We start from the raw sequence: 72,089 nt of genomic DNA, 5'->3' as shown, positions 1-72,089 counted from the left end.
CAGACCCCCACATGGAACTGAAGGACGACGATGACTAAGCCGACGGTACTTAAGGTCTGCGCACACTCAGACAAGCACATAGAACATTAGAGACTAGACACTAGGGAAAAAGTCCCCGGTGCAAGCCCTCCGATACTCAAGTCAGGTACTTTTTCCCCGAAAGAACAGTGTACGAAGGAAAAAGAAGTGTAGAGGACAAGTGCGAATGTGCGAGAGAGCGTACTTACTCAAGGGAGAGGTGTAGGATTGAAAAGCGCTAGAGGGTGGGGGTGAATAGCGCTCGTGGCTATTTCCGTTTTATCGATTATCGGAATCATAAATTAAGAGCAAACGCAGCGGAAATGAAATAAATGCAAAGAAGGAACACAATGATTTACTTCGTTCGGAGCCTAGATCGACTCCTACTTGAAGGCCCGCGATCCTTGATCGCTTTCGGTGGGTAACAACTATAAGCACGATTATTACAAACTAGTATTACAATAAGTGCAATAAATAAATCTATACCAACGACGGAAAATGAAATCTCGGAGCTCTGGGTCGTCGGGCACAAGTAGCAGCACTTCGAAGCATCTTTTGGAGCAGCATGTGAATGAGAGAAGGCTTAGAATTGTTGATTGGAGGTGTTGCTCGAAACCTGCTTTTAAAGCATGCTGGAGGCGCCTCCAAGCTCGTCCGAGGCGCCTCTAGTTCGCCCGAGTCGCATGCGTGGATCAGTGACGAACTGGTAGAAACCTATCTGCTAGAGGGCGCCTTCATGGGTCTTCAAGGCGCCTTCCAAGGCACCTTCAGCCCTGTTTCACGGCCAGCTCAGCTTTTGCACCCGAGGCGCCTCCAAGCTCCATGGAGGCGCCTCAGACACTGTTCATCCGAGGGAAGACTTCATTATTTTGTACATTCAAGACATGTTAGTCCCAAACAATATCCTGCAACACAAAGTTAGCACATAAAGCAATAAATAAAGTAACAAAATATTATCGATAGTCATCAGACTATCCGGGTCTGACTTCGGATTTCCGACTGGAAATCCTAGGTCGACCCGACGCCTACTGTTCCCTTAGCGGGGAACGCGTCCTCACCTACTCCCCTCAGAAGAGATTACCTGATGCCAGTGCGATCCTCCAGATCGACTAGACTTTTGCTCGACACTTGATGCTCCCGGACTTTCTGCTGGACTTCTGCTTCCCGGCTGGTCCAGTCTTTCACCTGGTTCGCGACACCAGGACTTTCCACCTAGGGTTACCACCCCCTAGGAGTTTTGCCTGAAGCACTCAACCCACCAAGACTTTCCGTATAGAGTTACCACCCCCTATAACGTAGGGTTACCACCCCCTAGGGTTTTCCTCCACCTAGGGTTATCACCCCCTAGGACCTAAGGTTACCACCTCTTAGGATTTTCACCTGCCTAACCGTAGTTAGGACTTTCCTGAAACACTCAGTCAAGCATGTTAGATCACAAACCAACTTAACCTTGAATCCTTTGCCATTATCAAAACTAAGGTTCGATCGTCGGATGCTTCCCGCACCAACAATCTCCCCCTTTTTGATAATGGCAACCGAAATTCAAAGTTAAGAAAAAATATGCAATTAAGTATAAGCACAAGGAAGATAATCATAAGCATGATAGAGACATCAAGTGTGAGACTAAGCAAGATAAGCATAAGCATAGCTCCCCCTTAATATAAGTTCCCCTTTTATAGCTCCCCCTTAATATAAATTCCCCTTTTAAGTTTAAATTGGGTTGATTCACTTTGAATTTCTCTACTCTCCCCCTTTGCCATATATCAAAATAAACTAGTTTGAAAAACTTAACTTTTCAAAACAAAATTTAGTAAAATTTGTTTTAAAATCTTAACTTAGGCAAGAGGCAAAAAGAGTAAGTGAAAACCAACAACAACATTTTTTGAGAAGAAAATTTGCTAAGGAACATAGTTTAAGTGCAAAATTTTATCAATTAATTTTGCTAAAAAAGATTTTTCTTTGTAATATAGCAACAAAAAATTTTAGTATTAAGCAACTCTTTTTAATTTAGTCAATTTTGAAAACTTAGGTATTTAAAGAGGGATAAGAACATTTTACACTTAGCTTTTTATAATTATTTGTCACTGAAAAGATTCTTAGCTAAGTTTTTATTTTAATTTTCACTTACCAACGTACTATTTGTGTTAGAGTCTTAGGTGAATTTTAAAAAATTGTTGGAAAGATACTTAGCTAAATTTTTAAAAATTTATAAGAATACTTATTAAATTTTGAGGAGTTTCCAAAAATTTTCCAACTTCAAGAATTTTCCACCTTAAATAGAAAAGATTTGAAAGTCTTAAATTTGAAAAACTGCTTAAAGAAAATGAATTTCAAAATACTTAAGGCAAAGGAGAAGCAATAACCTTAATGCCCAATAGATTGCAAATTTTGTTTTAGTAAGGTATCAAAGCCCTAAAGTCCAAGCATGAGTAAGCCCTAAAAAAATCAAGCACTTAACTTTTTGCCCACATGTCTAACCATTAGTTACTAGTTGTTTGCCTAGAGAGCAACAGTTTTCACTTGGTTAGTCAAGTCAAGTCAATTGATCCAGTTAGATTTGGCTAAGGCTGGATTACTTGACTCCCTAAGCTCTAAGCTAGTGCGAAGTAGGGAGGGAGTAAACTGAAGGTCAGTACCACAAACTCTGGTGGAATAGGTACTATCATCAACCTTTTCAAGGTTGTGATAGAACTGGGTACACAGGTCTTGGTTGACTGTAGTGGTACAGTCAACCAGTTTATCTAGATGATAGTAGTTTATCATCTGGATTGCGGATTGACAGTATTGAGATAAAAATTCCCGACCAATATATCTAGATTTAATAGACTCAAAGGTGAACCTAGCGAAATCTATCCTATGCTATTCTGAGGGGAATCTAGGGTTCGTGGAAGGGGCCCTAGCCGACGTAGGATCCACAATACGACGCTTCATATTGGTGACATTATACAAGAAATATAGCAAAACTAGCAAGAAATTTATGTAATAGATGAATAAGAGGAGTTTAGATTATACCTAGGAGGCATTGCTAGGATTAAAGGCGGAAGACATGGATTGAAGGTGCCTTGTTTGGGAAAAAATCACACTTGGTTGCATTTCGGCAGAAAAACGAACAGAAGGAGAACTTCTGTTCGTGCAAAAACGATGAGCGAAGGCACCTTAAAGGCTCCTTAAGGCGCCTTAAACAGGTCGGCGGGAAATTTCCCGCCGCTGTTGAGGGCGCCTCCCTCGTGTGGGAGGCGCCTTCATTCAGGCGCCACGTGTCCTTTTCGTTTTTTTTTAAGGAATTTTGAAATTGAGTTTTTAAAAGGTTTTTAAAATAATTTTGAAAAGATTTTTAAAAGAATTTTGAAATTAAGTTTTTTAAAAGATTTTTAAAATAATTTTGAAAAGATTTTAAAAAAAATTTGAAATTAAGTTTTTTTTAAAAGATTTTTAAAATAATTTTGAAAAGATTTTTAAAGGAATTTTGAAATTAAGTTTTTAAAAGTTTTTTTAAAAATAACTTTGAAAATATTTTTAAAGGAATTTTGAAATTAAGTTTTTTAAAAGATTTTTAAAATAATTTAAATAATTTTGAAAAGATTTTTAAAGGAATTTTGAAATTAAGTTTTAAAGATTTATAAAATAAGTTTTTAAAAGATTTTTAAAGGAATTTTGAAATTAAGTTTTAAAGATTTATAAAATAATTTTTAAGAGATTTTTCAAAAGAATTTTGAAATTAAGTTTTAAAATTTTTAAAATAATTTTTAAAATATTTTTAAAGGAATTTTTAAATTAAGTTTTAAAGATTTAAGAGAGTTTTTAAAAGGGTTTTTTAAATAAGTTTTTAAAATTGATTAATTGATTATAGAATTTGAATTAATTATAGTTATGAGTTTAATTTTGAATTTGAATTTTAAATTCCTTAGTCATCTCACCCGATCTAAATTTTCAATCAGGGAATCCTATAATTTTTGTAAGCTGAATTGAGATTCAATTTAAGGGTTTGGTTTAACTTTGTGTTACATTCAGGTTTAACTTTGGGTTCAACAAGTAAGTATTCTTTGGATAAACTTCTGGGCTATGGTGAGTACAAGGAATTCATTAAAGTAACCATGCCTTCAAGGTTTTCCAAATAGTCCTACCCATTGAACCTAATACTAAACCTTGGTCTAACTGGTTAGGATCCATTTAAGGGTAGCTTCGGTCAGTTCCACTTGACCAAATGCACCAGGTCGAAACCATATCTTCCTAGACATGCGATGCCCAAGCTTCCCTAACGTACTATCATCCAAAAACTTCACCAGTACTATGAGTCAAGTTAAACCTAGTCCATTTTAATCTAACCTTAATTACCCTGCCGAGTAATCTACTCTTGTTTTACCCATTTTGGGTAGATTAAGTTCGGTTACCCAGTCGGGTAGTTTAGTTGGGGGTGCCAGCTATTCTGGATCCTCCATCTATATTTTATTTGATTTGAATTCGAATTATTTTGAATTTTTAATTTAATTTTGAATTTTTAATTGAGTTTTAAATTTTGAATTTTGAATTTAATTTCAATTTTTTAATTTGATTTTGAATTTTGAATTTATAATTTAATTTTGAATTTTTAATTTGATTTTGAATTTTGAATTTATAATTTAATTTCGAATTTTTAATTTGATTTTGAATTTTGAATTTTTTAATTTCGTTTTATTAAGATCATTTTTCTTTTTGCTCCCCCTGGATCATAGCCTCGATATGGTCTATCGAAGTAGTGTATTTGATCCTTCGGGATCCAGTATTGACCAAGTTCAACTTGATTGACCAATTTGGACTTGGGGACCCATGCTTGGACTGATTTACTATTTGGTTTGTTTATTAAAGATAAATAAGATTTATATTTTTTTTGGTTTTATATCCTAGCCCAGTTTTATTATAGACAGCTCTTTGTGACCCAAGAATTAGGTCGAGATTCTTGGATCCTAAAGAAAACCATTCTAATGTTAACTTCAAATTCTTGATCTGATTTTTTAGACTGGAATTTTCTTCCTCAAGTTTTTGGACCTGAGTTGAATCTCCAGTCTGAACTGGGTCAGGCAAGGATTTGGAGTTAATCACTTCTTTAAGGACTGCTATTTCCTTTAGAAGTGACTTTAGTTTAAGGTTTGATTTAGCTAATTTGCGAAGTAAATAATTAACTAAGTTATTAAGTCTAGGAATACTTACAGAGGGATCGGGCCCTTCGGAAACGGATACGGATCCGTGGCTTCGCTCGGACTCGGCTTCCGACTTGTTCTCGCTCTCGGACAGGTTGATCTGGTCCCGGGCCATCAGCGCAAGTAAACTTGTTTAATCGAGTTCATCGTCGGTGTCCTCTTCTAAGGATTCGTCCCAAGTCACTTTCAGCACCTTCTTCTTCCTCTGCTTCTTTGCGTCCTTCTGATTTGGACAGTTGGACTTAATGTGCCCCTTTTGGTTGCACCCGTAGCAGATTACCTTGAATTTTGCTTTAGAACTTGGTTGGGCCTCCTTGGATTGGACTACTTTCTTTAGGTTTTTCTTGTTGAAGTCTTTCTTCTATTTGTAGAGCTTCTTCACGAGATTCACGAGCTCGGTTGTTAGTTCGTCTTCTTCATCTTCTGAATCGGGTTCGTTTTCCGACTCCGGTTCAGTTCTTCGCTGTGATCTCGGATCGCGGGTTCGACTAGTACCTGCAACCAAAGCAATACCCTTCTCGGTTGGCTGTGCATTAGTCTGTTCATGAAGTTCAAATTCACTAAATAATTCATCTAACTTTAAAGAAGACAAATCCTTGGAGACTTTGTAGGCATCTACCATTGATGCCCACAATGTACTCCTTGGAAACGAGTTAAGAGCGTACCTCATTATATCCCTATTTTCTACCTTCTGTCTGATTCCGTGAAGGGAGTTAAGGATGTCTTGAATTCGCACGTGTAGCTGGCTTGCCATCTCATTTTCCTGCATTTTTAAGTTATACAATTTATTGAATAGTAAATCACGCTTACTTACTTTGGTATCGGAGGTCCCTTCGTGAAGCTCGATCAGCTTCTCCCATAGCTCCTTGGCGCTAGAGAATAGACCGACGTGGTTTAGCTCCTCCTTTGTTAGTCCGCACTGGAGGGTACAAGTTGCTCTGCCGTTTGCCTCCACCTTCTTGATCAATGTAGGTTCCCAATCTTCGCAGGGTGTAGGATTACCGTCTTTATCTATTGGCAGATCCAAACCAGTCTTTACTATCATCCAGGTTTCGAACTGGATCTTCAGGAAGTTCTCCATTCTGCCCTTCCAGTAACCAAAGTCCTCTCCGGTGAAGAGCGGGGGACGGACAGTGCTATAACCCTCTTGTTGGGACATTTTAGATTAACTACGAAGAAAATAAATGACAAGAAAATTCCAGGACTTGGTCCTGGATTAGTAGTGCGGGAAGTATTTAAAAATAGAACACGAACTCGGGTGGTGTTGCACCAACCTCGAGCAAAAACCTATTCGAGAAAAGAATTAGAATATAGCTATAAAGCTAAATTCTAATTGACTCCAAAAATCTGAAACTACCACGAAAAATTGTTTTGAATGGTGGTTGCACCAATTCAAAACGACCCCGCTCTGATACCAATTGTAGGATCGAAAAGCGCTAGAGGGGGGGGTGAATAGCGCTCGTGGCTATTTCCGTTTTATCGATTATCGGAATCGTAAATTAAGAGCAAACGCAGCGGAAATGAAATAAATGCAAAGAAGGAACACAACTATTTAATTCATTCGGAGCCTAGATCGACTCCTACTCGAAGGCCCGCGATCCTTGATCACTTTCGGTGGGCAACAACTGTAAGCACGATTATTACAAACTAAGTATTACAATAAGTGCAATAAATAAATCTATACCAACGACGGAAAATGAAATCTCGGAGCTCTGGGTCGTCGGGCACGAGTAGCAGCACTTTGAAGCATCTTTTGGAGCAGCACGTGAATGAGAGAAGGCTTAGAATTGTTGATTGGAGGTGCTGCTCGAAACCTGCTTTTAAAGCATGCTGGAGGCGCCTCCAAGCTCGTCCGAGGTGCCTCCAGTTCGCCCGAGTCGCATGCGTTGATCAGTGACGAACTGGTCGAAACCTATCTGCTAGAGGACGCCTTCATGGGTCTTCAAGGCGCCTTCCAAGGCGCCTCCATAACCCTCCGAGGCGCCTTCAGCCCTGTTTTGCGGCCAGCTCAGCTTTTGCACCCGAGGCGCCTCCAAGCTCCATGGAGGCGCCTCAGACACTGTTCATCCGAGTGAAGATTTCATTATTTTGTACCTGCAAGACATGTTAGTCCCAAACAATATCCTGCAACACAAAGTTAGCACATAAAGCAATAAATAAAGTAACAAAATATTATCGATAGTCATCAGACTATCCGAGTCTGACTTCGGATTTTCGACCGGAAATCCTAGGTCGACCCGACGCCTACTGTTCCCTTAGCGTGGAACGCGTCCTCACCTACTCCCCTCAGGAGAGATTACCTGATACTAGTGCAATCCTCTAGATCGACTAGACTTTTGCTCAGCGCTTGATGCTCCCGGACTTTCTGCTGGACTTCCACTTCCCGGCTGTTCCAGTCTTTCACCTAGTTCACGACACCAGGACTTTCCACCTAGGGTTACCACCCCCTAGGAGTTTTGACTGAAGCATTCAACCCACCAAGACTTTCCGCATAGGGTTACCACCCCCTATGACCTAGGGTTACCACCCCCTAGGGTTTTCCTCCACCTAGGGTTATCACCCCCTAGGACCTAAGGTTACCACCTCTTAGGATTTTCACCTGCCTAACCGCAGTTAGGACTTTCCTGAAACACTCAGTCAAGCATGTTAGATCACAAACCAACTTAACCTTGAATCCTTTGCCATTATCAAAACTAAGGTTCTATCGTCAGATGCTTCCCACACTAATAAGAGGACCACCCTTTTATATGACTGTGCGTACCTCTGGAGCCTAATCGATGTCACAGAATGTCAGGTGTCAGGATCTGTCGGATGATGGAGGACGTGTGGCACCTTCCCATGGACTGGAAGAAGGTTCCATTCATAGATGACCGTAGACCATTGGAATATTCCATGACATACGACAGTTATTCTCTGATGGGCGGTTACGATTCTCTAACCTTGTTGTCGCCTAGTGCTTCTGTCTTGCCTGGATGTGACTAGGGGCAGCTCAGGAAGATCAATCAGGTATAACACTTGGCTCGAGTCTTGATGAGAAGGACGAGCAGTGGTGAGAGCCCCATTGTAAAATGTAGTACCCAAATAATAATTAAATAATAAGGTTATTTGACAAATAATCTTATTGGATTTTTCAGAATTTTTTAGGAATTTTCTCGGAATTAATTGGAACTCGTATGATGAATTTAAGGGGATAAATTTATGAGCTTGGTAAAAGGTCGTTTAGATATCCCAATTAAATTAGGAGTTGATTGATTAAATGAACCTAAAGTTAATTAATTTAAGTATAGGTATAAAAATATAACCTAAGTTTCCTTTTCCCTCATCACGCCAATTTCTTTTCCTCCCCCACCCTCTCTCAACACTGCCCAAACCCCTCTCCCTCTCGTGATCCACCGCACCCCAGCCGGCAATTTCCTCCCCCTCTCGAGTTTTCGGACGCCGCCGGTCTCCTCCTCACGTGAGCGACCCACAACCGCCGATCTCTCCTTCTCTCTCAAGTCACAACTGCGGCCTCAACTCACGCGAGCACCACAGCGTAGTCACCCGATGCCCTAGCATCGTCGATTCCGACAACCCACCACCGGTCAAGAGGAGGATCTGAACCCTAGATTCGGTCCCTCGTTACCTCACCGATTGCTGCAACTCCGACCACAGGAACCCCCTATTCCAGCGAAGGGTGTTTGAGACTAGGTACTTGCACCCTAGATTTTCCCTTGCTGCATCGTGCCCTAATTTCCTAATGCCACCAGCTACCTGCCCAGATCTCAGTTGGGAGCAGCGGTTTGCCTTGCTGTGAGTAGGAGCTATCAACCCCAGATGTCGACTTTCTGTTGCATACTGTTATTACCGGAGAGGAAGGGAATTTGGGTAAGGTGAACAATAATTGATTAATCTAACGATTTCAGATTGATTAAGATTTTGTGAATTGGTTGGGTTAAATCTTGGTTAACAGGAAGAGCAAGGGGAAGAGGATAACACTATGCTGATTTAGAGGTTAATTAGGTTGGATTTTAGCAGCCCTCTCATAGTTTTGGCCACCATCTTCCAGCTATAAACCCCTTCGGCTGTGAGCCACCATTAGGCACCACGGATTTGGTGAGTATGTAGAATGGTTAGACTAATTCAAATAGAGTTTTCTAACTCCAATTGAAATTAGGTTCAGATATTCGCATCGTGGTAGATTGGTATGATTTGTGTTTTATATTGCAGAGTTTTAAATTCAATTTGAAGCAGATTCTTAGACTTGAAGATGTTCAGCACGATTTATATTTGAGGCGGATACTTCTTACTTTGATTCTTTAGTTCTTTGAACTTAGTGCATGAGTTATTTTGGATAAGAACTACTTTACCTTGACTCCACTCATAATTTTTCCTATGCTTGATACTTCCACTCAAAACCTTTGAGATATTTATTTTTATATCCATACAGTCTCTTGTTGCTATCAATGATATTTAGCAGGTATTATATACCAACCTTGTATGTTTTGTTTGTTGTTTACTTATGTACCGTATTTAGCATGCTAGCTTCATGTAGCATACCTTATACTTGATTTTAGCTTATGTTTATATGATGACCGCTGCATTGTACACATCATGTCATTGCATGCATGCAGGCGATCACTTCTTCCTTGTGGGGGAGTGAGCCGTCGGGTCGCGCCACACACTCAGCCACTCATGGGTAGTGGTAGTTGGAGGAGATGCCGCTTGTCCTGTCGTGTTGTACTTGGCCACTCATGGGTAGTGGTAGCTGGAGTTGTGAGCAGCAGGGATCCCTTTCGCTTGGTAGCTAGATAGCTACATAGCACCTGTCCATTCGGTCACTCAAGAGGAGTGGCGGCTTTTGGGTGGTACAGTTGTCATCGATCCGGCCTCTCGACCATACAAGGGTCATGGTGCAGAGAGGTGGGCGGGGTGACCATCCGTGCATACGCTATCATCATTATATCTGCTGATGCTGTTGTTGCTACTTTTGCTGCTATTACTAGTTTATCCTGTTGTTGCTTGCTTCTACTGCTGGCACTAGTTTACGTGGTTGTTGCTTACTTATGTTGAGATATACACTCGTTGTAGGGGTTTAGACTCTGGTTTATTTATTGGTAAAATGGATACATCTCACTTATTTCCTCTGTAGTTATGAGCAATACTGTAGTCTTCTATTACCTAGCCTAGGATATGGTTTCAGATATCAGCATTTATTATGGTTCTATTTTAGTATTTGCTATTCCTTTTATGAGACTGTATACTGTTGGCTTATTCTCTATTTATATGTTATGTTCATACACTATCTTTCCTTACCCGCTGAGTTCCAATACTCACCACCCCGTAAAATGGTTTTCTTTCGCTAGGTAGCAGTAGATGATTCATGGATGCTTGGAGAGATGCCAACTGCCAGTCCTGGGTCCTGCGTTATATCGATTTTATTTCCACTTTATTTGTATTTTTAGTATACAACAATTTTGGTATTGTATGCATTGGTCTGTGTTTAGAGTTTGATTCGTAGTGTTTTGCTTTCGTGTTCTTGTGGTTGTGTAAGCCTAATTGGCTAGTAAATTTTAGTTGTGGATTATGGATTTTCTCTTCGTTTTTCCGCTGCATTTTTGATACAGTCGTGTGAGCTAAATATTAACTGCGTGGTTATTTTATTCATTTATGTCCAGCCGGGTCGACTGTGTATATTAACTGCGTGGTTATTTTGTTTTTATTTTATGTATGTTCCAGCCGTGTGGGTTGATGGTTATATAGATATATTGTGTGTATTTATTGTTTCATATTGTCACCCGTACAGGGGAGATGCTGTCGGATTTTTGTCTTGCAGGGTCTCCTCTGGAGCGTGACAAATTTTTGGTATCAGAGCCCAGGTTTTGCGAAGTCTATTTTTGTGTCTTTGGGATTTTGGATCTTGTTTCGATTTATGATTTTTGGTGTTCCGATTGTTTTGTTTTCCCTTTATAAGTTGATCCCTCGTTGTGACTTTCGAGTTTCGGGACCAGACAATGGCAGGATATCTTCGAGCTATAGGAAGTAAGGTATATTTCTATTGTGGTTATACCTTTTGTGTTCACTATCTTGTTTAGTTTAGTATTAGACCAGTTGTTTCTATACTTGTCTCTTTTGTACTCATTGATTTGGTTTTGCATGACGACATTTAGTCTTGTTCGCAATCATGGTCAAGGTCGACCACTGATGTGTGGTCTTGTTATCCAGAATCTAGGTCTTCCCCTAGTGATCGATACTTGTAATTCTGGTAATCTAGTTTTCGTCAAGGATGTCAAGAACAAAAATACACACTTCGAGAGGTCTGCACTTGAAGTACATGTGATTGTTGATTCACATAAAGGGTTAACCTTAAGTTTTATATTTTTCCGATGGAGCTAAATGTTATAAGGTTGTGTTGGTGGTGAAACATAAAGAGAGATTAGCAAATTCTACGGTTGAGTGCTTGGTTAGGTCAAGGTAGAGCATCATTGACTTTCAAGGGCTATGCACACGTGAAAGAGATTTGAGGTGCACTGTTCCAGGTTACTTCAGTTTTAGGCAAATAACTAATTATGCAAGAGGAAAGGTACATTAGATAGAATGACATCTGTAAAACAACTCCAATGCTTCTGATCAAACTTTAGTTCCTTTGCTCCTAAAGGACGGATTAAATTATAGGTTTCACTTCTAATGTTGTCTGGACTTTAATGATTCGGCTGCTCAAGTGTATTAAAGGTGTTGGCTACAGTTGGGTGCATGATTTACATGACAATCAAAAATTTTCCCTCCTAGATGGATATAAACTATGATGCTTGAGGAGCTTGTTGACTTGATGAGATTGAGTTGTTGACTTAATGATCATGGATATCATGTGCTCAAGATTGGAGACTTAAATTGGTTGGATTGAGGGATTGTTTGGAAATTTTGTGAGGAACTACCTGATCAAAGAGGTTACTGAAAATGGATACATCAGAACTAGAAGTGTGATTCGATTTATCTAAGGTTACAAACCATTTCCATAATCTCGCAAGACTTTCATGTCTCCACATCTACCACCTTGTCGATGCCCCATACTCTAGAGTGCAATATGAAGTTCGGAAGTAGTTGACTTACCACCGTTGGTTAGACAGCGGCGTGGAAGTAGCGGAAGTGGGGTGAGCTCATAACCCACAGAGTCATCCCTTGCGGTTGGAGATTTTGATCTAATACTAGGATGAATTAGTATATGGGTATGTTGCGTGGTTGTTATCCTTGGATGAGGATCCCTAAGTTGAGTAGTAAATTTGGGGACCAAATTTTTATTAGTGGGGGAGAATGTAAAATACGGTGCCCAGATAATAATTAAATAATAAGGTTATTTGACAAATAATCTTATTGGATTTTCCAGAAATTTTCTGGGAATTAATTGGAGCTTGTATGATGAATTTAAGGGGATAAATTTATGGGCTTGGTAAAAGACCGTTTAGATATACCAATTAAGTTAGGAGTTGTTTGATTAAATTAACCTAAAGTTAATTAATTTAAGTATAGGTATAAAAATATAACCTAGGTTTCATTTTCCCTCATTACGCCAATTTCTTTTCCTCCCCCACTCTCTCTCGACGCCGCCCGAACCCCTCTCTCTCTCTCATGATCCACCGCACCCCAGCCGGCAATTTCCTCCCCCTCTCAGTTTACGGACGTCGTCGGTCTCCTCCTCACGCGAGTGAGCCACAATCGCCGGCCTCTCCTTCTCTCTCGAGTCACAGTCGCGACCTCACCTCACGCGAGCACCACAGCGCAGTCGCCCGATACCCTAGCGCCGTCGATTCCGACAACCCACCTCCGGTCAAGAGGAGGATCTGAACCCTAGATTCGGTCCCTCGTTACCTCACCGGTTGCTGCGGCTCCGACCACAGGAACCCCCTATTCCAGCGAAGGGTGTTTGAGACCAGGTACTTGCACCCTAGATTTTCCCTTGCTGCATCGTGCCCTAATTTCCTAATGCCACCAGCTACCTGAGCAGATCTCAGCTGGGAGCAGCGGTTTGCCTTGCTGTGAGTAGGAGCTATCAACCCCAGGCGTCGACTTTCTGTTGCATACTGTTATTACCGGAGAGGAAGGGAATTTGGGTAAGGTGAACAATAATTGATTAATCTAACGATTTCAGATTGATTAAGATTTTGTGAATTGGTTGGGTTAAATCTTGGTTAACAGGAAGAGCAAGGGGAAGAGGATAACACTATGCTGATTTAGAGGTTAATTTGGTTGGATTTCAGCAGCCCTCTCATAGTTTTAGCCACCATCTTCCAGCTAGGAACCCCTTCGGTTGTGAGCCACCATTAGGCACCACGGATTTGGTGAGTATGTAGAATGGTTAGACTAATTCAAATAGAGTTTTCTAACTCCAATTGAAATTAGGTTCAGATATTCGAATCGTGGTAGATTGGTATGATTTGTGTTTTATATTGCAGAGTTTTTAATTCAATTTGAAGCAGATTCTTGGACTTGAAGATGTTCAGCACGATTTATATTTGAGGCGGATACTTCTTACTTTGATTCTTTAATTCTTTGAACTTAGTGCATGAGCTATTTTGGATAAGAATTACCTTACTTGACTCCACTCATAATTTTTCCTATGCTTGATACTTCCACTCAAAACCTTTGAGATATTCATTTTTATATACATACAGTCTCTTTTTGTTATCAATGATATTTAGCAGATACTATATACCAACCTTATATGTTTTGTTTGTTGTTTACTTATGTACCGTATTTAGCATGCTTGCTTCATGTAGCATACCTTATACTTGATTTTAGCTTATGTTTATATGATGACCGCTGCATTGTACGCATCATGTCATTGCATGCATGCAGGCGACCACTTCTTCCTTGTGGGGGAGTGAGCCGTCGGGCCACGCCGCACACTCGGCCACTCATGGGTAGTGGTAGCTGGAGGAGATGTCGCTTGTCTTGTCGTGCCACACTCGGCCACTCATGGGTAGTGGTAGCTGGAGTTGTGAGCAGCAGGGATCCCTTTCGCTTGGTAGCTAGATAGCTACTTAGCACCTGTCCATCCGGTCACTCGAGAGGAGTGGCGGCCTTTGGGTGGTACAGTTGTCATTGATCCGGCCTCTCGACCATACAGGGGTGGTGGTGCAGAGAGGTGGGCGGGGTGACCATCCGTGCATACGCTATCATCATTATATCTGCTGATGCTGTTGTTGCTACTTTTGCTACTGTTACTAGTTTATGCTGTTGTTGCTTGCTTCTGCTGCTGGCACTAGTTTACGTGGTTGTTGCTTACTTATGTTGAGATAGACACTCGTTGTAGGGGTTTAGACACTGGTTTATTTATTGGTAAAATGGATACATCTCATTTATTTCCTCTGTAGTTATAAGCAATACTGTAGTCTTCTATTACCTAGCCTAGGATATGGTTTCAGATATCAGCATTTATTATGGTTCTATTTTAGTATCTGTTATTCCTTTTATGAGACTGTATACTGTTGGCTTATTCTCTATTTATATGTTATGTTCATGCACTATCTTTCCTTACCCATTGAGTTTCAATACTTACCACCCCGTAAAATGGTTTTCTTTCGTCAAGTAGCAGTTGATGATTCATGGATGCTTGGAGAGATGCCAACTGCCAGTCCTGGGTCCTGCGTTTTATCGATTTTATTTTCGCTTTATTTGTATTTTTAGTATACAATAATTTTGGTATTGTATGCATTGTAAAATACCAAAAAAATGGCGAATAATGATAAGGAAATTTATAGAAATTTTCTGAAAATTTTTCGGAGCTCGTATGGACGAGTTTACGGGGATCAATTATGGGCCCCAGGAAAGCCTGTTTAGGCTACCCATTTAAGCGAGGAAATGTTGATTTTCTTTAATTCCTTTTCTTGTTTTTTTAATCTTTTCTTTATTTTCCTTTTTCTTCAGCCGAACGTCGTTTTCACCCGAGTCTTCTTCCCCGCGAACCCGTGCTTTGCCCTAACCGGCGCCACGACGGTTTCTTTCCCCTCCCTCGCGGTTTTAAGCCGTGGCCGAGGGTTCTTGGCATTTTTCTTCTTCTTCATTCCGAGCTCTGCCGTAACCTCTTTGTAGTTTGCCCGCACAGAGCAGCGCTGAGACCTCCTTCTCTTCCTCCTCGCCGAGCGACGGCGCCGATCGCCTTCAGCCGCCTTCCGTGAGAGGTCTTCGGCCGAATCAGGGAGAGCCCGAGAATCTCCTTTTCCTCTCTTCCATTGTGTCGCTGCTGACCTTGGTGGCGTTGTCTTCCTTGTGCCCTAGCGCAGGCACAGATCTAGCCACTAGAAGGTATAGAGTGTCACTTTGTCTTTGTTCATCTTCCAACCTAACCGCCGGTCACTATGTTGATTCGACGAGCATGCTGGTTTCATATTTAGGGCTACAGGGACCATCTCCTCTGTTTCCCCGGTGTTCCTTTGAGTCGTGCCCTAACACTGCCTTGCTGCCCTCCTCTGTGCCCTAGTACTTTACTGCCGAGCCAACAAGGTGAGTTGGTTGTACTTGGAACATTTGGTTGCATGCTTGATTTTCTTCTGATCTGGTCCGCAGGTGTAGGGTTTCGGTGGATCAGTGATTACGAGGATAGTCTTGTGCTGTGGGTTTTCGTGGATCTGGCAGTCATTGATTCCAGCAAATTCCAGCAGCTTCTTGTTCTTGAACAAGGCTGTGATTTGAGGTAAGGCATAAGGATTTGATGTGTGTGATGAATTAGGGCTAAATTGGGTAAGATGCTATGATTGATTATGCTTATTGCAAGTCCTAATTCGAATAGATTAGGTTTATGTTATTGTTGATTAGGGTTTTACCTTAATTTAGTGTAAGAGATTTTATTTAGCTATTTATAGAAATGTAGCTAAATAAAATATATATTTATTGGTGACACAGGACTTTGACGCGAGACTAGTATCTCGATGTCGGATTTGGACCTTTCTATTGGAGGCGGGTACTTTGACTTTATGTCATTTGATATGCATAGTAGTGTTTTTAACAAATAGCAATGATTATGTTTCTTATCTGTTTCAGTTGGTCACTACCCGATACCTGTTACATGCTTGTTTTGTTTACTTATTATGCACTTCATGTTAGTACCTACCTGATTATACATGCTTATAGAGGTAGTGACACCACCATGTGTTTATTATGTTCAGGATCTAGGTTTTGATACCTTATCTGATCTGTGTACCTTTGATTTGATTCATTGTCTTATGGTACACATTATATATATATATGGATATTGCTATCCTGTTCAGGATTTTTCCATACTTAGTGTCATGCACCATTCGCATGATTGCATGCTGCGCAATAGTCTGCTCCATTATTGTTGAGCACATCTCCAGTTTCATCTCTGTCGGTGCTCCGCTGGTCCGCTCATGGATAGCGTGACGCAGCGCGGTAGCACGTTAGTTTTGCTCGTTGGTGCTCCGCTGGGACGCTCATGGGTAGTGTGACTGCAGCGTGGAAGCACGTCGGGATTCCTCCCCGTCATCGTGTACCGGGAGATGAGAGCATTGTGCTCCCCCACTTATGATTTGGGGTAGGAGGATAGGTGTACTCCGACAGCATCCCGTCCACTCGGTCACTCATCAGGAGCAGGGATGGCAAAGTGCACGGTTGTCACAGCCCTACCCACTCGGTCTCACCATCGCGTGTGAGATGGTTGACTAGCGTCAGGGGTGACCATGACATTGACATCATATGCATGATGCATTTATTGCTTGTGTTTGTTGTATTTATTTGCTGCATTTGGATGGAAGCATATGATTGACATGCATACAGGATTTATGACACTCTTGGTCTGACGACCTTGTTATACTCATACTCAGGTTCTGGTTAGTACAGTTTTCTCCTATTTATTTCCGTTGCATTGATCATTCTTATATCAGGAGATTGTATGCATGATTAGTGCTAGTTGTTATTTTCTTTATTATGTATATCAGTTGTTACCCGCTGAGGAGTTGACTCACCCCGTGGATATTTACTATTTTCAGGTTGAGGCTGTTCAGAGAGTTCCAGTCGCTAGTCCCCTGAAGATCCAGAGAGGATATATATATATTTGGTCTTTTGTTATGTTTCTTATTGCACTATCGAGACTTGTATTAGTTTACTTTTTGGATATTGTCAATGAGTTTTATTTGGATTTGTTGTACTACATACCTGTCTAGACGGCAGAAGTGGTGAGTTGATTTCATCGTCGGATTTGAGCTTTATGGGTGTAGTGGAGTAGGACATCGGTTTTGTGCTTTATGGGTGTACTTGAGTAGGGTTGTTTTTGAGTCTTCTTAGCAATGTTCTAGTTTGTTAACTATTAAACTGCGTGGATGTTTATGTGTTGTATTTTATTATTATTATTATTATTCTGGTCGTGTGGGCCGAAGTATATGTGGCCCTGAGGGATTTGTAGAGAGTTTCAGATTGTCAGCTGTACAGGGGAGATGTTGTCGAAATTTCTTCGGACAGGAACTCCCTCAGGGCGTGACAATTTATTTGGTATCAAAGCAAGGTTGGCGATACTTGTTTGTTTGTTTTTCGTGTTATGGATTTTTGATATTAATCTGATACCAATTTATTGGTATCAGAGCGGATTACGATACCTGCTTTTGGTGTTTTGGATTTTAGAGTTAGCCCAAGTTTGCTTGTTAATTTGGGTATTTATTTTCGGTTTTTGTATGGATTTCCATTGGTTTTCTTGTACGGGATTTCGAGGTCATAAAGGGGGACTGGACAACAATGGAGCATCTCCAGACGACAAATAGGTATAAAGATAATTTTATAGTTTTTATATTTGTAGTAATATTTGAGTTATAACTTAACAGATATGGAGCGATATACACATTTATGTGATTCTAGATCCATGTTTAGATTTATAGTAATTGATGGTGAGTTAGTAGATCTATTTATTGAGGATATGATACTTGAGAATAGATTGATTCAGATTAAGTAACCAAAGGACAAAATATTTCTGTTCGTAATCTAGTAAACCGGAAATAATAATAATAATAACTATAAATTAAACTCTTCCTAACGTATTAATTGGTTTACTAATTAATTCTATTGTAATTTATTGTTTAATAGAGTAAGATTGATTTAAACTAGTAAACCTATATGATAAAGCTGTATAGAATGTTAGCCAAATCTTACTAGTCATGATTGTCGTATTCATGAACCTGCTAAGGTTCCTCGAACCTTTATGCGGGAGATTGGTAGATTACCCACTTTCAGACCGCAGCGACTGACTGTCTCTCTACCGTCTGGTGATACCTTAGACGTCACTCAGGAGGTCAGAGGTTGCCCGTTAGATTTTGGCAACATGATACTTACGGTAGATCTTTTAGTATTGGAAATGGTCAACTTTGATATTATTCTTGGCATGGATTGTTTGTCAACATATCATGCCACTGTTGATTGCCAAACGAGGGTGGTCACATTTCGGCCTCCGAACCAACCCTTGTGGGATTTCATTGGCATCAGAGATGACGGCATATCGACTATTTCGACGATTCAGGCGCAGAAGCTACTGTCAAATGGCTGTCAGGGTTTTTCTATTATCCTTGATTCATACTGAAGATGACAGTAATTCTCAACTCTCCGACGTTCCAGTAGTCTGAGAGTATTCGGATGTATTTCCAGAGGAGCTACCAAGTTTGCCTCCCAGAAGGCAAGTGGAGTTTGCTATTGAGTTGATTCCGGGGACCGCGCCGACATCGAAAACTCCTTATCGTATGACACCAAAAGAGTTGAACGAACTAAAGGTTCAACTCCATGAGCTTTTAGACAGGGGATTTATACGCCCTAATGCTTCTCCATGGGGTTCTCCAGTATTATTTGTCAAGAAAAAGGATGGTACACTGAGGTTATGCATTGACTACAGACAGTTGAATGCAGTGACCGTCAGAAATAAGTACCCTTTATCGGATTGAGGATTTGTTTGATCAGCTCAGAGGTACATTAGTGTATTCTAAGATTGATCTGCGATCTGGATATCATCAGATGAGAGTCAGAGAATCTGATATTCAGAAGATGACATTCCGTACCAGATACAACCACTATGAGTTTTTGGTAATGTCATTTGAGCTTACCAATGCTTCAGCGGTATTTATGGACTTGATGAACCGCGTCTTCTTAGAGTATCTTGATCAGTTTGTTATCGTTTCCATCGATGACATATTGGTCCACTCGTGTTCCGAGGAGGAACATGCGCGGCATCTTAGTACAGTCTTGGAGACTCTTCGACGACATCAGCTGTACGCGAAGTTCAGCAAGTGTGCTTTCTGGCTATCCTCAGTCGGTTTTCTGGACATATGGTCTCTAACAGAGGTATTTCAGTAGACCCTCAGAAGATCGAGGCTGTCACCAGTTGGGAGCAGCCGAAATCAGTGCAGGAGATCCGTAATTTTCTGGGACTAGTTGGATATTACAGATGGCTCATTGAGGGTTTCTCGCGTATTGCTATGCCACTGACACGCCTGACCAGGAAAGGCGTGAAGTTCACTTGGACCGAGGACTCGAGACTAGCTTCCAGGAGCTGAAGCGGAGATTAGTATCGGCTCCAGTTTTGGTTTTACCCGCTGGAGAGGATGGATTCATACTCTACACCGACGCGTCTCTTCAGGGTTTGGGCGCTATTCTGATGCAGCACGGCAGGGCAGGGTTTGGAAGGAGCATGAGAAGAACTACCCAGTACATGATTTGGAGCTAACTGCCATCATATTTGTTCTGAAGATTTGGCGACATCATCTGTACGGCATTACCTTTGAGATTCTTACGGATTATAAGAGTCTCAAATATATTTTCACTCAGAAGGAACTTAATCTCCGACAGAGGAGATGGATGGAGTTACTGAAGGATTATGATTGTATCATTAGCTACCACCTAGGGAAAGCTAATGTGGTTGCCGATGCACTCAACAGGAAGTCCAGAGGGACTTTAGCTTGCCACCGAGTTTCAGTCACAGACTTGGTTCAGGGTTTCTCCGAGTTAGACCTTCAGGATCAGGGACAGACAGAACAGGGTATTCTGGTTACCATGGTTGCTCAGTCGTCGATCAGGACAAGGATCCGAGAGGCTCAGGCCGGTGATCAGTATTTGTAGTTTATTGGCAGACAGATAACTTCCGGGCAGCAGACCGAGTTCACATGAGATGAGGAGGGTATTATATACTACCGAGACAGATTGTGCGTACCTCAGTCTCACCCGATCTTGCAAGAGCTACTTCAGGAGGCTCATCGCTCACAATTTGCGATCCACCCAGGCGGGACCCGCATGTATCGAGATTTGAGATGTTCCTACTGGTGGAACGGTATGAAGAAAGACATCGCAGAATTTGTAGCGAGATGTCTTGTCTGTCAGCAGGTGAAGGCCGAGCACCAGAGACCTGCTGGCTTACTTCAGCGGATTCCTATTCCCGAGTGGAAATGGGAACACATTACGATGGACTTTGTGGTGGGTTTGTCGAGGACACAACGAGGCCATGACGCGATTTGGGTAATCGTTGATCGATTAACCAAATTCGCGCACTTCTTAGCGATTCGGAAGACTGATTCCCTGGATCGATTGGTAGATTTGTATTCCTGGGAGATCATCAGATTACATGGTGTCCCTTTGACTATTATTTCGGATAGAGACCCCCGGTTTACGTCTCGTTTCTGGTAGAGTCTGCAGCAGGCCTTGGGTACTCAGCTCTGTTTCAGTACAGCTTTCCATCCGCAGACAGATGGACAGTCAGAGCGGACCATTCAGACTCTAGAGGACTTGCTGAGGTCTTGTGTATTGGATTTTGGAGGCAGTTGGGAGGACCATTTGCCATTGGTAGAGTTCGCCTACAACAATAGCTTTCATTCGGCTATCCAGATGGCATCGTTTGAAGCGTTGTATGGTAGGCCTTGTCGGACACCCACCCTCTGGGATGAGGTTGGGGAGGCCCAGTTGTTGGGACCTCATAGAGCTCAGCATGAGGCAGAGTTGGTCCGTACTATCAAATGGAGGATGTCAGAGGCGCAGGACCGTCAGAAGAGTTGTGCAAATCGGAGACGCAGACCCCTGGAGTTCTCTACAGGTGATCATGTATTTCTACGAGTTTCACCTACGAAAGGGGTGAAGAGATTTGGCCTCAAGGTAAGCTAGCTCCGTGGTACGTCGGCCCTTTCCAAATCCTGGAGAGGATTGGAGCAGTAGCTTATCGGCTGGCACTACCACCGTCCCTGGCAGGCGTTCACGATGTATTCCATATATCTGTGCTGAGGAGATACATACCTAACCTGACACATGTGCTGACAGATATCTCAGTTCCCGTTCAGCCTGACGTCACCTATGAGGAGGTTCTGGTACAAATTTTGGACCGGAAATAGCGTCAGCTGCGGAACAAGACTATCCGACTGGTTAAAGTCGGATGGCAGCATCATTCAGATGAGGAGGCTACCTAGGAGCTCGAGGATACTATCCGAGCTCGATACCCCCATCTTTTCACTTGAGGTATGTGATTTAATTTACCGTTCAACATTTATACTCTTTACCTGTTGTTAGTATTTGCTGATGGTAGATAACGAAATTTGGGGACCAAATTTTTATTAGTGGGGGAGAATGTAAAATACCGAAAAATGACGAATAATGATAAGAGAATTTTTTGAAATATTTAGAAATTTTCTGGGAATTTTTCGGAGCTCGTATGGATGAGTTTACGGGGATCAATTATGGGCCCCGGGAAAGCCTGTTTAGGCTACCCATTTAAGCGAGGAAATGTTGATTTTCTTTAATTCTTTTTCTTGTTTTTTTAATCTTTTCTTTATTTTCCTTTTTCCTCAACCGAACGTCGTTTTCGCCCGAGTCTTCTTCCCCGTGAACACGTGCTTTGCCCTAACCGGCGCCACGACGGTTTCTTTCCCCTCCCTCGCGGTTTTAAGCCGTGGCCGAGGGTTCTTGGTGTTTTTCTTCTTCTTCTTTCCGAGCTCTACCCTAACCTCTTTGTAGTCTACCCGCACGGAGCAGCGCCGAGACCTCCTTCTCTTCCTCCTCGCTGAGCGACGGCGCCGATCGCCTTTAGCCGCCTTCCATGAGAGGTCTTGGGTCAAATCAGGGAGAGCCCGAGCATCTCCTTTTCCTCTCCTCCATTGTGTCGCTGCTGACCTTGGTGGCGTTGTCTTCCTTGTGCCCTAGCGCAGGCGCAGATCTAGCCACTAGAAGGTATAGTGTGTCACTTTGTCTTTGTACATCTTCCAACCTAACCGCCGGTCACTATGTTGATTCGACGAGCATGCTGGTTTCAGATTTAGGGCTACAAGGACCATCTCCTCTGTTTCCCCGGTGTTCCTTTGAGCCGTCCCTAACACTGCCTTGCTGCCCTCTTCTGTGCCCTAGTACTTTACTACCGAGCCAATAAGGTGAGTTGGTTGTACTTGGAACATTTGGTTGCATGCTTGATTTCCTTCTGATCTGGTCCGCAGGTGTAGGGTTTCGGTGGATCAGTGATTACGAGGGTAGTCTTGTGCCGTGGGTTTTCATGGATCTGGCAGTCATTGATTCCAGCAAATTCCAGCAGCTTCTTGTTCCTGAACAAGGCTGTGATTTGAGGTAAGGCATAAGGATTTGATGTGTGTGTTGAATTAGGGCTAAATTGGGTAAGATGCTATGATTGATTATGCTTATTGCAAATCCTAATTCGAATGGATTAGGTTTATGTTATTGTTGATTAGGATTTTGCTCTAATTTAGTGTAAGATATTTTATTTATCTATTTATAGGAATGTAGCTAAATAAAATATATATTTATTGGTGACACAGGACTTTGACGCGAGACGAGTATCTCGATGTCAGATTTGGACCTTTCTATTGGAGGCGGGTACTTTGACTTTATGTCATTTGATATGCATAGTAGTGTTTTTAACAAATAGCAATGATTATGTTTCTTATCTGCTTCAGTTGGTCACTACCCGATACCTGTTACATGCTTGTTTTGTTTACTTATTATGCACTTCATGTTAGTACCTACCTGATTATACATGCTTATAGGGGTAGTGACACCACCATGTGTTTATTATGTTCAGGATCTAGGTTTTGATACCTTATCTAATATGTGTACCTTTGATTTGGTTCATTGTCCTATGGTACACATTTTATATATATATGGATATTGCTATCCTGTTCAGGATTTTGTCATACTTAGTGTCATGCACAATTCATATGATTGCATGCTGCGCGATAGTCTGCTCTATTATTGTTGAGCACATCACCAGTTTCATCTCTGTCGGTGCACCGCTGGTCCGCTCATGGGTAGCGCGACGTAGCGTGGTAGCACGTCAGTTTTGCTCGATGGTGCTCCGCTGGGACGCTCATGGGTAGTGTGACTGCAGCGTGGTAGCACGTCGGGATCCCTCCCCATCATCGTGTACTGGGAGATGAGAGCATTGTGCTCCCCCACTTATGATTTGGGTAGGAGGATAGGTGTACTCCGACAGCATCTCGTCCACTCGGTCACTCATCAGGAGCAGTGATAGCAGAGTGCACGGTTGTCACAGCCCTATCCACTCGGTCTCACCATCGTGTGTGAGATGGCTGACTGGCGTCAGGGGTGACCATGACATTAACATCATATGCATGATGCATTTATTGCTTGTGTTTGCTGCATTTATTTACTGCATTTGGATGGATGCATATGATTGACATGTATACAGGATTTATGACATTCTCAGTCTGACAACCTTGTTATACCTATACTCAGGTTCTGGTTAGTACAGTTTTTTCCTGTTTATTTCAATTGCATTGATCATTCTTATATCAGGAGATTGTACACATGATTAGTGCTAATTGTTATTTTCTTTATTATGCATATCAGTTGTTACCCGCTGATGAGTTGACTCACCCCGTGGATATTTACTATTTTCAGGTTGAGGCTGTCCGGAGAGTTCAAGTCGCTAGTCCCCTGAAGATCCAGAGAGGATATATATTTATTTGGTCTTTTGTTATGTTTCTTATTGCACTATCGAGACTTGTATTAGTTTACTTTATGAATATTGTCGATGAGTTTTATTTGGATTTGTTTTACTACATACCTGTCTAGACGGCAGAAGAGGTGAGTTGATTTCATCATCGGATTTGAGCTTTATGGGTGTAGTGGAGTAGGACATCGGTTTTGTGCTTTATGGGTGTAGTTGAGTAGGGTTGTTTTTGAGTCTTCTTAGCACTGTTCTAGTTTGTTAACTATTAAACTGCGTGGATGTCTATGTGTTGTATTTTATTATTATTATTGTTCCGGCCGTGTGGGCCGAGGTATATGTAGCCCTGAGGGCATTGTAGAAAGTTTCAGATTGTCAGCTGTACAGGGGAGATGCTGCCAAAAATTTTTCGGACAGGGACTCCCCCGGGGCGTGACATGCATTGGTCTGTGTTTGGAGTTTGATTCGTAGTGTTTTGCTTTCGTGGTCTTGTGGTTGTGTAAGCCTAATTGGCTAGTAAATTTTAGTTGTGGATTATGGATTTTCTCTTCGTTTTTCCGCTACGTTTTTGATACAGTCGTGTGGGCTAAATATTAACTGTGTGGTTATTTTATTCATTTATGTCCAGCCGGGTAGGCTGCGTATATTAACTGCGTGGTTATGTTGTTTTTATTTTATGTATGTTCCAGCCGTGTAGGATGATGGTTATATAGATGTATTGTGTGTATTTATTGCTTCATATTATCACCCGTACAGGGGAGATGCTGCCGGATTTTTGTCTGGCAGGGTCTCCTCTGGGGCGTGACACCCATCTTCCCATTTGAATTACTAAAGAGCTAACCGGGAGTTGATCTACCGAGAGCACCAGACCTAGATATAATCGAGCTGAGAAAATTCGACCAGTCGGAGCAGGTCAGGCATTACCCGGATTGCACATCATGTCTCAGATCTAGGATCCTGATCTGTAAGCACCCGATCAGGCATCATGCGGCTGATGACATCAGGCGACCCGGCTTCTTCTTTCCCTAACTGCTTTCTATCACGTCCCCTTGACTTCTGACTGCCACACCCTCTTGACTTATGGCTTCCACGCCTCCCTTGACTTCTGACTGTCTGGCTTTATCGGACCCTACCGTTATGCACCATATCAAGCAGTGTTCAAACTGATTGCCTCCTGAGCCCAAAGGGCAAGTTAGGTTCTCTTGGCTAATTCAAGGGAGAAGATCTCAAGAACAAATTAAAGAACACAGAAGCAGCATGGGGAAAGTCTAATTCACCAACAAGTCTAGGACTGCAGAGCCTATGTTGGGTTCCACAGGATGTGCAGCGAAATCTACACCCTTTTCTTTGAGTTTCCTTTGCAGGTCAGGAGGCAATCCAGGGAGCTAAACTCTGACCCTCTGGGTTCTGTTCATCCTGGGTTGGATATCTCCACTATAGTGACTGTGCCATTTTCGTAGAGGTCTGCCTTTTTCACTGCATCTTCATTCAAGTACTCCAAGAATCTGGAGTACGACATCTTGCTCGACGTCGATTCTTGTGGAATCTCTGGCTCGACGGCCTTGGCAGGCTCACTTGCATGGAGCGTTGTTGCTCCAATGCTGCACAAAGCTACAGATTCCAGCAACTTTCTTCTTCCAAATGTGGCACCCAGAACCTTGTTCTTGATCATGCGATCTCTTGTGGCACGTGACTTACTTTTGCCTTCTTTAGGGAGATCGAGGGAGCTGCAGATGCGAAAAAGGTGGAAGCTGGGGAGAGACAAATAAGCAAGTGACATTATTTATTGAACATGAGAATCTTCTTCTTCACACTCAATAGGAGGAACTAGATTGAGTTTTTTTTTTAAAAAAAAAAACCCTGAGATTCATCGCTCCTTATTCCGTTCGAAAGTTGAGTCAGATGGAGGGTCGGCGATGTACCTGGAATGCTAACTAGGAGAGGATCCAGATTGAGGGCCGACGATGCAAAAAAGGACAGGAAGATCGCTGATAGTACTCACGACCCTGCAAACACAATAGACCAAGTATCCGAGAGCATTAAAGCCCAAAATTAGGGAAGAGGTCTCTGGCACAGGCTCTCCGAGGCTCAAGTCAGAAGACGCAGAGCCAAAAAAAGTATGTGAAAGTAAAACAGTAATAGATGTGAGTGTAAGTACATGTGAGCGTACCTGGCCAACGAAGAGGACCTTTTCTTTTATACTATCTTTCATAACCTCCATAATCATCAAGCATCAGCGAATGTTGGGTGTCAGGCATGTTGGGTGACAGAGAGTATATGGTAAACTCCCATTGCGTAGAGGAAGGTTCCGCTTCATGCATGTGTTAATGCATCAAATATTCTTTGACCACTAGCCTTTATTGTTTGACAAGTAGTTGTGATTCCCTGACAAGATTGTCTCCTAGCAATAGTCCGACCAAAATTTATCCGACCGAGCATAGGCTGAGAACTGGGCCCATGAGATGTGGGGGAGTTGTGCCCTTTTGGTCAACTGGATTAAAGCCGAATGGGAGTAAACTGGGAACCATGCCTAGGAAAAGTGAGGGGACTGTGCCTTTTCAATCTGACCGTTTTAAAGTAAGACGGTAATAGACTGAGAGTCATGCCTAGGAGAAATGAGGGGACTAAGCTGTTTTGATTCGACCGGCTTAAAGGCGGACAAGACTAGACTGAGAGTTAAGTCCGTAAGACGCGAGAAAGCTGAGCCCTTGGGATCCGATCGGCTTAAAGTTGGTCGAGAGTAGACACGTAGTGCTCAACCTTGACCACCTCCTTTTCTTGACTATTAACCGCCATGTTACCTTAACTATGGTCCTCGCAATACCCTTGGAACCACCCCTTATATGCCGTATCAGCTTCCATCTGGATTCTCTAGCAGTTTCAAGAATCCGGTTGTCATCTTAGAAGATTAGGAGTGTTCTTGACGAAGATGATCAACAGTTGAAATGTGTGGGAGAATGACATGTGGAGTTAGATTTTGTGGCCGGAAGGATTCTAACAAACTGGACAGTTCTTCATCATTCTTCCACAGGCATTTCTAGAGCTTTTAACCAACCAACTAACTAAACTCGATCAATAACGTACGGCCTTAGTGACCAAGTCATGTTCCCGCACTCAAAGTCATGCCACGATGTGAGGGTGTGGCAAAGAGAGAACTATGTTAGTCATGGCTTGGCTCGACTTGACTCAGTTTGACATTTTTGGGTCATGCTAGATAAACCAAGCCTCTTGTATTCATGTCACACGGGCTAACCCACATGCCAATGTCAAGCATTGTACAACCGAAACATGCATCGCGTTGAGAATGACATGGGACCGAGTCGAACATGACCCACTTTGGGGCTCAATAGGCTTATTGATACATCTAGCTAGAGCATGCCATCTTGAAATACATTGAGCTTTTTTTTGCATAGCCATAACTAGGTTTAGATCTTACAAAATCTACAAACTCAGACTATTTCCTCAAGTTGGGGTGCAACGGAATAGATTCCCATAGCCACACACTAAGCTGGACAAGGAATAAAGGCAGCAAAATCCATGTGTTGCTCATTACTACTGATTCTTTCAGTAATCAAGAGGAAACATGAAAATGGAGATTCTATGAGTAAGGACGTCACTTTCATTCTAAATCCCAATGAATAGTGCTTTTATAGGATGTTTCACAATCACAGCTGTTCTAGGAATAAAGGCATCTAAAAGGGCACTAGTTGGGAGAAGCTTTTACACACAAGGTAATGCCTTCTAATTCCTTATGTCATCAAGAGGGAAACATTAAAGATCCCAATGCCAAGGACAGGCATATTTAATCATGGTTCAGAGCAAAAAAGTTGCAAATAATCAGTAAGAATTGCACGACTGTCATAATATGTTTAATCAAGGGAGCATGCGGCTCATTGAACAATTCTTTATCAGAAATATATAAGCATTAGCTGAAGGTAGTTTCAATTGCAGTGTTTTTCTAAATGAAACTGAACAAAGATTATTCATTTGATTATTCATAAAATGATGTGAGTAGAAAACCTAAGAATCAATTCACATAGTTCTAAGTCATTAAAATACTTTGAGATTGTTCCCTGCATCAGGTAAGGTACCAAGTACAGTTTCTATTCCTTACTTCACATTGAGCTGCCAAGGATTGATATAGGACAACTTTGCTTGGGTAGCAGGTTTCAGGGCAACATGCTGCTTCCTTGCAGCCATTGGAGGCAAAGGTAGCTTAGAACAAGAATTTAGGGACTTGAAAGTTGAAACTAGGATGCTAAAGACACTCATACTGAAGAATAGAGACAGTAACCTATCAAACTTCCATTGAATTTGACTTCGTCTCAGAAGCATTATAGAAGGACCTCATAGGTAAGAAGTCGATGATTTTCTTTGCAGTTGAATTGTATATGGTCTGATCAAAAATTTTTTGCCAATGCAGCTTTTTCACCAGCAAGAATGAGCCACTACCAGCAAAATGAACTGAAGGATCCAAATCCACTGTTTGGCGAGCGACGGCCAATCGGAGCAGCCGGCCAAGGTCAAGTCCTTAGTTGGCTCAGAGGTGGCAATGACAAGCTCACAAGCACCTACGACCTTGTGGAGCAGATGTACTATCTCTATGTGCGAGTTGTCAAAGCCAAAGATCTATCCACCAACCCCATCACCATGAGCTGCGATCCTTATGTCGAGGTGAAGCTGGGCAACTACAAAGGCACCACCAGGCACTTGAGCAAGGTCAACCCAGAATGGAACCAGGTTTTTGCATTCTCCAAGGAGCGTATCCAATCATCATTGATGGAGGTGTTCGTGAAGGACAAAGAGATGATTGGTAGAGATGACTACATGGGAAAGGTAGTGTTCGATCTCAATGAAGTGCCGACCAGAGTCCCCCCTGACAGTCCCTTAGCTCCACAATGGTATCGGCTGGAGGACCACCGAGGAGGAGGGAAGGTGAGGGGCGAAGTCATGCTCGCAGTCTGGATAGGAACGCAGGCAGACGAAGCGTTTCCAGAGGCATGGCACTCTGATGCCGCCTCCGTCAATGGAGAAGGAGCAATCAACATGCGCTCGAAGGTCTATGTCTCCCCGAAATTATGGTACCTCAGAGTCAATGTCATCGAAGCGCAAGATGTTCAATCAAATGCTAGAGGTCGAGCCCCTGAGCTCTTCGTGAAAGCTCAAGTTGGAAATCAGATTCTCAAGACGAAGATTTGTCAGGCAGGCACAGCTAATCCACTTTGGAACGAAGATCTCATCTTTGTGGTGGCAGAGCCATTTGAAGAACAGCTAGTGCTTACTGTCGAAGACCGGGTGAGCCCGAGGAAGGATGATGTGCTGGGTAGGACATCGCTGCCGTTGACACTGTTCGAGAAAAGGTTGGATTACCGTCCAATGGTGCTGTCACAATGGTTCGACCTGGAGAAATTCAGAGTCGGGATGTTGGAAGGTGAAACGAGAAGGGAGTTCTGGTTTGCGAGTAGGATCCACCTGCGAGTCTGCCTCGAGGGAGCTTATCATGTGATGGATGAATCAACAATGTACATTAGCGATCAACGCCCCACTTCCCGCCAACTTTGGAAACCGCCAGTCGGAGTCCTGGAGGTCGGGATTCTAGCTGCAGAGGATCTGCTCCCGATGAAGATGAAGGACGGAAGAGGCACCACAGATGCTTACTGTGTCGCCAAGTACGGACAGAAATGGGTCCGAACAAGAACCATGGTCAGCACGTTCACTCCCAGTTGGAACGAACAGTACACATGGGAGGTGTTCGATCCATGCACGGTGATCACGATTGGCGTGTTCGACAATTGCCACCTTGGTAACGCCGATCGAGGAGCTGCCCCGAGAGACACGAAGATAGGAAAGATCAGAATCAGACTCTCAACGCTCGAAACTGATAAACTGTACAGACACAAGTACCCCCTGATCGTCCTGCAACCTTCAGGAGTGAAGAAAATGGGGGAGCTTCGACTGGCAATTCGGTTCACCTGCCTGTCATTCGCCAACATGGTTTACCTCTACAGTCACCCGCTGCTCCCTAAGATGCATTACTTGCACCCATTCACAGTGAACCAGTTGGACGGCCTCAGGTACCAGGCAATGAACATTGTGGCAGCAAGACTCGGAAGGGCAGAGCCGCCGCTCAGGAAGGAGGTGGTGGAGTACATGCTCGATGTGGAGTCTCACATGTGGAGCATGAGGAGGAGCAAGGCCAACTTCTTCAGGATCATGTCGCTGTTCTCAGGCTTAATAAGCATGTTCAAATGGTTTGGAAACGTGTGTCAATGGAGGAACCCGATAACAACTGCTCTGGTTCATGTTCTACTCCTGATACTGGTTTGGTATCCCGAGTTGATTCTTCCCACCATGTTTCTTTACATGTTCATGATTGGGCTGTGGAACTACAGATACAGGCCCAGGACCCCTCCCCACATGGACACCAAGCTATCGTGGGCGGAGGCAGTGCATCCAGACGAGCTCGACGAAGAGTTCGACACCTTCCCGACCTCAAAGCCCCACGACGTGGTTCACGTCAGGTATGACAGGCTACGTAGCGTGGCTGGAAGAATACAGACAGTGGTAGGAGACATGGCGACGCAGGGGGAGAGGCTGCAGTCTCTCTTGAGCTGGAGGGATCCACGAGCCACTTTACTCTTCATCTTGTTCTGTCTCTGTGCTGCCGTGGTTCTGTTTGTTGCGCCCTTCCGGCTGGTGTCTCTGGTTGCCGGCCTCTACATGCTCCGCCATCCGAGGTTCCGGAGCAAGCTACCTTCAGTGCCGAGCAACTTCTTCAGAAGACTGCCATCTCGAGCTGATAGCATGCTCTAGCTAGATCGGAGAGGGAGGCTCCAACACGCCAATTTATGTATTTCTGCTGATTCAATTTCTGGCTTTAATTACTTTTCCTGCTTGTTATGTATGTTGCATCGTATGTTGTTGTAACCAGGAAATAAAAAGTTCATTCCATTTATTCAAGTCGTCAAGTAATAATTGAACCACATATCACACAGTGGGCATTGCTGCGAAGCAATCGATCGAACACATCAATGGCACATGTCAAAGTCCTGAAACATTGCCCCTTCGGCGGCGTCTCCGAATCCACTCGGCAATCCGCCACAGAAACTCTCATCCTTCAGCATCCCATGACTGGAGGACCTCACAGCGGTCGTCTCTTCTTGGTGCAATAACAACTCCCCGGCGATCGTCGTGCTCGAAAGCGGAGACCGTGATTTCACGATGGCTTTCAACTTGGTTCTTCTCTTCTTTGAGAGTTTCCCAGTCAGCTGCTGCACTAGGGCGCTAAAATTCTCGGTGTCGGTCTTGATGATCTCCGGTGTGAATATATGCACAATTCTAACCTTGCGCTTTGTTCTTGCGAGTGGAACAGGTTTGTCTCTCGCTGCTGCTTGGCTCATGTTGAGAAATTAACTAACTGAAGGAGAGAAGTTGATTGATGATCATATTCTAGGTGTTTTATTATATATAACATGTGGGGAGAAAAGGCGATTGGATGAGTTTGTTGACTAAATAAATTAATAATTAATTAAGGTACAAGGGGCAGAACGAAGGATTGTAATGCGTGCGAGTCTAATAATGACATCTAGAGCAGCTTGCTTCACTTGTCGAAGGCCAATGACCCTTCCTAAATTCGATAAGACACATGAATGGTTCAATCTAATTGTTGAAGTTTTTTTGAATGATTCAATCTTTTAAAATCCATAAAAAAAATACTATTTAAGAAAAATTAAGATTTTTTAAGGTGAATTTGAATCAAACTGGACTTTGTTGAACAGTTCAGACAAAAGAACAATGAAATATTTGATTCAGTGGAATTGAATTCTCTATTCTGTTACCTTTACTGAGGTTTTATTTTGTTTGAGCATGATATGCTTCTTGGATCACTTGCATTCTTTAACTTCAGCAATTTTGAATTGCTTCCTGTTAATTCCACAAACTAAGGTTTACAAGACTGTTCTTTTTTGCATTTTATATCAGAGAGCAACTGTACATATAACAGAACTGACATAAGAAATATTAAGTTGTGATCTAAAAGCTAGTTCAGTTGTATGTCTCATACTAATAGTCGCACTTTGACTCAAAGTAACAAGATAAAAAAAAACATTATATGAGACGGAAGTTACAAGTGACTGATCCACATATAAGTTTCATGTCCCAATTTATTGTCTTGCTAAATAGCAGAAAGGGAATCATGCCGGCTTCTCGTAGGTATTTTGATCCCTAAACTCAGCAATCTTGCTTCGGATCATTTCACCCATGCTAGGCTGCACAAATATGTGTGTATTGTCAAGCACATGTAAGATGAACTTCTGGGAAGGAGGCAGGGAAGCATTGTAGTTGATAATAAATTGTGCCATGGGAATATCACTGAAAACCAAAAGTGAAACTGTACTGAGAAACACCAGGAAAATTATTACCGCTTAAAAACAAGTGCTGTTGCAACAATGAAGAATGGATAAGTAGAGTGCACTAACAGGAATACCAGGAAAAATTACTATTGCTTAAAAAGTGCTGTTGCAACAACAAAGAATGGATAAGTCGACATTTGGATCTAACCAGGAAATCAAGAGGCCCTTTATTGCATTAACCATCTTTGTATCAGTAAGCCAAAGCTATAACCTGCATACATGAGCTTCAGTATTAAAACTTGAAACGCAGCTGTAAAGAAGATTAACCCATATTAGATGGAATAACCACTGTATATAGCATTGCATGTCAAAAACCAATTAGTTAGTACATAAGCACAAATCAACATACGAAGGATAATGAGAAAGGATGGAAAGAGGATAAAGAAACATCTTTGGAGCATATCTTTCTTTCGGCTTCATCCTGAAGTGGAGCATGTAGTAGGTATGCAAAAGATAACACTCAGTGGTCTTAGAGGAAAGATCAAAAGCATAGCTCAACCCTTTACCTAATGTAGCAAAATGAGAACAATATATTTTCTATTATGTCTTCACTACACAGGTTGACCCTTTGGCGGGCAAAGCAAAATATAAGACATTTTTGTATTTCAGGGATTCACTGAAGATGGATAGCACAACTTAAGTATGATGAGAAAATTAAAAGATAAAGGCAGAAAGATAGAACACGATATGAGCTGAATAAATAGGAAGGAAGAGAAGAGTGAAGAAATTAAACAGGGAGTACCCTTTTCAACATAATTCTGAGGAAGAGTGCAAAGGACACTGTACTATTGTTATGGCACAAAACAAGGTGTAATCATCTATATTCTAAACAAAGAACAGCAGAAAAAATCTCTCTCATCATTAGGAAGGAAAAGTAGACAAAAAGGGAGAAGGGAAATAAGTTATTAGTGCACCTTGTTGAGGAAACAATAGGTTGGTAGTGAAACCCCAGTTTTCGACTTTAACACACTTTAAGTAAAGGTCTGCCTGTTTGTATTTCACCTGATCCAATCTTTTATTGCTTTCTTATGGAACTGATTCGTGTCTCGAGTCTTGGGCTGACCATGAAGGTATGCACTGTTGGTACAGCTGTTGCTGTCGTTCCTTTTGCTCATATAGCTTAAGCTAGAGTGGTGAAGTATTTAATGGAAGAAAGACTAAGTTCATTGTAGCAACCCCGTCAAAAAGATAAAGGTGCAAGTAATTTAAAACTCTTCAGGATTTTCTGTATATTCATCTTAAACATTTCCTTGATTCATTTTTTACTATTGAAATTACATTTTATATATTCATTTTAATTCTATTTGAATTAAAAACCTTTGGTTTCTAATGTTTTTTATATACTTGAAAAGTTGCTACAACATGCATAATTAACCAAAAAAAAGGATTTTTGCACAACGTGATCGTCTATCAAAATCCAATAATAATTACAAACTAGGGAATCATATTGTGTGGATCAATAATAAAAGATCAACAAAATAGCAGCACATTATTGAGATTTCTGCAGTCTATTAATAACTTCTCAATCTGTCATAGATATGGCATATGTGTGTCATAAAACACAATTTCAAAAATAAATATATACATCAAATTTCTCTTTATTAGGAAAAACTATTTAGTGTGGAATTCTTTGAAAAATAAATAAAATAATCATATAACCTAAAAAAACAACAAAAAACTAAAAATAGTCAGTTTAGTGTCTTTTCTACCATCAAGGTTCACATCTAAACTATCTTTTTTGATGCATAGTTGTGTACAATTCAGAAGGCATTTTGATTGTGTTTCAAATTTAGTAAATTTACTTTACATTGAATAACCGTCCATAACTTTTGCCTCATCAATAAGTTATTATCTAATCTTAATCTGAAATCTGCATCTGACCTATGAAACGACAAGACGTTCACTTAAATAAGATAGTCATATGCATTTGAAATTTTAATTTTTTAGGCTTGTTGTTACAAATACTCTTCCAACCGTTGCAAGATTTCTGAGCATCAGCATGAATGACTCGGTACTTTTGATCAAAATATCATGGCCTATTCAACAACTAAGAGATCAACGCCGCAGATGCAGATGCAGATGCAGATGCAGATGCAAATTCACATGTTTCATTCATAAAGAAAGAAAAAATTCTTTGTCCTAGTAAAACTAATGTACAGGAAAAAAATATTTGCAAGGGTATAAAGAGACACAACGTAAAACTTAAGATTAAGAGAGGGAAATGGATGACCCTGTGCCGCAGCTAGCAAGGGGAGGAGCTTCCGCTGTGAGGTCTTGAGGAGGAAGAGGACGACGCCGACGGGGAAATGCCGGCCGAGCAAGGAACAGGATCGGAAATCACACTGCCTAGGGTTTCTTCTCTCCGCAAGATGGACGACTTTGAAAATTGTCAAAGTCGATGGATTAAATCGAAGGACAGTAAACGAATCAAATATTCGAGAACAAAAGTGTTTAATTTAATAAAAATATTTTTTTCATTTAATATAAATAAACTTAAATAAATAAATAAATACATCAAGCTTATCATCTTTACCGGACTCAAGCAGGCCGTTGACTGGTCAACAAGTCAAGAGCAGAAAAGCCATGGCATCCTCCGACGTTGATCCTCAGAATCACCACCATCCCGACCGCCCTATTCCATCATTCATATTATAATTTTTCCTCCACAGCTTCTTCTTCCAATTCACTTCGCCTCCCTGCTCGACTATAAATACTCCGTCCTGCACTCTGCACTCTGCACTCTGCACTCGGCAAGAGAAACTGGACGCCATCGGAAAGCTTTGTAGGTAGCTAGCATTGACTTGGATGGGCAATTGCTTCGTCTGCAATGGAAAGAGAAGTAGGAGAAAGAAGCCATACCCACTGCCGGTGAAGCAGCCTGAAAAACCGTGTGTGGGAGAAGAATTGAAGCCTAGTAATCCCACCGAGTTGTGCTGTGAGGCAGGGGAGCCTCAACGGTCCTCCGGCGAGGGGGAAAACGACGTCAATGAGAGAGCGAAGGAGTTCATATCATGGAAGAGGAAGAAGATGAGACAGGAGGAGGAGGAAGTCTTAATATGAGTAGACGCTTAGAGCAGAGAAGAGAGCGAAAATGAAACAGGCGCTTCTTCTTTTTTTTAAATGTAATCGTCCAGAGGGCGGGCTGTCTTGCCCATTGATTCTACTCCTCCAATCAATTCATCTTCATCTGTTATTAAGGAGCAACATGAAAGGGAGAGTCTAAATACTCTAGAGACTAATTTATTAGAAATAAATTATTCAAATGAGATACTTAATTTGCAAAAGCCAAAGAGAATCATTCTTAAGCCAACTTATTATATAGATGAAAATTTCATTAGGAGATATTCTTGTTTCTTTATATGTCCAATTGATAATAAAAAAACCTTCTACATTTAAAGAAGCAAAAGCAAATAAGTGATGTGAGCTTGCTATAGATTCTTTGTTAGGGAGAGTAATAGGTCAGGTTCGGGTCATTTTATATCCTCCGTCCTCATACCTATCGAGTATAGAATGTCCGATGAGTATACTCGTAACTATTAAAGGATTAGATATCTTCTATACTTATAATTTTTATTCTTTCTATCCAACTATTATCATTCAACAAAAATATATTAAAATTAACATCTTATATATATATATATATATATATATATATATATATATATATATATATATATAAAATTAAAAAAAAAAAAAATTAAACATCTATATAGTCTTCTCCTAATATCAAAAAAGAATCAGTGAATTTTGGAAAAGAAAATTTCCTTTAATATATATATATATATATATTATTTAATCAGGTATTCAGGTTGAACATCATGTATTGATAGTCCCTCCATACTCTCTTCCATTCGGATCAAATATCGAATCTTCCATTGGGTTCGGAGGTGAAATTGTCATTCCTATTCTTTGTTAGTGGGTGTACAAAATCAAGAGAAAAGATGATGGTAGTGTGGATAGATATAAAGCAAGATTAATTGCTCAAGGATTTTCTCGTATTACGAAGACACGTTTTGCCCAACGGCTATGATGATTTCAATTCGTATGGTCATAACATTGGAACCCTAAGCTTTTATTTCTCAAGTTTTCTTTAGTATCTATCTTCCATACAATCTATTTTTTTTTGGGTTCGCCTCGAGTTTTTTTTAGGCTCTCTTTACTTGAAGGAGCGGATGAGTGAGGGAAAGGATTTTACTGTGGGAAAATATCCTGATAAAGGGAAAAGAAAGAAAGGAAAGAGAAAAGAATCCTCAAGGAAAAAAGAGAAGATAGGGGAAGAGGGCAGAGGGCAGCCCTGCCATTCGTGATAATCATGAGCGGTTATGCGTGGACGCTTGCGAGATGTTCATCGCTCAAGAGCGGCCATGCATGGATGCACGAGAGTTGTGAGCCGCCTACTGCTCACGAGAGGTCATGTGTGAGTGCTCGCCGCTCATGCTTGCTGTCGTTGTGGATGTTCATCGCCACTGCTTGTGTGACGCCCATCGCCCATGATCGTTTTGAGTGGTCGTGTAAGGGCGCTCATTGCCCAGTGCTCGTGCTCGCTGTCGCAGTTGATGCTCGTTGTCATTGCATGCGTGACACCCACCGCTCGGGATCATCGCATGCAAGGACGCTCACCGCTCACGAGCGGCCATGCAGCGACGTCCGTTGCTCGCTAGTAGTCATGTGTGCACACCTGCCACTCGCGAGCGATCGTGTGTGGATACTTGCGAGAGGTCATACATGGACACCAACTGCTTGCGAGGGGAGTGCATGGATACCCGCCGCTAGCAACAAGCGTAAGTGGCCATGTTGGACTAATTGTCCAGAGCCATCGGAGCAATTGGAGGCTTGCGTGGCCGAGGACAGTGACGCACGCAACGGGAAGGAAAGGTGTTTTGTCCGATTTTTGGTGGATAAAAAATCGGTAACAAATGAATTCGCTGATAGATTTATGAATCCCGTGTATTATTCCATGCGAAGTAAACGACAAAAAGAATTAATAATCCATATCCTTTCTTATGGAATAAATAACGAAAAATTCCATGAAAACTTTCCTCAGTTTTTGAATTCGTCATAGCATTTAGTCTCTATTTTTTATCCGATGCAATTTACTTTTTTGGGTTGCCTCCACATCTATAGGCCATCAAACGATAATTCCTACACTTCCGATCTAATTCACATTGCCTCCTCGCTCGACTATAAACACTCCATCTAGTACTCTACACTCAGGCAGCAGACACCACTAGAAAGACTTTATAGCTAGCGTTGATTTGGATGGGCAATTGATTAGTCTCTAATCTTGTCCGAAAGCGGAGAAGATGATGCGCTGGGTAGATGGTTTTGATGTTGATCGTGTAAAGACTCAAAGTCGATAAAAAATGACTCTGAGTAGCCCTGCGTGTCAAAAAGAACATCAACAACCAGGTTAGGGAGGAGTCCTTGGCACAGACATTCTAACGCTCAAGTCAGTGACCAATTGAAGCCGTAAACAACAGATGAATAGTGGATGCATAATGTAGCTTGTATATATTGTTTGCATAATGTAAGCGTACATGTGCCTGCAGATGGAAATCCCCTTTTATAGTGTTACTGTTTATCTATACACGAATCTCAAAGTGTTTTTAAATAGGACAGATTATAAAGATGCTTTAACACTTTTCTTAAAATAGGCAGAGTGAAAGTTTCTAGAGTACAACTTGCAAATGAAATATTCTCTATTATCCATAGTACAAATCGTCAAAAAACAATGTCAGGTCGTTGGATTGAGGGGCCCTTAATATATTTAGTTGTTAAACCAACAGAGCCCTTCCATAATCTAATCGGTTATTGCTCCCAAGAATGACTAGGTCGGATTTGAGGAATATTGTCGGAGACTCATCCTTCGCTCAATCGTCCCGGTTGGACCAAGTGTCTAGTTTGTTAGATCAGACCATTGGTCCGACCGGCTAGATTACTTTGCTAAAAATAGTTAACTGTGTTATCCTTGGGTGATGAAGAGGACCTGGCTTTGGATAGTACTGACTTGACTTAGAGTTTCATCAATACTGAGGGGCTCGATGTCTGACCAAGACAAAGGTCCAGTCAGATAACCTCTTGGCCTAGACGATCGACTACGCTGGCCCGAGTGCTGACTCCTCCTTGACTTTGACCACAATGTCAGCCGGTCTCCTAGACTTTGACCTGACTCGAGGGTCTTACCTTATCCACTGTATCACAAGCCTCCCTTTTAAGTTTAGTCAAAGGAGGTTATAGGTCCGACTGACTAGACACTTCTCTTGTTTATGTTCCTTGTGCTTTGATCGGACGCCCACTCTTTGTTTGACTCCTGACACTAGTTGATGTTATACTTAGTTGTTGGTGCTTCCCGCATCCCTTGTTTCCTGATCAGATGCTCATTCTTTGTATCTTTGCTCGGCTTGAGCTGACATCACTTTGGCCCCTAGGAAACAAGGCAAATCATTTACTAATTAATGCTTGATATGATGAGTATGTATTTTTTTATCATAAGCTTGTTTATTGTCTCTCATCCCTTATAAAATGCAACCTGTGTCTTGTTTATCAAGCATCACATGCCTATGATGAGGAATATCCAATATGACAGGTGACTGTTGAGATTTGATATGACTGTTGGTAGTTCAAATTCAATGATCTGGATTGAGTCTCTTTCCTCCATCCCCTTGATCATACGGTTGTGAGCGGTCATCACTAGAGTTTTTAAGGTTCATCCTTTTTAAAGTTTTCTCAATCATCTTCTTCTTCGTCCTCTCCTTTCTGTTGTTGCTGACAATTCTCCAAGCTTTCTGTCCTCATCATAAGTTCATTTTTTTCATCCTTCGTTCAACTCTCTTCCTCTTCCATGGCTTCTGCTCCCCCTATCATTATTTATGGGCTCTGGTACACCTTCACCACCTCTGACTTCAATGTCGAGGAGGTGGACCAGATATATCTCACCTATCACATCCCTCCCAACAATAGCATCATCATCCCGTCTGGCCACGACTACTCCAATCTTCTTTCGGTCGACTATTTTATTTTCTTTAAAGACCAATTCTTTGTCGACCTTCATTTTCCCTTGCACCCTTTTTTCTTAGAAGTTTGTGCTTAATTTCATATCCCCTTGCAACAACTAGCACCTAATTCCATTAGGTTAATGTGTGGAGTTATTGTACTGTTTCGTCTATATCAAGTCCCATTGCATCCCGAGTCTTCCACTACTTTTATTACCTGAAGAAGTTCGAGCCGAGTGTCTTCATCTTCTAGGCCTGAGTGGGTGCGGTATTTTTTGATAAGATACCTTCATCCAATAAAGGATGGAAATCTCATTACTTCTATCTCCGACCAGTCCCTCCAGTGACCTCCGGCGTCTGATCAACTATCCAATCTGAAATATCAACCCTCTCGAGCTGGGTGTGTATCGGTGGGAGCTAGTCTACCTCACGGTGTCCGACAGCTATCCAATCTGAAATACTACATTCATAAGTTGTTGACTAAGGGCGTACTAGACTGAGTCCCATCTGAGTCTAATTGCCTGATAGCTTCAGTAAGGAATTCAACTTCCTTTCGTTGTTAAATATAATTGATTTCATTTTATCTTTTGTAGTTAAAACCATGTGAAAAGCTTTATTGAATAACTCTACAAAAATGGATGATGAGGAGACGGACGTGCGAGGTGAGGTCAAGATGGAAAGCCATGGGCTTATGCCAATCGACTAGGATGAGGATCCAACCAGCGGAGAGAAATCCAGGTGAGTCACGGAAAGTGATGCCCATGGTGATCCCCTCCGAGTCCGCTACTTCTAACTAGCCTTTGATTCACCGCTAGTGACTCAAGGGACGTCGATCGACCACGCCTGTTCGATCAAATACACTCGCACAACAAATCTCCACCAAAGCTCAGTTCACTTGCCAGTCATCCAAGCAGGGAGAGGTTTTAATCCCTATATTTCTAGAAGTTATGTCACGCCCCGAGGGTAAGGTTGTCCGACAGAAATCAGATAGCACATCCTCTGTAACAATGACAATTTCACCCTGGATACATAACCACAAATATATTAAACAACCCACGAGGCTGAAACAAAACGCCATAGATGACAATAACCATACCAACATAAAATATGTACATAGAAAAATGTTTGCATGCACGCATGCCTAACAAAAAATCATACACTCAAAAATAAACAAATAGAGAAACTATATGAAAAATCAACCCCTAGTAAACTTCAAATACTAAAAAGTTAAAATGCACCCACGACAACATAAGAATGAATACGAGACATCTTAGCTGACATGGGACCAGCAACCAGGATCTCCATGCGACAAGACTTTATTTTCTACTTGAAACATAAGAAAACAAATGGGTAGTGAGTATAAGATACTTAGTGGATAGATCACATAAAGTGCATGAAAAAAAAATAACAAGAACCAAGGGAGTAGTCTTAGTGTCTTCACTTACTAGCTCCAACAAGAGGAAAATATCAACCCTGGATTTTACCAACCTGAGCAACCAAATATTGCACATACATATAACAAGTATACAACAACTATTGACTGCAGCCGAACTGCTAGCTAGGGTATGTAAGACATCATTGTCTGTGGGAGAACACTCTACTACGGATGGTCCTGTGGGCAGACTAGTGGTCACTACATGTGGGAGAACATTATACCACGGATGGTCTCATGGGTAGACAGGGCATGTAGCTATCTAGCTACGAACTGCGGGCGAACACGCTATCCCGAATGGTCCCGTGGGCAGTCAAAGTCTACAAGTACCCAACCAATAAGAACAAGAAACTGACATCAATAGGGTATACGCCACTAGTTATATCACAGTCTAAAGGTATCGTATGAGTACCAACAATCAAACATAACCACAATAAGGTTGCATAGATATACCATGGATAACACATAAGAGCAACAAGGATAGTTATCAATATCAAGAATCAACCAAACATAGATTCAAGGTAAGCTACGCATACTATCACAATAATAATATCAAACAATTATGCACAAAGATTCAAGGTAAGCTATCACAATAATAATACCAAACATAGATTCAAGGTAAGCTACGCATACTATCACAATAATAATATCAAACAATTATGCACAAAGTACCAAAGATCTAATAAAGAGCAAAAAGGATCTACCCACCTCTAATGTAGAACGTTCCAATAGTCTCCAAATCCGATGCTCTCTCTCGAGCTCAAATCCTAAAGAGGAGAAAATACGAAAGAATATTTAAGTATTAAGTGAATCCCAATAGAAAACTTCATATAGCCAATTTAAATCTCCTGTTCCTTGGTATTAATTGTACGAATTTCTCAGTTGATTGCCCATTCTTTAATAACAGCTCTAGCTTAATTAGTCTATCAACCAATTAATACTCTATGGATTTAACAATTCGCTACCCAAATCCATTGAATTACAAACTTAGTAATTAGTCAAACTGTTGGTGCAGTTTACACTAACGGTCTAACTCAGATTTTGATAAATGACAAATAAGTTAAGTTAGGTTTTATTATGATCCACCCACTTGATTAAGTGTGTAGGAAATCCAGCTAGGTTGACGGGTCGATCGGATAGCTGATACGAAGTCCAAATAGGTCGACGGGTTGATCGGATATCTCGCAAGAAATTCAGCTAGGTCGACAGGGTCGACCGGATAACTGATACGAAGTCCAGATAGGTCGATAGGCTGATCGAATATCTAGCGAGAAGTCCAGCTAGGTCAACAGGTCGACCGGATAGTTGGCATAAAGTCCAAACAAGTCAATGGGCTGACCGGATGTCTACCAAACTGATAAGTTAAGGTAAGTCACTAGAGGAGAGTGACCAAGTGAGGACAGATCCCAGTTGAAGGGACAGTAGGCGTCGGTCCAATTTATGTCCATTTGGGATCCCTAAGCTGAGATATTGACTAGTTCCTGGTTCTGAGAGGGTAGAGACTAATTACTACCCTTTATTATTATTAATTATTATTTGTCCTAATACTTGTTTTGTAGGTTATTAGGACTAACGTTATTTTGCAAGACAAAAGGAGAAAAATTGTCTTCGGATGAACAGTGTCGAAAGCGCCCTCAAGCAGTAAAGGCGCCTTAGTACTGTTCATAAAAGGCGCCTTCTATGGCTATGGAAGGCGCCTTTCGTAGGATAAATTTTGGCCAAATTTGTGGATAAGTGTCGGGCTGTTCAGGATCAAATTTACCTTATTGGATGCGCCTTCCATGGCTATAGAAGGTGTCTTCCATGCCTTTTATAAGGCTGTCTCAAGAAGGCATTAGAACAATACTGATATACGAGCTACCGTGCATCCTTTTGAACTTCCAAATGCCCCAAGCTTCTACTACGACTCTGCTGCGAAGTTGTTATGCCCAACAACTGCTCTGAGAACTTCCGATCACGGCCGGTAGACCGACACCGACACACGAGTGCTCCTACTTCTATTTCTAAAAGTGTCAGTAACATTTCATTTGTATACTTGATTATTGTAAAAGGACAAGTGCAGTGTGTTGCACTTGTTCGAACTTTCTTTGTACTCGATTTCCTCTTATGGAGGTATCGGAAAAGACCTTTAGTAAATTACCTATCGATAGGTCTGTGGGACCTGGGTCTTGGAGTAGGAGTCGCCGAAAGCTCCAAACCAAGTAAACTGCTTGTGTCATTCTCGTGTCTTTTTAATTTCGATTTCATACATACTTTTCGTTGCACATACTTGTGATTTTAAAACCGACAAAATGAGTTTTTGAAAACCACGTGATTCACCCCTCCCTTTATGTGTGATCGATTCAACAAGTGGTATCAGAGTAGGTACTGCTTTGAATTGGTGCAACCACTAATCAAGACGGGGAATCATTTTCAGTTTTTTTTTATTTAAATTGGGGAAACTTTACCTATTCAGATAATTTTTTTTTGCTCATTCGATTTTAACTCGAAGTTGGTGCAATACCTCTCGAGTTCTTCTATTTGTTTTATATCTCAAACTCTGCTAATTCAAGACCAAGTCTTGGTACCTTCCTTTAGTTTTCTATCTTCAGTGCTTGATGGCTCAAGGTGAAGGACGAAGCGTTAAAAACCACCTCCATATGAGATGTACAAGGGACATGAATTCAATCTGTAGAGGATGCAGATGGAAATTTTCATCCTTATAAACGACTTCGATGGTGGCATGAAGATCAAAATAAAACATAGAAGACAACAAAAAAGATAATAAATTCAATTGTAAGATTGCTATCTAATGAAATCACATGCAAAATTAAAGAACATTGAGATGCCTATGAGTTCTGGACTCGACTAACCAAGCTTCACGAGGATCCGATGGAGCTAGAGGATCAAATCAAACTAGAGCTCAGATCTAAGTCCGAATCCCAGAGTCATCCTCAGAATAAGATCAAACCAGCTTTATTACATTAATAGCAAAAGAGGATGTAGAAGGATCCAAATCAGAATTAGAAAAAACATCAAAGTTCAAATTTGAGACGACGGTGGACAAGGAGGAGAATCCTAACGAGGATTCTAAAGGTAAAATTATAAAGTTAAAATTTAAATATCACATAATATGCTTCAAATGCAGTAAAAGAGGACATTACAAAAATAAGTGTCCCACCTATAAGACTCGAACCACACAACTAAAGGTAAAGGAGAAGTCGACACTAAAAGTTCAGAAAGGGAAGGAGCATATCCAATGTTTCAGATGCAAAAAGATGGGTCATTATAAATCTCAATGCCTAGAAGAAAGATCCAAGGATCTAGGGGGAGCAAAGGTTAGTAAGTTTACAATATATGAAAATCTTTTTTTTTTCTACACATGTTAGTAATTTGGATAAAAACTACTGCTCGAATTTAGATTCTTCCCAAAAATTAGATATGCATGCTCACTCAAACAAATCAATTAATTTAACTAACCAAGCTAATTTAAAATCATTTAATAATCCTTCAATGTTTAAAAATTTACCTTTAAGCTTTAGAAAATTAAAAAAATAAAATAATCTTTTGAAAAATAACATTTATAAACTAGAAAAAATAGTTAATAATCTCACCATATCATTAAATCTAGATTTGAATTACAAGTCTAAACCAAATTTAAATAAAAAAATTAAGATATAATCAAGTATATCTTGATTATGAAATTAATCAACAAATATAATAACAAACCAAAATTAAATCAGAAACATAAATTAAAATACATAAAATCTACACTTAACTCAATACTTAAAACTTAAATAAATCTAATAAAAGAAATATTTAATAATTCACGTGGAGACTCCAAACTAGTTGGCACCTCAAAAATCAACAACTTACCCAGATGAGTAATTAGGGCTAGTCTAAATAGGGACAAAAAGTTTAACTTTACTAACGATACTGTTGGGACCATTGGTGGCCGGCTAGAAGGGGGGTTGAATACCCCTGCACAATAAAAAAAATCAAAAATACCCTTCTCGGACTTTTTAAAAAAATACTTGCGTAAAATAAATAAATAAACAAACTAGAAAGACGAGGCTCACGGATTTGACTTGGTTACAATCGAGGAGGTTGTTAATCCAAGGAAGGGATCACACTAAGTATCTCCTTCAGGCGGAGAAGCTTCTTACAGCAGTGAAAGTACAGAAATGAGAAGCTTAAACTAAAAGAAGAGCACACAAGTGTTGTAATGCTAATTGCTTGTTGATTGAAAAGCTTTTGGACCAACGTTGTGTTTATAGCCCTGATCGGGATGCCTGGAGGGTTCCAGGCGCTTGGAAGAGGATAAAACTTTATCCCCTTCGCAACGGATCACGGTCAAATCATGATCTGGTCAAAGTCGGGTTTCGGGCGCCCGAAATCGCTTCGGGTGCCTGGACCACTAAAGTCAACATGGTTGACTTTTTCTCGTCCGGTGTTGCTCGCCTCGGTTCGGATCTTCCGCTAACTTGGGTGATTTCGGTCAACCGAAATAAGACTCACCCGAATCCAATTTCGACTTTCTTGAGCAACCTTCCGCTCCGGCTTCTCGTCCCTCGGAAACGTCACGCGCTTCCTTCTCGTCCGCCCGCGTACTCTTCCGCAGCACCTCATCCCTCGGACACACCGAGCCCGTCGGCTCTCTCCCGTGCCATCCTTCTCGCTAACTGCATTTTTTGCTCGACTTCCTGTGCTCCTAAGCTCTTGCACACTTAGACATAAAGTTAAAACATCACAGGACCTAACCTAACTTGGTTGATCACATCAAAACAACCTTGGGGTTCTAACAGATACTAGTGAAATTTTGGATGATACTAAGTTAGGGAAACTTTGTCTATGCATGTCTAAAAAGATATAACTTCAACTTGGTGCATTTAACTTAGTGGAACTAACTGAAGCTACCCCTTACGGATCTTAACTAGTTAGACCAAGGTTTTATACTAAGTTTAGTGAATAGGACTATTTAGAAAACCTTGAAGGCATGATTACTCTAATGATGTCCAAGTGACTCATCATAACCCAGAAGTTTATTCAAAGAATGTCTGTTTATTGAACCCAAAGCTCAACATAAATCTAACACAAAGTTAAACTAAAGTCTGAAATTAAATTTAACTCATCTCACAAAGTTATAGGATTCTCTGATTGAAAATATTGATCGGGTGAGATGACTAAAGCACATTTAAATTTAAAATTTAAAATTTAACTTAAAATTTAAAATAAAAATTAAACTTAAAATTAAAATTAAAACTAAACTTAAAATTCTAAAATTAAACTTAAAATTAAAAATTAAAAATAAAAATAAAAATAAAAACTTAAAATTTAAAATTAAAATTAAACTTAAAAATAAAAATTAAACTTAAACTTAAACTTAAAATTAAAATTAAAATTAAAATTAAAATCTAAAAAAAAAGGTGCCTCCTGAAGGCGCCTCCGACACCATCGAAGGCGCCCTCAGGATAGGCGGGAAAAATCCTGCCTAAATGGTGGAAGGCGCCTTCAGCTATTTGATGACGACCATAACCTATGGAAGATGCCTTCCATTAAGCTTGAAGGTGCCTTCAAGCAACATTTTCTCAGTGAACAGAAAGCTTTTTGTTCGCGATCTCAGACACGACAACGCACCTTCCAGCCACGATTTCTCAACATTTTCATCCCTAAAACATCAAAATGCCTCCTAGGTATAACCTTAACTTAGTTTATCTTGTCAATCCTTAGTTCTTATGTGTTTTCTGTGTCAATTTATGTTTATATGCTTGTATAAAATTAGGAAAAGACAATATATTACCTCTAGGTCTAGCAATACTCCATCTACTAATGTCAGATTCTCTACTGAGCAGCTTAGGTTATCCTTTTTATAGCATACATATGTTGCCCTGAAATCTAGGTACTTAAGTAGAACCTTTTTTACTCAATATTGCATCCTTGTCACACAGATTATTGAGCATTACCAGTTAGATAAGCTAATTTACAGAAGTCATGCAGTAAATCTTGATTTGTGTACTCAGTTCTATAACAACATAGGAAAGATAGATGACCTGACCTACTCCACCAGAGTTGGTGGAAAAGTTTTCACTTTTCTCCCATCTTATTATATGATAGTTTAGGACTTAGGCGATCTGCATGCACATTTTTGTGCTACCCTAGTAAGGATCTGTCATTTGATGAGCCCTACTCTCATATTACGTTAGATACTATCTATATGTATTTTTTTGGGAGGCGAGACTACCTACTGTGACTGACTTTAGATCACTCTCCCTTAGGGTCCAGGACTATATCCTATATCGAGTCCTGACCATATGCATTTTGCCAATCATATCTCGTGATGATGCGACCCTCCCACTCTTTCTTTTTGTATACTCTTTGTTAGTGTCTAGACATTGACTTCATAATGTCATACATGCATCCAGTCTCATCACTAGACGTCAGGTTCATATGTCCTATTGTCATATCTTGATATACATATTTTCGATCATAGGAGTAGATATGACCCAGGGTACGTTTAGTTCCCTTAGTATATATGATGAGTTTGGTCAGCGTCAGCTAGCTTTAGTGCATATAGACATCACTGCTCAGGGAGTTTTAGCCTAGAGAGGTTGGCTGTAGCCAACATACAAGTCGAGGCCAAGGATGATTTTCCACCTATTTTTTTAGCCAAGGAGTGGCCAGAGTTAACGACTGAGGAACTATTTAGACATCCTCCGACTTCGACCCAGCCCTCGACTTCTCTATCCATCGAGGATTGATTCGCTCGACTTAAGGAGTCCTTCGTACAACTTCGGCAGTTAGTCTTGGATGGATTTAGCACACTCCGGGGGGAGATGACCACAGTATTTACTTTTCTCTGAGATGACATGACCACCAGATTTGAAAAAATTCTGTTGGTACCCCAAGATAGTTTTGATGTGATCAAACAAATTAAGTTAGGTCATATTGTGTTTAACCCTGTGTCTAAGTGTGCGGGAACTTAGGAGCACAGGATGTTGAGCAAAAGATGCAGCTAGCGAGAAGGACGGCATGGGAGAGAGCCGACGGGCTCGGTGTGTCTGAGGGACGAGGCGCTACGGAAGAATACACGGGCGGATGAGAATGAGGCGCGCGACATTTCTGAGGGACAAGAAGCCAGAGCGGAAGCTTGCTCAAGAAAACCGGAAGTTGGGTTCGGGTGAGCCCTATTCCTGATGGCAAAAATCACCCAAACGAGCGGAGCCAGAGCGGAAGACCCAGACCGAAGAAAGTGGAGCCAAAGCTGGAGGCATGGAGAGAAAGTCAACAAAAGGTTGACTTTCACCTTCGAGGCGTCCGGAACCATTCGGGGCTCTCGAAGCAGTCTAGGGCACACGGAATCATTCCGGGCACCTAGAATCCAAAACTCAGCCAAATTCGACGTGGCATGAACCGTTGCGTCGGGTATAAAATATTATCCCATTCCAGGCGCCTGGAACCCTTCCAGGCACCCCAAGTAAGGCTATATAAACAACCCTACTCCCAGAAGCTAAAGATAATGAAAAATAATGAAACAACACTTGTACGCTTTTTCTGTTTAGCTTTCTGATTTTGTGTGTTCATTGCTGTAAGAGGCTTCTCCGCCCAGAGGAGATTTTTAGTGCGTTTTTTCACAGTCTTGGATTAACAACCTCCTCGGTTGTAACCAAGTAAATTCTTGATTCCTCTTTCCTTTTAGTTTCTTTATTAGTTATATGCAAGTGTTATTTTAATCAAGTTATTTGTCCGAGAAAGGTTTTGTTTTATTTTTATGCAGAGTTATTCAACCCCCTCTAGCCGACCGTCAAGGAACCTAACAAGTAGTATCAGAGCCAGGAGCCAGGATGCTTCAGGAGGACTAACCGCCAAACGAAGCATACGAGATAGTCAGACCAAACATCTATCCACCAAAGTTCGAGGGGGAGTTCGCGAGCTGGAAAAAGCGAATGGAGGTATTTTTTAAAACTGATTTTGAATTGCTTTTAATAATGAAGTTCAATTTTACAGCACCCGAAAGTAAGGAAGAATACCAGTGGACGAAGAAGAAGCAGGCCGACTTCATGGCAAACAACAAAACATAGTTCCATCTGCTGAGCATCCTACTGCCATAAGAAGTCAACCAGATCGGTGTCTACAACTCAGCAAAGGAATTTTGGGAGAAGTTCCTTGAGCTACATGAAGGGACGTCTAAAGCCAAGCTCGCGAGACAAGATCTGCTAAGGAACCAGCTGAGTAACATAAAATTGGAAGCAGAAGAAACTGTTCCACATCTTCACTCGAGAATGAAGGAACTAATCACCGGACTCACGAATCTCGGAGAAAAGGTAAGCAACCGAGATTTACTAAGGTACGCACTAAATGCATTTCCTAGAACTACCGAGAGGGCATCATTAGTAGATGCTTACTATATATCTAAAGATTTGGAATCTGTCACCTTAGAAGAAATGTTTTCAACATTTGAAGTCCATGAAATGAGATGTGCATATTCAAAGGAGCCGAAACACAACATTACCTTTAAGACAAAGATGGACGAACAAGATTCATAATCCTCTCTTGACGATGACGAAATGATAATGATGGTAAGGAAATTTAAAAAATTATTTAAATCTAGAAAAACTAACCATTCGCAGGGTAGAAAGAAAAGAACAATCAGATGTTACCACTGCAACACAGAAGGACACATTAAAGACAACTACCCTAAGTTAAAGATTAAGGACAAAGGAGAGAACAAAAAGTCTGTCCAATCGAACAAATACAAGACGTTAAAGGCGAACGTCATCCGAATCAGAAATTGAAGCTATTGTCAGACTTGCGTTAATGGCAAGTCATCAAAACGACGAAAACGAAGCAAACTCGTCCGAAATGAGCATCGAGAGCATCGATGAAGGGGGAGCGACATTGGAAAAAAGCAGCACTTCAGGGGGAGCTACGGATAATGGGATCGACAAGGTAAGTCAGGTACGATCTCTTCCTCCTGATAAGTCATTCCAGTTTATAAAATATTTATCAAAGAATTGTTACAAACTAGAAAAAAAAATAAAGAGTTAAAATTAATTCTAGTCAAATCTTGTCCATTAGAAGAATTTGATAAAATAAAATTAAAAAATGATAATTTGCAAAAAGAAATAAAGAACTGAAAAATCATACATGCTCATATAATAAAGGTATTAGAAAATTCAATGGTCTAAATTGGTACCTAAATTACGACAAGGGACAAATTAGAAAATTTTCAAAGAAATATGTTCCTAAAAAATTCTTAATTAATCTAGTAGGTTGGAACCTATATTGGGTTCCAAAATCTTATCTAAATTAAATTTAATTGGACTTAGAGCTTTCAGAAAGTAGATTAAATGTTTAATTTCCTTAAGAGACTTTGTTTAGAAAGTGGTTGTTACTCCAATAACCAAGAAGGCCTAGTGCCTCACCACAACTTGGAAGCCAATTAATGAAATAAAATGTTCAATCGACTAATTGAAATTAATGCTTTAAATAGTTACTCAACATTTTTTTTACTTAGAAATTTTTTTGCAAAACTTAAAGTTTCTAAAATTATTAATTTACAAATTTTTGTTTTTTAAAGTTGATCCTGTCCGAATGCTGAATCAACGGACGCTAGGCACGGGGCGCTCTTCGACTGCTGTCGTGGATCTTCGACTAGTGGCACGAAGCTCCGGCGAACCTGCACAGAAGTCGGGCCGGGAAGGGGTTCCCGGCGGCGACCCTCCGACGCTCAAGTCAGGCGAAGCTCAAGAAAGAAACAGTGGCTTCAAAACTCGTAGAATGCGTACCTCCGGCGAAGAATGAGGGCCTTTATATAGGGCAGCGAAGAAGTGAGTGTACACCTACCAAGGTGTACACGTGTCCATGGCCCATACTCCAGTAAGGACTTATCAGTGAGCTTCCCTAACCCATACTGCTACAGTCTCAGCATGTCCTCGATGGGACAGCGGAATCCCCTGTCACAAGATTTGGAGCGTGGCCCACACGTGAAACATACCGTTGTCGAAAAGACGCCTCGTCCTTTTCCCTCGCTCCAGATCCGCTTCCGGGCGACAGCTCCTCAACATCCTACGACATACGCGGTGGTTTACTGGGAGATCTTCCATCACGTGCTTCATGGAGACTATTGTTACCTTATGGCTTTAAGGGACGTCCGCCGCCCCGCGACCTTTCCACCGAGCGCCGAACCCTAATTTCGACAGGCGCCTTTAACCATCACCAATATCGCCCGGCCGGCCACCGCCTGACCCATCCTCTCCTGGACGTTCAATTCCATCGGGCGGTTACCGCCGATCGGACTGCACTCTCTCCGGATGGACAATCGCCATCGCGACTTCCACGCGGCTGACTCCATGTATGGGTCCCCTGTTTACTACCGATCACTGCCTCCCTTTCAAGTCTAGTCGAAGGAGATTTAGTCCAACTGAGGACTAAGAATCTGGACGAGCGGCTCCGTGTTGGTATCCTCCGCTCGACCAACCATAGAGGTAGCCAACAATGGCATTCACCGGATCTCCTCGTGTTCGCCAATCTTCGACATTAAGGTCGAGTACGCCATTAAATGTCCGAATGATCAATGCCACGTGAGCATCGCTATCGGCGCGGTGGCGTGGTATTTCACGTGATCGCGATTCAAATGGACGGCTCGACGATGCTTGATTCCGTGACTGATCCAACTGGAGGCCGCCCACCTTCACCCTATAAATTCTTCGTTTCCTTCTCTTCCTCACTTGCCTCCGCGATTTCGACCATTGCCCCCTGCACTTCGGAGCTCCGGCGATCCTGTTTCTGCTCTCCGACGCTCTCCGGCGCCTTTTCCTTGATCCCTTTCCCCGCAGCAAGGTTTTATATCTTTCCTTCCTCCTTTCCGGTGTTTCCTCCGCAATTTTTTCTCAGTTTCGATCCCGCCTCCTCGGCATCTTGTCGCCCTCGCCGCCCTCCGGCGAATCCACGATCGCCGCCGTCGAGCTCCACGAATCCGACGTCTTGTGGACCTCCATCGCAGACGGTCAGGAGCCGGCGCCGCCCCCTCCGCCTGCCTCGCTGAGCGACACTTTCCTCTCGTTTCGCTCTCCCCCGCCCTCCCGACCCGGTTCGAATCCTTTCTGCCCTTTTTTCGGCATGCCGCTCGGCAGTTTAGTACCCAATACCTTCCGTCTCCTCTGCGGTGTTGTCGTTTGTTTAAGATTCACAACATCCCCTCCGACCGGAGGTCTTCTTTATTTCTATTACCCCAAGCAAGCCGAGCAGGGCACCTTCATGTTCCAAGCTCGGCCCGGCTTTTCAACAACTTCCTACTTCCAATAAACATTGAAGGATTATTTTCTACATCCGTATGCCCAATCGGGCCAACTTCCCGACCCAATGGCAGTCACCCAACCCGAGTTCAAGAAGTTCAAGACCCGACCGGACTACCTCCACCAACATACTCGCCGGTCTGCGACTTGACATCAACAAACTTCTCCACGAGGGAGTGATGTACATCTTCGGTAAGTCCTATACGGACTCCTCTTCCGCCGCCTTCGGTAAGAACTTTGGTTGGATTTGCTTTGATTGTTAACCGATTTCTTTTCCTTTCTTTACGGACATCGTCATGGATTCATCATGGCCGGTGTTTTGAAGAGAAAGGCGGCAGAGAGCATGGCCAAAGAGACGGAAGCCTGGGCATCCAAATGGCCGGATCCCATGAAGGAGAGAGTGGAACTCAAGCTGAGTCGGCCGCTCAAGCTTCCCAACAAAATGTGGCTAGCGGCGCCACCCCCTCAAGAGAACGAACTGCCCCCGAGGAAGGTTCCGCTCGGGAGGAGGAGCAGCCTCTACAAAAGAGACGCCGAGTGGAGACCAACCATCCGAGCGGGTCACTGCAACTGCTCGGGGCAAGGCGCCAGAGACCGAAACCATCTCGTCCGACCAGACGCCTTCGGATTGGGACGAGCTCGCTGCTCTAGTGGAGGCTATTCCAATCAGCACCCTTCCGCCCGCTCGTCACTCAGTCCAACGCTCGACCATTCATTTGCATTTTTCTGCGCCGGCTTCTGATCCCCTTCCGACTGCCGGTCGGACGACCCCCGGTCACGGTCGCACGATTCGGGTCACTCTTCACCTACCGACTGAAGAGCTGCTTCCAGAGGTCGACCGCCCAACCGCGCCCGAGCACACCATCACCTTGAAAGGGCCCCTAGCTGAGATGTGGGCCGATGCTCGGGCACGCACAGCGCTGATCCCCCTCGGAAACTTGGCCAATAGCCACATGCGGGAGGCCGCGGGGGTAAGTTTGCTCTACTAAGTTTTGTATGCATTATTTCCGATCGGCCTCTAATAACTATAATTTTCTTTTGCCAGAGATGGGTGGAGGAAATTGCGGTTTCCAACCGCTTGGCCTTGGTGGATGAAGAGCTGCGACAACTGAAGGTCGTAGTTGGTCCGTCCGTTCGTGGCCCTTCCTATTCCGGCCGCAAAAAGAGTCAAGAAAGCTCAAACTCACCGCGGCCGAAGCAGAAGACACACTGTGCCCACCTCGCCGAGTCCGAGCGACAAGTCAAGTCGCTTGACACAAAAATAACCCTGGCCACCACTCGGAAGAATACAGCTATCTCCGATCTGGAGAAGAAGAACGTTGAGGCTCGGGGCCTGGAGCTGAAGATAAAGGAATTGACAGAGCAGCTCGACAGGGAGAAGGCAGGCCGCTCGGCCGACGCGGCTAAGATTCAGAATCTGAATGAGGCCCTTACTAGCTCCCAGGCGGCTTTCAAAGAATATCAAGATGCCGAGCCGAGTCGAGTTGCTGCCTTAAGACAGAGCTACATCCGCTCGCCCGAATTCTCAGAGAAAATATGCGAGCGAATGTACACAGCCTTCGACTTGGCTATGACCGCCACCACCACTTATCTGAAGTCTAAGGGTCCTCTCCCGGAGTCTACTGCTATTCCGGCCGGCGATCAGGTGGCGCTTCTGAATAACATTCCCAGGGACCTTTATGATTATATTGAGTAGCTTTCTGTAATTCGGTCACTCGCCAGGATATCATCCTGTTTTGTAATTGGGTCGCTCGGCCTAAAGCTTTAACTTTAATGCAATGTTTTCCTTATATTTGCTGTCTTTTTACATAACCAAAATATGTGTTCATCCGCTCTCCCATTATCACCCCTCTGGTATTCGAAAGGGATTTTTACCAAGTGTCTGGCATTGCCCTGCCGTTCGTCCCAAAATGACGTTGTAGGACGAGGGAGAGTCCACCACTACGAAGTTCACTGTCCTCGTCCTCCTGAGCGGCTCTTCTCCCAGTGAGATGGCTAGCCGGATTTGCCCGACCGGCAGGACTTCGTTGGCCGTGAACCCGTAGAGTGGAGTTGTCATGGGCAGCAGCTCGGCTCGGTCAATTTGCATCTGATCGAATGCTTTCTTGAAGATGATGTTGACCGAGCTCCCTGTATCAATAAAAACACGGTGGATAGTGTAATTCGCTATTACCGCTCACGAGGAGAGCGAGTCACGTGCGGCACTCGACCCTTCCAAGTCTCGGGCCAAGCTTATCTCGGTCCGCCGCCTTTCTCGACCGCACCGACCGCATGAATCGAGTCGCTTGACGCCGCCTTCCTCGCCGGTTGGAGTCTCCTCCGGTCGCCCACCAAATAATGTTCATCCGCCTTCTGCTTTATTTTCTTCCTCCCGAGCGGATGGTCGAGACCTTTCTCTTGACGCCGCGATTCTCCCGCCTGAGAGCGACGCCGATCGAGTCTATTGCCGTCGCTATCACCGCGCCTACCGGCTTCACGAGTTCTTTCGTCACGGCCGATCGAGGGAGACCGTCGCCGCCATTCCGGGGACGGGATGAGCCACAAAGGGAAGACTTCGAAATCCTTGTGTTGTGCATGTCCGTCCGGTGGAAAGAGCAGGAACATCGGGTCCATTTCTTCTTCGCTTGGGCCAGCGAGCCCTCGGTGCCTTGGGGGCGGATTGCTGGTAGCCGGTCGGCGCTCGATCGGCGGCGAAGCTCGATCATTGCTTCCTTTCTTCGGCCGCCTGGGCCTCCTCCACGTTGATGTACTCGTTGGCTCGTGAGCATACGGTAGTCCCGAGGCGGCTTCCGAACGAGCGAGCGGAAGAAGTCCCCTCCACAGGCCTTGTGTAAAGGCATTCATCATAGTTTCCGAAGTGGCCGTTGGAATGTCCATCGCCACTTTGTTGAACCGGTGGATGTAAGCTCTGAGCGATTCACGGCTTTGACGGCGAATGTGCTCACACTCGTTTCGCAGTAGCGACTACCGCAAATGGTGGAGGAAGGCGTCTCGAAGTCCTCAAGCTTGTGATGGATCCGTCCGGCACCTCCAAACCACCGCTGAGCCGATCCCAGAGAGTAGTAAGAAAACTCGCGTTTTACCCATCCGTATCATGGAGCGAGTCAGTTATCAAACTTACCCGACGATCATCCGAGTCTGTTGTCCCATTATACTCGCCGATCGCCGGAGGCACTTGGGCAGAGGATCTCGTAGAATAGCCTCCAAAATCGGCGATTAATCCTCTGCGATGTCCGCCGGGGCTTTTCCTTTTCGTCATCTCGCCCAGCCTTTCATCAAGAAGATCCCGATCTCTATTAGTCATTGCGGCTTACGGGTGCGGAATAGGGCGATGAATGCAACGGTGGCTGTGGTGCCTCCGCCGCCACCAGACGACGTTGCTTGCCGCTCCTACCGACCGCGCTTTTGTTTTGCCCACAAGTCATGCCCTTATCTCGATCAGGCGTCGAGTTCCTCCGTCGAAAGCGCCACCGCAGTTGTCGTCCGCCCGCCCGCCCATTGTTTCGCTCGGACGCAGGAGCGCTCCTGCACGGCGCCAATCGATCCCGTCCGAATCTTCAATCAACTGACGCTAGGCACGGGCGCTCGACCGCCGTGGATCTTCGACTAGGGCACGAAGCTCCGCGAACTCGTGAAGTCGGGCCGAAGGGGTTCCGGCACCCTCCGACGCCAAGTCGCGGCTCAAGAAAGAAACAAGGACTTCAAAACTCGAGAATGCGACCTCCGAAGAATGAGGGCCTTTATATGGGCGTCAAGAAGTGAGTATACACCTACCGAGGTGTACACGTGTCCACGGCCCATACTCCAAGAAGGACTTGTCAGCTTCCTAACCCATACCGCATAGCCTCAAGACGTCTCGATGGGACAAGAATCCGTCACAAGATTTGAACGCGCCCACACGTGAAACATACTGTCGAAAAGACGCTCTTGTCCTTTTCCCTCGCTCCAGATCCGCTTCCCAAGTGACTCCTCAACATCCTACGACGTATACGCGGTGGTTTACTTGGGAGATCTTCCATCACGTGCTTTGTGGAGACTATTAGCAGTGTTACCTTATGGCTTTGGCCGAGCGGGACGTCCGCTCGGCCCCGCGACCTTTTCCACTGAGCGCCGGAACCCTGATTTCGACAGGGCGCCTTTAACCATCAGCCGAATATCGTCCGGTCGGCCAGCCGCTCGAACCCATCCCTCTCCGGACGTTCAATTCCACCGGGCGGCCGACCGACCGTCCGATCGGACCCGGCCCTCTCCGGATGGATAACTGCCACTGTGACTTCCACGTGGCGTTGACTCCACAGGGCGGGGTCCCCTGTTCTTACTACCGGATCAAAAGTGATATCAACATTATTTTCAAGTTTTTTCAAAGTTTTCGAATACTTGATAAGTTTTTCAAAATTATTGGAAAATCAGAGTTTTTTTTTTAAACTAAAAACTTTATTATTTTTAAAAAATTACCCCTTAGATTTTTGGTGCCCCATTTTTTATGTGATCAAAGGGGGAGAAAGGAAGATTAAGTCTAGGGAGAGGTAGCTTAAATTTATTGCTTTTACTTTATGTTGGTTTACCCTAACTTAACTTGGGTTGCTCACATCAAAAAGGGAGAAATTGTTGGTACCCCAAGGTAGTTTTGATGTGATCAAACAAGTTAAGTTAGATCCTATTGTGTTTAATCCTATTTCCAAGTGTGCAGGAACTTAGGAACACAGGATATCTAGCAAAAGACGAAGCTAGCGAGAAGGATGACACGAGAGAGAGCCGACGGGCTCAGTGCATCTGAGGGATGAGGCGCTGCGGAAGAGTATGTGGGCAGACGAGAAGGAGGCGCACGACGTTTCCAATGGATGAGAAGTTGGAGCGGAAGCTTGCTCGAGAAGGCCGGAAGTTGGGTTCGGGTGAGCCCTATTCTGGATGACTAAAATCACCCAAACGAGCAGAGCTAAAGTAGAAGATCCAGACCGAAACAAGCGGAGCCGAAGCTAGAGGCCTGAAGAGAAAGTCAACAAAAGGTTGACTTTCACCTTCGGGGCACCCGGAACCATTCCGGGTGCCCGGAGCAGTTCGGGGCATCCGGAACCATTCCGGGAGCCCAGAGCAATCCGGGGTGCCCGGAACTCAAAACTTAGCCAAATTTGATGTGGCACATACCATTGCATCGGGGATAAAATATTATCCCATTCTAGGCGCCTGGAACCCTTCTAAGCATCCCGAGCAGAGTTATATAAACAGCCCTGCTCCCCGAAGCTAAAGACAACAAAAAATAGTGAAACAACACTTGTACGCTTTTTCTATTTAGCTTTCTGATTCTATGTGTTCATTGCTGTAAGAGACTTATTCGCCCAGAGGAGATTTTTAGTGCGCTCTTTTATTGCCTTGGATTAACAACCTCCCCAGTTATAACCAAGTAAATTCTTAGTGCCTCTTTCCTTTTATTTTCTTTATTAGTTATATGCAAGTATTATTTTAATCAAGTTATTTGTCCGAGAAAAGTTTTGTTTTGTTTTTGTGTAGGGGCTATTCACCCCCCTCTAGCCGGCCGCCAAGGGTCCTAATAGATTCTTCAGGCTCTGCGCGCACCTGAGCGACCCCTACCACCACCACCTGCCGATGATGATCAGACTTGATCATGTTACATATACTATTATGCATTGTATATTGTTTAACTTACTATCTTCAGTTAGTATTCTCTCTTTCAGTCTATTTGTTAAATTAGGAGTGTGTTTCATAGACTTAGACCATTATTTTTTTTATTTTTAAATAATTTGCAAATTCTAGAGTAAAATTTTTCCTTACATTTTTTTCAAAATTTCCTTATTTTAGAATTTTTAAAATCAATTTTAGCCTTATTCTAGGTCATACCTATAGAAAGCATGTTCTTATAGATCTAGGACTTGAGCATCTCACCAATACATTAGGGCTACCTTGTTTGTGTATTGCCAATCTTAGAAAAGGGTGAGATGCATAGGCAAATTGCCTGGACTTAAGATGCTTACATAAGTGCATCAACATAAATCTGGGTGTTAAATATCAAACTTATAGTAATCAGGTTAAGTAATCTAGTTTAGTCAAACACTAACTAGATAAAGGACTTAACCTGACTAACCAAGTGAACATTGTTATCTTCTGGTAGTTAGTTAGTAACTAACGGTTAGACAGTTAAGGATAATTTATAATTGATTAGATTATTTTGAAATAATATCAGGTTCAGGAGGGGGATAATATCTCTAAAAATTGTCTTAAAATTCGATAAATTTTGAAAACATTCCTTATACCTTTCAAAATTCCACTTTATAAAACGTTTATCACATGTTTGAAAAATTATGATCAAATCACATATTTTGAAAAATTATTTTAAAAACTGTTTCAATTTTTATAAACTACTTTAACCCATTTTTTTTAAAAATGTTTTTGAAAAGCTCTACAGCAACTTCTTTAAAAAAATCAATTTGAAACTCATTTCAATCTTTGAAACTTGCTTTGAAAGATGTCTTGTAAATTATTTTCAACGCTTCTTAAAAATCATTTCTACGCTTAAATTTTTTTCTAAAGCAGTTTGCAAAGCTAATAGTTTTCAAAATTATTTTGAAAGGATTCTACGATATGTTGACCAATACTTTTTGAAAACACTTTGAAAAGCTGTTATGGTTATAAAAGTTTGTTTTTAACTCCCCCAAGTAATCCTGGAACTTATCATATTTTTTACTTAGTACATTTTTTTACTTAGTTGTCTATTAATGTGTTTGATGAATGACAAAGGGAGAGGGATAGGGATTAAGTTAGTAAACAACTTAGGGATTCAGTTAGCAAACAACTTAACAACGAAATCATAATCATATTTGTCTATTTTTCCTAACTTAACCCAATTTATCATTACATCAAAAAGGGAGAGATTATTGGTACAGTTTGCACTAACGATCTAACTCAAGTTTTAATGAATGATAAGTAAGTTAAGTTAGATTTTATTGTGATCCAACCACTTGATTAAGTGTGCAAGAAATCCAGCTAGGTCAATGTGCCGATCGGATAGCTGTACGAAGTCCAGATAGATCGACGGGTTGATCGGATATCTGGCAAGAAATTTAGTTAGGTCGACGGACCGATCGAATAGCTAATACGAAGTCCAGATAGGTCGATGGGCTGACTGGATATCTGGCAAGAAGTCCAGCTAGCTCAACGGGTCGATCGAATAGCTGGCATGAAGTTCAAACAGATCGACTGGCTGACCGGATGTCTAACAAATTAGTAAGTTAAGGTAAGTCACTGGAGGAGAGTGACCGAGTGAGGATGCTCCCGATTGAAGGGACAGTAGATGCCGATCCAGTTTAGGTCCATTTGAGATCCTTAAGCTGAGACCTTGACTAGTTCCTAGTCTTAAGAGGACAGAGACTAATTACTACCCTTTATTATTATTAATTATTATTTGTTCTAATACTTATTTTGTAGGTTATTAGGACTAATGTTGTTTTACAGGACAAAAGGAGAAAAATTACTTTCGGATGAACAGTACCGAAGGCACTCTCAAACAGTGAAGGCGTCTTAGTACTGTTTATAAAAGGTACCTTCTATGGCTATGGAAGATGTCTTCCACAAAATAAATTTTGGCTGAAGTTGTGGATAAGTGTCGGACTATTCGGGATCGAATTTGCCTCATTGGAGGCGCCTTCCACGGCTATGGAAGACGTTCCATGCCTTTTATAAGGCTGTCTCGAGAAGGCATTGGAACAACACTGACATACGAGCCACCACGCATTCTTTTGAGCTTCTGATTGCCCCAGGCTTCTGTTATGACTCTACTGCACCCGAAAACTACTCTAAGAACTTTCGATCACAGTCGGTAGACTGACACCGACACACGAGTACTCCTACTTCTATTTCTAAAAGTGTCGGTAACATTTCATTTGTGTACTTGATTACTGCAAAAGGACAAGTGCAGTGTGTTGCACTTGTTTGAACTTTCTTTGTACTCGATTTCCTCTTTCAGAGATATCAAAAGAGTCCTTTAGTGAATTATCCATCGATAGATCCACAGGACTTGGGTCTTAAAGTAGGAGTCGCCGAAGGCTCCGAACCAAGTAAATCACTTGTGTCTTTCTCGTGTCTTTTTAATTTTGATTTCATACGTACTTTTCGCTGCACATACTTGTGATTTTAAAACTAACAAAATGAGTTTTTGAAAATCACGTGATTTATCCCCCTCTCACATGCGATCAATTCAACAAAACTGAATACTAAAATAAATAGAAAACCAGTAACCGATTAGGATAAGCATGGGATAAGTTATTAGATTCATGATTTCATTAATCTATCAACCCATTTATTATACTATAAATCTAACCATCATATACTTAACTCAATTAAGTCGCATGCTTTTTAGCTAATCACACCAATTAGTAACAAGGTTCAACCCTTATCCCTACTGTTAGCAGGTGAGAACTTATTGAATGAAAGCATAGCTCATTAACCTCACTGTGAACAGAAGAAGCAGACAGTTATTCACATCCCAAATCAACAAGCAAATTTCAATTCCTATAGTGAGATTAACCCTGATTGCTAATAGGATTTGATCAACTAAATTGAATGAGTGAACTTAGGTATAAACCTCATTACCTACGACTTCTTCTCCGGTGGCAGTTCACTGCTCCAGCGGTGGCTCACGACAATCTGCGTGTGGAGCAACAGTGTCAAGGGTGTAGACAATTGGCGGTGGCGACGGCGCCCGCAATAGCAGTAACTGTTGTTCAGCGGTGTCCTTGTTTTCCGACGACAGCCACAGTGACCGACCGCAGCCCCTCTCCTAGGATGGCAGAGGGCGACAGGGTAGCAAGGCGGCGTGGCGACGTCGGGCGAGAACACTGAGTGGAAGATGACGCGATGCCGGCAGCATCCCAATCACTGGCAACCCCTCCCAACCCTAGCCCACTACTCAGACGGACACGACTCAATGGGCGGCGCGGGGTGTCTGTGACATTGGGTGGAGGCGGTGCGGCGTCGGGCGAAGATGGCACGACGTCAGGTGAAAATCGTGAGATGAGGGGGTCTGTTGCGACGAAACGAAGCTAGGGCAAATAAAAGAAACTATCCATTTCTTTTAATTAATCAACTCTCTAAATAGATAAATCTAATAGATCCTGTCCATCCTAATCGAATAATCCCTATGAATTATTCTTAATTTCAATAAATAAATCCAGAAAAATCTAAATAAATTTTAGAAAAAATTTTAAGTTTAATGTGGTTATACCCATTTATGTGCTCATTATTTATAGATTTATTATTATTTTATATAAACATATTTCCCTCTTAATTCTTAACGATACAAATTTATTTTTTTCTACATAAATTTAATTGTTCCATTTTTTAATCATTTTAATTATTCTATATGTGTGTGTATTTATTCAGTATATTACAATTGGAGCCGATCAGACCACTCTTGCATCATCCGAGCGGACACCCTCACTCTCCGAGCTGCCGGTTGGGGTGATCCCCACTGCACTAGTTTCATTTTTGCTACCCCCTCTGACTGAACTATCGCAACCTCATTCCAAAATAACTTTTGCTTCCAAATCCAAGTCGAAGATGAAATCTGACGCTTTGGGACTGAACGGACAGATTAAGCATAATAAATTTTCAAGAACACTTAAACTGCATTCACAAGAGTAGCTTTCCACTAGCCTTCAGAGTCGCTTGCCCAAACACCTGATAAGAATACATGGCCCATTGGAGTAAACCTGGATACACTCCGAGTGCATACGAAAACAAATACCCTCGAGGACCTGGCTGATCGGTTTTCCTAAGATGTCACTGTGGTAAATGTTTTTCACTCTTCTATACTCCTTTCCCTTATATGTATTCATTTGTTTTCCCTTCATTCCTCTAGTTCTAGGTGAATGGCTTAGCGATGTGCCAAAGAATGGAGAAGCTAAGTCATGAAAACAAAACTTTGAAGGACTCGACCGGAGGAGCAAGAACTTCTTGAGATCCAGCCGATCGACTGCAAGCTGAAATTGCTCAACTGAAAGGCGATCTAGAGAGCCAGTTGGAGCAACTATTAAGAGCTGAGTGAGCTCTTACAATAGAGAAGGATAAGGGCCATGATCAGGCAGGCCATCAAGATTGAGAGGCTCAAGAAACAACTGAACACTTTTGATGCCCACCTCTGTTTCAAGAATACTCGGAAGGACAGAGCTATAGAAGATCTCGATCTAAAGAATAAGGAAGCTCGATCCCTCGCCAAGAAGCTTGAAGAAGTAGAAATGACACTTGTCTCAGAGTAGGCTAGCCGAGCGACCGAATAGATTGTTAAGGAACTTCAACTTGAAGAGAAACAACAAATAATTGACTCCAAGGATGCCGGTTGGATGCCCTAAAGGTCAAACTGGAGGCCTCACAAGTCAAGTTAGCAAGTTACAAGGCAAGGGAGTCTAGTCAGTTGGAGACATTCCAAGTGGAGTATTTACACTTTAAGGACTTAAATCAAATACTCGATGATCAGATTATCAAAATATTCGACTAAGGAGCAAGAGGGGCGAAGAAGTAGCTGAGAAAGGGCGGCTACCAGATGACAGACATCTCAAGGAAATTTATACGCTGTTAGAAGATTTTGGATAACATCCCGGCGGACGCCTTCCCTGATTTTGTATAATTTGTTTAGAAGAAACTTTTTATTTGAGGGTTTTACCCTCCTAGCCTTGTAATGTCTCCAAAACTTATGTTTCTCTAATGTATATATTTTTCCTTTACATTTTTCCTTTGTTGGTGTAAGGTTGACAGAAAAGTCCCCATTGGTTATGTCCCCATTGGTTAAGGTTTGACCAGTTTTGTGTGGAGAAAAGTCAAGTAGGTCAAGGTTGACTGGAAAGTCCTAACTGAAGGTTAGGCAAGGGCAAGTCCAACAGGAAGGCTGACAAAAGAAGAAAATCCAAATGGGTCACTGTTGATCGAACACTTGGTGTGGAAAGTCTTGTGAGTGAAGCCAAGCAGTTGGAAAGTCTTAGTAAGTGAAGTTAGGCAGAAGAAAAATCCTAGTGAGTGAAGCTAGGTTAAAGTCCTAGTGAGTGAAACTAGGTAGAAGGAAAATCCTAGTGAGTGAAACTAGGTGAAAACCCTAGTAAGTGAAGCTAGGCAGAAGGAAAATACTAGTGAGTGAAGCTAGGTGAAAGTCCTGGTGAGTGAAGCCAGATAGTTGAAAGTCCTGGTGAGTGAAACCAAGCAGGTGAAAGTCTTAGTCAGTGAAGCTAGACAGTGTGAAAATCCTGGTCAGTGAAGCCAGATGAAAAGCTCTAGTGAGTGAAGCTAGGCAGTAAGGAAGTCCTAGTGAGTGAAGCCAGGCAGTAGGAATCCAAGTGGATTAAGGTTGATCGGACACCTGTAACTAAAAGTCTAAGTAGGTCAAAGGGTTGACTGGATACTAGGCACAAGGAGAAAATGTTGGATCGAAAGCACTAGAGGAGGGGGGAGGGTGAATAGCGCTCATGGCTTTCACTTTCCGTTTCGGAAGAATCAGAAATAAATGCAGCGGAAATAAGAACAAACAACCTAAATACCAAGATTTATTTGGTTCGGAGCCTTAGGCGACTCCTATTCCAAGGCCCGCGATCATTGATCGCTTTCGGTGGGCAATCACTATCAATTCGTAAATCTTTACAATTTTAAAGTACAATTAAATGCAGTAAAATATACCAACGACAAAAGAGAACAGTGATCTTGAAGTTTCTGATCGTCGGGGTCGAGTTGCGGCTTTGTCAGAACGTTCTTTAAGCAGCACATGGAAGATGGATCGAGTTTTTGATGATGTGTTAAGCTTCTGGTTGAATCCCCCTTAAATAGCCTGTGGAGGGCACCTCCAACACCATGGAAGGTGCCCTCATTTGCACCGAATCCGCAGTGTGGATGAGCTCGGACCACTTCGCAGCTTATCCGCCTGAGGGTGCCCTCAACCTCCATGAGGGTGCCCTTGCGCCAGTGTCCAGAGCGCCCTTAAGCTCCATGAGGGTGCCCTCTGCTCAGCATCCAGGGCGCCCTCAAGCTCCATGAGGGCGCCCTCGCGCCTTGCTGTGAGAGGGTCTTTTTCATCCCTGAAAAGAGTGTTAGTCTAGAATACAAAAATATATCCTACAAAACAGAATTAGCACAATCAAACACAATAAATATGATTATTTGACAGTCACCGACTGTCCGATTCTGACTTCAGATTCCCTACCGAAAATCCTAGATCGAACCGACGCCTACTGTTCCCTCACCAGGGAATACGTCGTCACCTACTCCACTCAGGAGAATTTGCCTGTTGTCAGTTGATCCTCCAGACCAATTGGACTTTTGCTCAGCGTCCGAGGCTCCAGGACATTCCGCTGGACGTTCGCTCCACGACCTGCCAGTCTTTCACCTGGTTCGTGACACCAGGATTTTTCACCTAAAGTCTTCGACTCTAGGACTTTTGCCCGAAGCCCTTGACCCGCCAAGATTTCCCGCATAGGGTTACAACTCCCTAGGACCTAGGGTTACCTCCCCCTAGAGTTTTCCACCTGCCTAACCACAGCTAGGACTTCTGGCTAAATATACTTAGGACTTTCCTGCAAACTCATTCACACACATTAGATAACAAATAAACTTAACTTTGAACCCTTTGTTATTATCAAAACTTAGGTTCGATCGTCGGATGCTTTCTGCACCAACAATCTCCCCCTTTTTGATTATGGCAACACAATTCAAAGTTAAGTAAAAAAGTATAAATATAAATGCAAGAATAACTAGAACATGTTAAGTACTTATAGCAAATTAAACAAATGTAAAAATGTAAAATGTTCTCTTTTCACTAAAAAGTAAAAAGTTCTAGTTTTTCGCTAAAATTTACTTTTACTTTCACTTTCCTCTCCCCCTTTGCCATATATCAAAAATATATATAAATTATAGAAAGGGGTAAAAAAAAAAATGAATAATCTGCTCCCCCTGAAAGATAGCTTGAAGAAATATTCACTTATTTGAATTTTGAAAAAGATTTAGCAAATAATTTCTAGCCAAATAATAGGGTTTTAAACTAAATTAAAGTATTAAAACCAAGCTAATTTTCATAAAACTTTGAAACTTTAATGCAGTTAAAAACTTTGAAGAAAAAAATACTAGGTTTTAACTTTATTTTAAAATAATTTAATCTAGGATAATAAGTCAAAAATATTTTATATTTCAAGGTCAAGTTTAAAATTAATTTTATTTCCAAGTCAAAAAATAATTTTAAGTCCGAGTAAAAAATAATTTTAAGTCCGAGTAAAAAATAATTTTAAGTCCAAGTAATAATTTTGTTTTAAAACCACGTTAAAAATAATTTTTCAATTAAATAATTTTTAAATAAAAAAAATTCAAGTCAAAAGTAATTTTTATTTTAAAAACAAGAAACAACTTGGTTAGAAGAACTTTTTCCACTCCCCCTCAATTCATGCTAGCCAAAAAAAATTTTAAAGTCTCATAGTCCAAACATGAGTAACCAAATTATTTACTAACAACCAACTGTCTAACCTTTAGTTACCAGCTGTTTACTAAGAGGTAGTAACTTTCACTTGGTTAGTCAAGTTAAGTGAATATTCCAGTTAGTTTTGACTAAGCATGGATAACTTAACTTGATTAATATGAGTTTGGTATTTATTGCCCAAACTTATGTCGATGCACAGGCATAAGCATTCTTAAGTTCAGGCAGTACCTTATGTATCTCACACCATTCTAAGTTTTTCATACACAAGCAAGCTAATCCTAGTGTGCTTGTGAGATACTCTGGCTAAGAACTAGGGGTACATGCTTTCTAGGGGGTAATTTCCTAGGCTAAATCCAAAATTTTGAAAAACTAATAAAATTAGGATTTTGAAAATGATTTTTCCTAGAATTTTAAAACAAAGTATTTTGAAATTACAAACGAAGAATCAATTTTTGAAAGCAACCTCTATTCTACTAAGCACATCCCTATTTGCCTTCTAAGTGCACTGAACTCAAATTCAGGTAAAGGTTTTGTGAAAATGTCAGTCAGGTTTGACTTGGACTCAACATAGTTAAGCACAATATCACCCTTAACTACATGATCTCTTACAAAGTGGTGTTTAATTTCTATGTGCTTAGTCATTGAGTGGTGAATTGAATTCTTGGTTAAGTTAATTGAACTTATATTATCAATTGAATTTTTTATGTTTTTATATTCTAGTTGATAGTCCTTTAAGGTATGCATCATCCATAATAGCTGAGATGCACATTCCCCTAAGGCTATGTACTCAGCTTCAGTAGTGGATAAAGCAACACAGTGTTGCTTTCTGCTTGACCAACTTACTAGGCACTGACTTAGAAATTGACAGCTACCACTTGTGCTTTTTCTATCTAATTTACACCCGGTATAGTCTGAGTCAGAGTAGCCGATTAAGTCAAAAGTGTAAGTTCTAGGGTGCCAAAGTCCTACATTTAGGGTTCCCTTAATATACCTAAGTATTCTTTTAACATTTGTTAAGTGTGACTTTTTTGCATAAGATTGGTATCTTGCACACAAACCTACTGCAAATAGGATGTCCGGTCAACTTGCAGTTAGCTAGAGTAGACTTTCTATCGTACTTCGATAGTATTTTAAGTCTACTGATTTTCCTTCTAAGTCAGAGTCAATTTTAACATTTGTAACCATTGGAGTATTTATATTTTTTGAATTTTTCATTCCAAATTTTCTAATTAATTCCTTGGCATATTTTGTTTGAAAGATATAAATTCCATCTTTGGTTTATTTAATTTGTAAGCCTAAGAAAACGTTGAGTTCTCCTACTAGGCTCATTTCAAATTCACTCTCCATTAATTTGGTATATTCTTTTAAAAATTTAGTGTTGGTTGAACCAAAAATTATATCGTCTACATAAATTTGGGCTATAAAAATATCTTTTGCTAAGGTTTTTACAAATAAGGTTTGATCTATTTGACCTTGTTTAAAACCTTTAGGTATTAGATAATTTGGTGCTTGTTTTAGTCCATATAGGGCCTTTTTTAGCCTAAAAACATGGTTCGGGTGGTCTAAGTCCTCAAATCCTGGGAATTGACTTAAATATACCTATTCTTTGATAAATCCATTTAAAAAAGTGGATTTTACATCCATTTGGAATAACTTGAATCCTTTGTGTGCTGCATAGGCCAGCAACATCCTAATGGATTCAAGTCTGATTACGGGGGCATAGGTCTCATCATAGTCTAACCATTCTACTTGACTGAACCCTTTAGCTACTAACCTAGCTTTTTTTCTTACAATTTCACCCTTATCATCCAATTTATTTTTAAATACCCATTTAGTGTCAACTATGATTTTGTTATTGGGTTTGGGTACTAGTTCCCAGACCTGGTTTCTTTCAAATTGGGCTAACTCCTCTTACATTGCTAATATCCAATCTAGGTCAGGTAGGGCTTCTTCTATAGTTTTGGATTCAATTTTTGAAATGAGAGCTATCTGACTTAGGTTCCTATAAGATGATCTAGTTCCAACTCCTAGGGTTGGGTCACCCAAAATTTGGTTAGATGGGTGATTGATATTTATTCTTGATGGTTTTATGTTAGAGTCACTAATTGGTTCTTGTGATTGGCTAGATTTTATTTGAATATCTTCATCATCTTCTATGTTTCTTGAATTAATATTTTTTGTGTTTTGATTAATATTTTCATTTTATTAAGTTAGATAAGTTATTTTTTTCATCAAAAATTACATTAGTTGTTTCTTCAACTTTTAAAGTATTTTTATTATAAACTCTATATGCCCTACTAGTTGTAGAATGCCCTAAAAAGATTCCTGGAATTGATTTTGATGTGAATTTCCCTAAATAGTCCTTAGTGTTTAATATATGAATTTTACACCCAAAAACTTTTAAATGATTTATGTTAGGAATTCTGTTGTAATATAATTCATATAGAGTTTTATTTTATATTTTATTAATTAAAATTATATTTTGAATGTAACAAGATGTATTAATTGCCTCAGTCTAGAATTGATTATTTAAGTTGAATTCATTTAACATGGTTCTAGCGGCTTCTTGTAGAGTTCTATTTTTTTTTCTACTAGATCATTTTGTTGGGGGTTCTAAGGCATGAATATTCATGATTATATCTATTAATCTCGTAAAATTCAATAATTTCTAGGTTTTCAAATTCCTCCCATGGTCACTTCTAATTCTTTTAATTTTAGTATCTTTTTCATTTTCTACTAAGTTACAAAAAGTTTTAAAGATTTCATAGGTTTCATCTTTAGATTTTAGAAATTTTACCCAAGTAAACCTTGAGTAATCATCAATTATTACTAAGCAATATTGGTTTTTGCTTAGCGACTCAACCCCATGTGAATCAAACAGGTCTAAGTGTAGAATCTCAAGTATTGAGTTAGTTCTCTTAAGTTGGTTGATTTATGACTTGACATGGTTTGTTTACCTTGTTGACATGCATTACAAATTAAATTTTTGATAAATTTTAATATGGGCAAGCCTCTGACTAAGTCATTTTGACTCATTTTTTTAAATGAGTCTGGTATGAGTATGACCCAGTCTTCTGTGCCACAACTTAGTTTCCTCTTGTTGTGTCAATAGACACTTAAGTGAGGAGGTTGGTAGATCAATTGAATAAATATTCTTTTTCCTAATTCCTTTAAGTGTGATTTTAGAATTTTCAACATTTTTAATTAAGCATTCAGATTTTGAAAATGTGACTAAGTACCCTTAGTCACACAATTGACTAATACTTAGTAAATTAAAATTCAATCGATCAACCAATAAAACTTTACGAATATAGAAATCGGAACTTAGTTAGATATTACCAGTTCTGATTACCTTGAGTGTTCCGTCGTTGCCGAATGCGACAGACCTTATGTTCTTGAATTTCAACTTAGTAAATTTCAATCTATCTCCAGTCATGTGCCTAAAACATCCACTATCTAGCATTCATTGATTCAAGTCTTTATGTTCCTACACATAAAGTATTTGATTTGGTTCAATTTGACGGATAGAAAGATAGTTTGATTGAAATTAACTTTTAATGTTCCATCTCACCCAGGCTAAGTTATCAAACATGGTATTCCTATGGATGATTGTGAGATGGTTTTATTGAGTTAAATAGTTTTCGGTTTGGAATTGGTTAGATTAAATTAATAAATTAATTGATTAGTTGATTTATTAAGTTAAATTGATTAATTAAGTTATGTTAACATTGATTTAATAAAAAATTATTTATTAATTAAGTTAAGATTATTTATTGATTAAGTTAAGATTATTTGATTAATTATTTTTATTTGAAATTATTAATATTGATAAGTTGAAATTGATTAATTGATTTTAATTAATTCTAAATTATACCTAGGTCCATCTCACCCATTTTTAAATTATCAATCAGGGAATCTTATGGATTTTGTGAGATAGTTAATTTTATCTTTGATTTAAGTTATGTCTAAGAATTAATTTACATTTGAGTTAGACTCAGATTTTTCAATTGGTCAATTAAATACACATTTCAAATATTAGCTTCCAGGTTGTGGCGAAGTACTAGGCCTTTTTAGATATGAGATCATCCACCACTTCTAGACAAAGCTGCTCAAAGAAATTGAGTATTTAATTTTTATTTTGAAATCCCTAGGTCTAACTAGTCAAGTGTAAATTACGCCTAGGTCCTTATCTAGCCTAATCTAAGCATGTGTAGTAAAAGCAATAAAAAGCAATCATCAAATAATTTTAAAAATGATCTTCCTATTGGCTCCCCTGGATTATAGCCTCGATATGGTCTATCAAAACAATGTATTTGATTCTTAGGGACCCAATATTGTCCAAGTCCAACTTGATTAACCAAGTTCGAATTGGGGACCCATGCTTGGACTAATTTGTTATTATTTCTATTTACCAGAGATAAATGCGACTTGTATTTTCTTTTAGCCTTAAATCCAAGTCCGGATCGGTTGTAAACGGCTCGCTGTTTTCCAAGAATCAGATCAAGATTCTTGGAACCCAGAATAAACTGTTCCAACGTGTCCTTTAGTTCCTTGACTTGATTTTTCAAGCTAGAATTTTCTTCCTCAAGATTTTGGACTTGAGTTGAGGTTCCAGTCTGATCAAGATCAGTCAAGGAGCTAGGGTTGGTCAGTGCAAGGAAGCTTGTCTGCTTGAGCTCTTCATCAGAATCTTCTGAAGAGGACTCGTCCCATGTGGCTTGTAGTGCTTTCTTCTTTCTTTGCTTCTTTGCTTTTTTTAGGTTGGGACAATTGGCCTTGACGTGCTCCTTTTGATTGCATCCATAGCAGGTTACTTCGAACTTTATCTTTAGACTTGTCTGTACCTTTTTGGACTGGACCACCTTCTTGATATCCTTCTTTATGAACCCCTTCTTTTTTTTGTAGAGCTTGTGTACTAGGTTGATGAGCTCTGCTTCTATCTCGTCATTGTCATTCTCTGAGTCCAGTTCTTCTTCGAACTCGGGTTCGATCTGATGCTTCTTCCTTACATCCTTTGTCTTGCTTGTACCTGCAAATAATGCAACACTTTTCTCGACCAGCCGAGCATTAGTCTATTCATGTAACTTGAATTTAGAAAATAACTCATCTAATTTAATTAAAGACAAATCCTTAGAAACTTTGTAGGCATCAACCATGGACGCCCACAAAGTATTCCTAGGAAAGGCATTAAGTGCGTACCTTATAATGTCGCGGCTCTCCATTTCTGTCCGATCGCGTGAAGTCCGTTCAGTAGATCTTGAATTCGTGCATGAAGTTGGCTAGCTGTCTCTCTTTCCTACATTTTGATGATATACAATTTATTAAAAAGTAAGTCACACTTACTTACCTTTGTGTCGGACGTGTCCTCGTGTAGCTCGATTAGTTTCTCCCACAATTCTTTTGCGCTTGAGAATGGGTCGACTCGGTTCAACTCCTCCTTTATAAGGCTGCATTGAAGGATGCACATTGCTTTTGCGTTGGCTTCTACATTATTTATTATGATAGGGTCCCAGTCTTCACATGATACGGGTTTTCCTGCGCCGTCAAGTGGGAGCAAGATGCCGGTCTTGATGATCATCCACACCTATAACTGAATTTGGAGGCAGGACTCCATTCGGCCCTTCCAGTAGCTGAAGTCTTCCTCAGAGAATAGCGGTGGTTGGGCTGTGCTATAAGCTTCTTGATGGGCCATTATAGCAATGAAAATCTTGCACAGACAAAAAAACAGAGGACTTGTTCCAAGAATTAGTCTTGGATTAGTAGTCCGGGATTAAAAAAAAATTAAAACACAAACTCAAGTGGTGTTGCACCAGCTTCGAGCAAAAATTTTGATTACGAAAAAAAATAGATCCGAAAGCGGCAATTCTATCGATTCCGATCGACTCCAAAAAACTAAAAATTATCACAAAAAAAATGCTTGAATGGTGGTTGCACCAATTTGAAGCGACCTCATTCTGATACCAATTGTTAGATCAAAAGCGCTAGAGGGGGGGTGAATAGCACTCGTGACTTTCACTTTCCGTTTCGGAAGAATCAGAAATAAACGCAGTGGAAATAAGAACAAACAACCCAAACACCAAGATTTACTTGGTTCAGAGCCTTGGGCGACTCCTGTAACGACCCAATTTTCCCTATTCTGAGTTTCAAACGTCCATAAAAATGTTTGAAAATACTGTTAAAATATTCTAGAGATTTTTAGGAATTTTTAGAGTATTTTTACGTAATTTTTGGAGGTCGTTTGGTATTTTTACAAAGCCAAAGAAGTTTAAAAAAAAAAAAAAAAAAAAAAAGAAGTGTTGGAGAAGAGGTTCGAACCCGCGACCTCGGGTCGGACCAAACCAAGCCAAACCGGCTTGACCAGCTGGGATAAGGGATTGATGTTAATCTCAAATAGAGTTAAATAAGGTTATAGTA

The 72,089-nt window shown here is 41.3% G+C and overlaps 2 protein-coding genes across 7 annotated transcripts; one reads left to right on the top strand and one right to left on the bottom strand.

Moving 5' to 3' along the window:
• Positions 1 to 28,190: 28,190 nt before the first annotated feature.
• On the top strand, positions 28,191 to 31,002 carry LOC121996039 (FT-interacting protein 1-like). The gene is made up of 2 exons (XM_042549847.1): positions 28,191 to 28,464; positions 28,535 to 31,002. The coding sequence occupies exon 2, from the start codon at positions 28,552 to 28,554 to the stop codon at positions 30,922 to 30,924; it is 2,373 nt and encodes a 790-aa protein (XP_042405781.1). The 5' UTR covers positions 28,191 to 28,464; positions 28,535 to 28,551; the 3' UTR covers positions 30,925 to 31,002.
• Positions 31,003 to 32,051: 1,049 nt separating this feature from the next.
• On the bottom strand, positions 32,052 to 61,291 carry LOC121996037 (general transcription and DNA repair factor IIH subunit TFB5-like). Of its 6 annotated transcripts, XM_042549844.1 has the most exons (7): positions 60,824 to 61,291; positions 41,655 to 41,713; positions 35,382 to 35,709; positions 35,056 to 35,282; positions 34,753 to 34,899; positions 32,671 to 32,733; positions 32,052 to 32,481 (listed from the first exon to the last, which is right to left on the bottom strand). In XM_042549844.1, exons 6-7 carry the CDS (start codon positions 32,703 to 32,705, stop codon positions 32,304 to 32,306), a joined length of 213 nt encoding a protein of 70 aa, XP_042405778.1. In that variant the 5' UTR covers positions 32,706 to 32,733; positions 34,753 to 34,899; positions 35,056 to 35,282; positions 35,382 to 35,709; positions 41,655 to 41,713; positions 60,824 to 61,291; the 3' UTR covers positions 32,052 to 32,303. The 6 variants fall into 6 exon arrangements, with proteins under 6 accessions (XP_042405778.1, XP_042405776.1, XP_042405777.1 ...); XM_042549842.1 differs by having other exon boundaries at positions 35,056 to 35,709; XM_042549843.1 differs by lacking the exon at positions 34,753 to 34,899 and having other exon boundaries at positions 35,056 to 35,709.
• Between the last annotated feature and the right edge of the window lie 10,798 nt (positions 61,292 to 72,089).

This window comes from Zingiber officinale, chromosome 6A, assembly GCF_018446385.1.
Source record: "Zingiber officinale cultivar Zhangliang chromosome 6A, Zo_v1.1, whole genome shotgun sequence".
NCBI classification, from domain to species: domain Eukaryota; kingdom Viridiplantae; phylum Streptophyta; class Magnoliopsida; order Zingiberales; family Zingiberaceae; genus Zingiber; species Zingiber officinale.
Note: the sequence above shows the minus strand (reverse complement) of the source record. Positions and strands in the feature narration are given on the sequence as shown.

What these genes read in the sequence shown, in the direction of transcription:
- LOC121996039 (XM_042549847.1), top strand. Translation starts at nt 28,552, where the DNA reads ATGAGCCACTACCAGCAAAATGAACTGAAGGATCCAAATCCACTGTTT.
- LOC121996037 (XM_042549842.1), bottom strand. Translation starts at nt 32,705, where the DNA reads ATGGTTAATGCAATAAAGGGCCTCTTGATTTCCTG. An exon ending in AAGGGCCTCTTGATTTCCTG is followed by an intron (nt 32,482 to 32,670) that starts GTTAGATCCAAA and finishes TTTGGTTTTCAG; the next exon opens with TGATATTCCCATGGCACAAT.